Genomic DNA, 72,089 nt, shown 5'->3' with positions numbered 1-72,089 from the left:
GAACATGAAAACTTACGCTGCGTAGAATTTATTCCACAGCAATTCTTCACTCAGCCGCTGACATTAAGAGTAACCTCCATAACAGAAACAATGTGTGCAGTGAATGGGATATTTGTTACTAGGAACGCTGGAAAACCACCTGAAAAATGACTTCGTCAATTTTATCATGTTCCAGTTAGATAGACATACGTATTGTTTGGGAATGTGTGAGTATGTAATAGCGACAGACACATCAAAATATACATATATGTTCAATGAATGACTTACGGAAGTGGAAGTGAAGAAAATGAAATGTGATGAAAGGACACACTGACTTCAGATCAAGTAACAGAGAACACGAGCCGTTTGACACACAAGGTTCACAGTGCAAAATAAATCGGAAGTTCTCACAATCACGAAGACACGTATATGTAAGCACTGAATTAAGATGACTTAGAATGAACTAACTGAAATGGAGAGTGACGAAACTGAATACTTAATGCTTCTGACGGAATGACCAGAATACTCTCCTGTGACCAGCTTGAACATTACTGAATGCACGAAGGTTCATAGGCTCTGTAATACTACGCGTATGAATATCGGTTCTCACGCCGCACCGCATCTGCCCTCCGATCGCAGACAGCAAGCATCCTAGAACTTGTTTCAAATACGTCCGTGAACGTGCACTTTCAACCGCTAGGGTGATAATTCATGCATTCTCCGCAACATGTTAGAGACAAAGATCTCAGTCGTAAGAGTCGATGCTAGTTACAAGGCAAAGTATTTGTAAAACTTTGAACATAGCTGCTAAGGTTCAGTGACCGTGTCAGAATTAAACTGGAACAAATAAGCCCTCGGTCATAAATATTAAGTCAAAATTGACCTGTTTTCGACGCTCCTATGAGCGTCGTCTTCAGAATTAGACTAACTGTTCTAAAACATATTAGGTATATAGCACATTAATAAAATTAAAGTTTGTACCGACTAGAAAAGATGCAGTACTTACAAGTCACATACTAAAAAACATCTAAGCCGGAAAGGCGACGTCATGAACAGTTGTGAGATGGCGAGCCGCTAAGGGCTGCTCGTACTGCAAGGAGACTGAAGACGACGCTCATAGTAGCGTCGAAACTAGATAAATTTTGACTTAATATTTATGGCTGAGGGCTTATTTGTTCCAATACAAATTATCAGTAATACTATATCGGGAGTAACTGAAAACTAATTTCTAAAATACTGAAAATGCCGTTTAATACGCAACTTTCTAAATTAGCAGAAGAAATCACTCATGAATTCCTGAGTGCTACCAGAAACCTAGCTATCACAATGACTTCATAGTGAGGTAAAGGGAATGATTACAACGGAAAGAAGCTCCTCGTAAGCCAAATTTTTGTAGTCAGTGTTAAGTGACACTTGAGGCGATGTAAAGAGCGACGTCACTGGATACTGGACGAGTGGAAACGAGTGATTTGGAGTGAGAAATTAGGCTGTACGCTGTGTGCAAACTATCAGGAGGGCTTGGCTTTGGCCAGTGTTTGGGTAACCTTGCCTGCCGTCATGTTTCATACCAACAGCGAAGTGTACAGCATTGTGTACTGCATAAAGTAGGCCGGCCGAAGTGGCCGTGCGGTTAACGGCGCTGCAGTCTGGAACCGCAAGACCGCTACGGTCGCAGGTTCGAATCCTGCCTCGGGCATGGATGTTTGTGATGTCCTTAGGTTAGTTAGGTTTAACTAGTTCTAAGTTCTAGGGGACTAATGACCTCAGCAGTTGAGTCCCATAGTGCTCAGAGCCATTTGAACCATTTTGCATAAAGTAGAGGAGCAGTTGGGAGACAATGAGTGTATCACCATAAAAATGCACCCTTCCAGATAGCAGCAACTGTGTGGCAATGGCTTGTGGGCAATAAAGTTACTGAAATGGAGTGGTCTACCTATAGCCCGACATGAGCCCAATGGAACACCATTTGAATAAGTTACAGCGTCGACTTCACCCCGGAACCCAGCGTCCGATATCACTGTCTTCACCGGTTCAGCTCTTGAGGAAACCGCGCGAGATTAGCCGAGCGGTCTAAGGCGCTGCAGTCATGAACTGTGTGGCTGGTCCCGGCGGAAGATCCAGTCCTCCTTCAGGCATGGGTGTGTGTGTTTGTCCTCAGGATAATTTAGGTTAAGTAGTGTGTAAGCTTAGGGAGTGATGACCTTAGCAGTTAAGTCCCATGAGATTTCACACACATTTGAACATTTTTCTTGTTGAGGAATGAGCTATCATTCCTCCACGGACAAACACCTTCTCACAACCGTCCCTAGCAGATTTCAAGCCGTTAAAAGAGAGAAGGGTGACACATTAATAAGTGTCCGGATATTTCTGATGAGAAAGCGTATATCTGTTTTCTGCTTTTTAGCTGTATGAGAACCACAACAGTTCTCTGGCTCTGGAATGAAACTTTCAAGTTGCAACAGACTTTGCACTAAAGCAAATAATTGAGAAGGACCTAAGTATATCCTTTACATAGATTTCGACTTGTCATTTCGAGGCGACAACATTGCAAAAAGCTAAAAATCTTTGACTAGTAGACAGTAATTGCAGTGTAAACTATATGTTTTCACTTATCGTCGTTAATCTACAGTAATTAAATATGAATCCTAAATCACTGAGTATTAATGTACTCAAACCGGAAAGCTTTCATGAGACCAGCAATTTCCGTTTAAACAACTAGACTCTCTCCTGTGTTCATTAATAGTCAATGAGCAACCAGAAAATGCAGTCTGTTGACGAAATGTGTAAACTGTTTGACAGAGGTAACAACTTTGGGACGGATTAATTTACTCTAGGTAGGTATTACGTATTTATACAGTCACTAGGTGTTTTCAGTGCCGCCTGAGTTGTATAGCAAATGCTTAGTACGGTCAGCAAAGGAAACTAATTTTCCACTATGCTTGATACAGGCTTTGACACGAACTGCCATACACCATGTAACTTCACGTAACGCTTTACCTAGTCATTGCTGGGTGGAGGGTTTAATTAAATTTAGTGGCTGTAACGTTTGAACACCTAGCAGAGCTCCTGGCTGCCTTGCCTCCGATGAAATCGTTATTCATTGAAGCGCGCTCGCTGAAATGCCTTTGATGTGATGTGATGAATACTTCTGCACAAATTTCTATGCCGCATAATTAGATTCTGAGAAAATATGCAGTTTATTGATTCAGCCTCACAGAACAGAGAACTACGCTGTATTCCTATATTCGGCAACATCGTCACTTCGTATGTGACTAAATTATATGGTTTTCAACTTGATACGATGAACACATTACCTAAACCGCCCTTTCGTATTCGTGCTATGGCCGCGAAGTTGGGACAGAATGCAGCAAGAATGCCGGGTTTGTAAGTGGTTTTCACTTTCGTTCGGTAAATTTTATTGAGTTTACTCGAAGGTAGCGACAATGCCACTCGCTGACGAAATTTTCATGTCCCAGCTTCGTTAACAGCTATGAGGTTGTGTAGTGTTGAAAGCCAGTGGAAGAGGTAAATTACCATTAAATTTCAGTGTGCTGTTTGTTGACTGGTAATTTACTGTTCTGATGAGTGACAAGTTTACGACCGACAAATTTCTACTCGATACAACTTGAAAGAGATATGAATTCAGTTTTACAACGCTTATTTTGTAGTATTTAGAATGAAACCAAACCTTTATGCAACAGAAAATTCAAATACATTTTAGTGGTAGTTCAAGAGTCTGGAAGAAGACTGCAATTCAAATTATGCAGATAACGTGGAAAGGAAGAGAACATAATATCATTCAAGGTACTTTTGCGCGACTGAGAAATGAAATTAAATAATCTCACTGACGGAGATGATGCGGGGTTGAGGCACTGAAATCATGTTGGGGACTACCTTGGTTCACTTCCCCTACTGCCTGTCGAAATTTACGTTTTCCTGAATGTTTCTAAATAAATTTAGATAATCGCCGGAAAAGTATCTTACAAAGAGGAACTATGAGTCCCAATCTTGCTTCTTCCCCTTTCAAGCCAGTGATTCCCCGGTACCAAAATTACCTGCAATACGACCTTGGATTCTAATCTTCTTCTTTTATAATATTGTATCAGAGATAGGAATTCGTCAAAGAAAGTTTTCGCTAAGTAAGATCTAAAAAGAAATTGATTAGAGCTTATTACATCGATTAAGGTGTCATTGAACTAGTGGATAGAAGGAGGGAAAGTTGATGTATAAATGTCCTGTGAACTAGAAGGTCACTTTGATATGTAGTTCTGTCTCTTTGAAATAAAGATGTGAGAATGAAACTGTCGTATGTTTCTTAACAAGTACACCAGTACTGAGTGAAAAAAGAATAGATGCTTCTGAGCACTATGGGACTCAACAGCTGAGGTCATCAGTCCCCCAGAACTTAAAACTACTTAAACGTAACTAACCTAAGGATATCACACATCCATGCCCGAGGCAGGATTCGAACCTGCGACTGTAGCGATCGCGCGGTTCCAGACTGAAGCGCCTAGAACCGCTCGGCCACCCCAGTCGTCCAAAAAAGAAAGAATGAAACAAAATCTGAATGGCAGAGAAGGAGAAATGTAGATCAACAAGAGTAAAGAGAAACTGAGAAAAGGAATCCGTGAAAGGCCCTTTTACCGGATGGGCATTACTCGAGGCATTGAAGAATGAAAAGTTTTGAACTGGAAGAAGTAGCGAAGGGTAAAGGCTATAGGAGTGAGGAAATGGGAAAAATGGATTATCGACTAGGCCGGGCTACGATGTCTGCAAAAGTGAGAAGAAAGATTTCGAGGGCGGCATCAAACAAGAACACAGAATTAAGCCTTACATAAGAGACTGGTGACAGTGAAGTGGAGATTGGAATAGAATACTATAAGTTAGGGTATTTAGAGACTTAATATACAAACAATGTAGATGACACATAGTCTCTTCACCGTCTACAGTGACCTATTACTACAACTGCTGAGGGTACACTTATGCTGGAACTATGCTAAACGGCAAATGCGTCGATACTACTGATGTGATGAAAAGGGTAAACAGTTATTCACAGAAGTTTTTACACTGGATCGCCATGAGCCATGTTTATTAACCGACCAGCGATAAAGCGCTTAAAATTCTAGTTAGAATAACCTCGCAAGCACTGACTTCTGATGTCAAAACTTTGATAAATAAATTACTATTCACATCGGTATTGCGGGAACCAAAAAGCGAAAAACATCAAACTAGGCACACTTAATTCATATTTAGGAATGAACTGAGTATTAATCTGAAAAGAGTACTTAACTGAAAAAATACAGTTTATTTTCATTGTATGAATGAGATACCAATAAGACATGTTGACACATCCCCATTTTGAAAAATTATACACGACTGTCCTTAAACTGACACACAATATTTTTAGCGCAATCTGACTTTCAAAAATCCCTACAAAAGAATGGCCCTGACTAACATTAAACTATACCTTTCAGAAATCACTTACCTCACAAAAATCTTCATTACTCGAACTACTGCAATACAGCGAGCACCACTACTGTCAGCTAAATAGAAGATTCAAACTACGGAAGGCACTAACTACTGATAGGGATAGTTAGCAAATGAAAGATATTAATAGAGAACAAACAATGTATTTACCTTAATATCATCATATATCTAGCAGTTCATGACAAATTACAAAACTCCGCCATCTCTCTCCCCACATCCACCACTGCTGGTGGCTCACCTCCAACTGCGCAACGCTACGCGCTGTGCACAGCCAGCTGCCTAACAGTACAATGGCGAGTATTACAACAATGCAAAGCAGCCACAGACTGCACACAGCACAGCCAGTGATTTTCATACAGAGGTGGCGTTACCAATAAGAAAACCTAAACAGCCTACTTACAATGTAATAAATGTAGGAGTTTGGGAAGAAATCCCTAGAGTGGGTGGTCGAGCAAGACTGCTAGGAAGACTTTCTGCTTTCAAATCTCGGCGTGGTTGCAGCGCTGTGGTCAGTAGACACAGTGGATGTCCCATTTCCAATAATCTAAATAAGTATCTTACGTGTTAATTTATTCCACGTTAGAATACATCAGTCAAAGTGGTGCTAGGCAGCAGTAAGGGTCCCAGAGGCGAAGGTTGGTCTCGGTCACTGGAATAAGCTTAATTCAGCAAGTAACCTCAAGTCAATAACGTGCGGAGTTCCTTCCATCCATCAGAAGTTACATGTGGCGAGTCTGCGTGCTCTGCACTCCAACGGTCACGCTGGGTCATGCCTCGCTACATGGTAAAATACGAAGGTCGGTGAAGGCAGCCGCGCCGACTCATGCTGTTACATAGATTGTGGAGGGATGACATGCAGCGTGCAGAGCATACTGTGGATCACTGTGTGGCCAGCAGAGGCTTAGAGCCGTGAAGTGTATCTGCATAGGGTGGCATCGAGGAGCAGAGTTAGACAGTAGAGGCGATGGCGGCTGGTCTGCTGGGTGGCTAAATGGACCAGGCAAGGGCCGTAGATACCCACAATTAACGGCTAGAATTGAACGCAAGTTATCTAGCATATGTGCGCTAGCTGGAAGGCACCAAGTCGCAACATTCGGACTTAGGTGTGAATAGCAGACCGTCAGCAACTGAGGGAATTGTGTAGTGGTGGGAGCTTGATGACCGTTTCTTAACAGTTCCTTGCGTACTCTTCCCCTCGTTGCTGGCTCTTGGTTGTTACCGATTTTCCCAACGTAAAATAGGAAGTATATATGTCAACTTTGGTTACAACAGAACTGAGGTGCAACGCATGGTTGTTGAGCAAGCATGGATGTGGTAGTCAGGAGGGTATCAGTTCTCACCCTTGCTATGAGGTCACCTGCTAAGTTGGTCACAGGATTCTTCCCTTGCACCTCGTGGAGCTGTGGCGCAATACAGTAGTAATTGTGGTATAATTTCTATTAAATTACGTTCTGAGACGGTGGTGACTGTTTGGATGCTTCTAAGTAGGAATATCGGTAGCAGTTAGGTTGGGTTTAACCTGTATTTTTGAGTCATCAGTCTTTTGACTGGTTTGATGCAGCCTGACACGAATTTCTCTCCTGAGCCAACTTCTTCACCTCAGAGTATCACTTGCAACCTACATCCTCAATTGTTTGCTGGATACATTCCAATCTCTGTCTTCTTCCACAGTTTATGCCCTGTATATCTCTCTCTAGTACCATGGAAGTCATTCCCTGATCTCTCAACAGATGACCTATCATCCTGTCCCTTCTTATTGTCAGTGTTTTCCACATATTCCTTTCCTCTCGAGTTCAGCGCAGAATCTCCACATTCCTCATCAGTCCAGCTAATTTTCAACAATCGTCTGTGGCACCACACTTCAAATGTTTCGATTCTCTTCTGTTCAGGTGTTCCTATAGTCCATGTTCCGCTACTACACAGTGCTGTGCTCCAACGTACATTCTCAGAAATTCCTTCCTCAAATTGAGACCTATGTTTGAATGTTTGATACTAGTAGACTTCTCTTGGCCAGGGATGCCCTTTTTGCTGGTGCCAGTTTGCTTTTGATGTCCTCTTTGCTCCTTCCATCACTGGCTATTTTGCTGCCTTGGTAGCAGAATTCCTTTACTTCATCTACTTCGAGATCATCAACACAGACGTTAAGTGTCTCCCTGTTCTCTTTTCTGCTACTTATCATTACTTTCGTCATTAGATTTACTCTCAATGCATATTCTGCATTCATTAGAGTGTTCATTCCATGCTTCATATCATGTAATTCATCTTCACTTTCACTCTGAATACAATGTCGGCAGCGAATCCTATCACTGAAATACATTCACCTTGAATCTTAATTGCACTCTGGAACCTTTCTTTTATTTCCATCATTGCTTCTTCGATGTAGAGATTGAACAGCAGGGGCGAAAGAGTGCATCCATGTCTTATACTCATTTTAGTGCGAGCACTTCATTCTTGGTCGTTGCGCATTACACTTCTCTCTCTATAGCTTATCCTATTTTTACCATAATTTCTAACGTGTTACACAAATTTACACTATCGGCACTTTCTCCAGGTCGACAAATCCTATGAACGTATCTTGATTTTTTCTTGAGTCTTACTTCCATTATCAACCGCAACGTCTGAGTTGCCTCTCTTCTCCTTTACCTTTCCTAAGGCCAAACTGGTCTTCATCTAACACATTGACAATTTTCTTTTCCATTCTTCTGTACATTACTCTTGTCAGCAACTTGCATGTATGAGCTGTTCAGCTGATTGTGATATAATTCTCACACTTGTCAGCTCTTGCAGTCTTTGGAATTGTATGGATGATACCTTTCCGAAAGTCTGATGGTATATAGCCTGACTCATGCATTCTACACGCCTAGGTGAATAGTCGTTTTGTAGTCGCTTACCCCATAGTTTTTAGAAATTATTATCCAATGTTATCGATCCATTTTGCCTTATTTGATCTTAAGTCCTCCAAAGGCCTCTTAACTTCTGATTCGAATACTGGATCCTCTATGTCTCTATGTCTTCTAAATCAACTCCAGTTTTTTCTTCTCACACATCACACAAATCTTCCCTCTCATAGAGGCCTTTAGTGTACTCTTTCTACCTGTCCACCTTCTGCGTTGCATTTAACAGTGGGATTCCCATTGCACTCATAATGTTACCAACCTTGCATTCAATTTCACCTGAGATTGTTTTGACTTTCCTACAAGCTCAGTCAGTCCTTCCCACGATCGCTTCTTTTTCGATTTCTTCACATTTTTCAAGCAGTCATTTCGCCTTAGCTTCGCTGCACTTTCAACTTATTTTATTCCTCAGCGACGTGTATTTATATATTCCTGAATTTCCCTGACCTTTTTGTACTTCTTTATTTCATCGATCAACTAAAGTGTTTCTTCTGTTATCAATGTTTTCTTCGCAGTTACCTTTTTTTTTACCTATGTTTTTCTTTGCAACTTCCGTGATTGCCCTTTTCAGAGATGTCCATGCGTCTTCAACTATACTACCTTCAGAGCTATTCCTTACTGTAGTATCTATAGCCTTAGAGAACTTCAAGGGTATCTCATTATTCCGTAGTACACTCTTATCCCACTGGTGTCTTGATTGTTCCTCACTAGTCTCTTAAACATCAGCCTACTTTTCATCACTACTACATTGTGATCTGTATACATCTGCTCCGAGGTTCGCCTTACAATCAAGTACCCGATTTCGGAATCTCTGTCTGACCATGATGTAATCTAACTGAAATCTTCCTCCATCTGTCAGGTATTTTTCCAAGTATACCTCCTTTCCTATGATTACTGAACGGAGTGTTCGCTATTATTGGCTGACATTTATCACGAAACTCAGTTAACCTCTCTCCTCTCTCATTCCTTGTCCCAAGCCCATATCCTCCAGTAATTTTTGCCTCTACTCCTCCTACATCTGTGTTCCTGTCTCCCATGACTATTACATTTTCATCTCCCTTTACGTACTGAACCGTTTCAGTAGCCTCATATATTATCTCCATCTCTTCATCTTCAGCTTTGGACGTCGTCATGTATATCTGAGCTATCGTAGTCGGTGTTGGTTTCCTCTAGATTCAGAAAAGAACACCCCTGTCATTAACTGTTCACAGTAACACACTCTCTGCCATACCTTGCTATTAATAATGAATCCTACTTCCGTTACACCATTTTCTGCTGCTGTTGATATTACTCTATACTCATCTGATCAGACATCCTTGTCTATTTTCCATTTCGCATCACTGATCCCTACTATATCTAGACTGAGGCACTGCATTTCCCTGTTTAGATTTTATACCTTCCTTATCACCTTCAAGCTTCTGACATTCCACACCCCGACTCGTAGAACGTTGTCCAATAATTGGTTATTCAGTCTTCTTCTCATGGTAACCTCCCTCTAAGTTTTCCCCTCTCGGAGATACGAATGGGGGACTGTTCCGGAATATTTTGCCAATGGAGAGATCATCATGACGCTCTTTCAGTTAGGGGCCGCATGTCCTGTATATACACGTAATGTGTCTTTAGTACAGTGGTTTCCATTGCCTTTTGCATCCTCATGCTGTTGATCATTGTATATTCTTTCCTCTTTATGGTCAGTTTCCTACCCCAAGGACAAGAGAGTGCCATTAACCTCTGTCCGCTCCTCCGCCGTCTTTGACAAGGCCGTTGGCAGAAGGAGAGTGACTTCTTATGTCGGAAGTCTTCGGTCGCCAACGCTCATTATTAATCAAAATTTAAGCCGTGGCGGGTATCGAACCCGTGATCGATGACGTTTTGATTACTGCCCCCGCCTATTTTTATTGTTCGTTGCATTTGTTCGCGGCGGACGTCCCATGACACCCGTCCAAGTTCATGGGTGATCTGTACACTCAGTTGTTTCATTACAGACTCCTCGACCACGGGCGCTTCAAATATATTAAACCTTAAATTCGTTTCCTTGTTAGAGTGTGTTCCGTGGCACTTCGGTGTACTACAAAATGATGCAGTAATTATAAGCATTTAACATGTCATGGCCTATTCACACAGTATTTTATTTCTCTGGCTAATATTTCCGTTTACAATACATTTAGCAAAGCCACAGTCAGCAGCTCTTCTTAGCACTGAAAACTGCTCTGAAGTGTTATTTGTGAGTATGTAATTGATGTTACTCGTAAGATTTTACGAAACTGGTTACACTTGGAAGCACAAAAAGTGGAACTCATAACAGTTTGGTAAAGCTATTTCGATTTTCCTGGTTGAAAATTTGGCATGGCTAGGGAATATTTTAGTTGAATGTAAGAAAATAAGTGGAAAACGTAGGACGAAACATTAATTTGTGCTGCCAGGCAGCACGAGGATGAAGCAAACTACGTATTTGTAAACGATAACGCCTTCGGAAACAGCTGACTTCCAGTCATCACTTGCCTAGGCTATGGCACGTGGGTAACACTTGTCAAACTGCCAAATAAGTAGAGGGTCGAGTTCAAACTCGTGACATCAAAAAGCTTGCTTAGGATTTTGGCTACTATACGGCAAATAATATGCTCAAGTGTAGATAGAATGTTCCAGAAAATAATGAAGACAGCTGTGTGCAATAACATCCTAATGGAAACAATCAGTTAGATAGCGCATAAAGTATCAGCCATGGCCACTAGTGAAGAGTCAGAGAATTAGTAATGAGTCAGTAGTAATGCAGTAAGGAGAGTCAACGAAGGTACCGGTAGTATTTCGTCCACGAGAAGACAATAGTACTCCAGGAGACGCTACAACAGCTAATAGGTGAGAAGCTGTGTTACAAACGTCTTACATATGTTCAATGGTGTTGAACAGAGGCAGTCTGTCTTTGTCTCAACGAACAGTGGTAGCAGATTTCATTTAGTAGTGGGAACAAGTAGTGAGTAGTACATGTCTCCTGTGATTTAGGCCAATTGGCCACGGATATAACAATTAACCCAAGTGGCCATTGAGTTAGTATTTACGTCAAGTGGCCGTTGGCTCAGTACGCGACATAACATGTCGCAACAATTGCGCTTGTCTCTGAGATATGCACCCCAGGTAATGCATTTTATATCGATTAGAACTTGAAAGCCAGTGGTTTTTGACATGTAAACTTATTTAACAAGTGCACATCATCTTGCTACTTTGGCAGACAATCATCCCTGTCAAAAATCATTTTCTGTTCCCCAGTAACAACCACTGAGGTTCTATTCCCTCTCTACTCCTTTATCAAGATAATTAGGGAAAAACACAAATTACAATAACGTCGTGAACGTCCTAATTGAGGCAAGCAGGCCACATCTAATCTATTTTGATGGCTTATTCCTGTGTAGAAACGCCAAAAACTTCAGAAATTAATTTGCAGGTCTATACATTGAGCTATATCTATATCTTCTCGTTTATTGTTATTAGTATTTCGATTGGCTTGAGGTTGTCCCTCATCTTTTATTATTTTGAGTTGATTTCCCTTATCCACACGTACCTATGAAATCGAAAACCATCTATAATCTCCTTTGATTATTGTATTCTTAGTCTTTAGCCACTAATTTTCCCATTTACTGCTCCCACCATCTCTATGGTAACCATTCCTTGATATCGTAGTCTGGGTCTCAGAAAGCTTGCTCGTCTTTTACTAAGCATCTTCATTATTCATTTGTTGCCTATTCCTATTAGTTCTTCTATTGACTTCCATACTCAACGTAACTCCTGACTTCCCATTTCAACTTCTTCATAAACGTTGCAAATCAGAACCTTGTCTCAGTACAGTTGTTTCATTGGCGAAAATTCTCGTCATCAGATCTGGTCTGCTTCTCATAGCTTCCACGCTTCGGCTATCCTAGACAGAATAATTCTGTCACCTTTCCACTACAATCTCGTTCTCAGTCCTGATGTTTTGGAAATAACTAGGATCATAATGGGCCGTAAGAGCGTTACATGACTAACGTTAGTACTTACAGAGCATATAGCCAGATTGTGCAAGGCGAACAATTTTAATGTGAGATACTTTGTGTAAGCGGTGTTGAAATTCTTTCATAAACGTAAGGAAATGCTGTAAAAATCTGCTGATACTTTTATTTGGACTTTCGATTTCTGTCGCTATCTGACCAACCTCGAAGTATCTGTACCAAGGAAGTATTTATGTAACAGCGGCACATAATGTTTCATAAAACATTTCTCGTCGAGGAGACATCTATTATACACAGAGTATACAAAACATATCTTAGCAAGATAAGATTTAACTCTGTGTTACACCACTGCATTAACTTATCGTTTTGAAAATTTATATTGTGATATAACCAAGATGTACTTCAAAATGGCTCTGAGCACTATGGGACTTAACATCTATGGTCATCAGTCCCCTAGAACTTAGAACTACTTAAACCTAACTAACCTAAGGACAGCACACAACACCCAGCCATCACGAGGCAGAGAAAATCCCTGACCCCTCCGGGAACCGAACCCGGGAACCCGGGCGTGGGATGCGAGAACGCTACCGCACGACCACTAGATGCGGGCAAGATGTACTACTGTGTAGGAGTAGACAAGGTGCAAGGGTTTCATCAGGGCCCTTAGTGTATACATTGGATGATGGTACATGTTTGTGATATTACATGTTACAGTAAAGTGGAACATTTCAGGGATGACTTCCTTGGAAATGTGGAATGCAAAGTTAATAACGTCTGTTTTTGGTATATTCTTTGTTTACTTCTTGTATGATTCACGTATAATCGATGAAAAACATCCCGTGACGATCTATGTACAGTTGTTACATGCACCTTATACATACTTGTTCTACTTTCGTAGAGATGGCCCGAGACTAGTCAGAATGTAATCTAAATACACTGACAGCAAAAAAGACAGTAACAACAAAAAAATTTACGTAGAATATTGAAATTTCGGGAATACATTTGTGTAAGTAACGTATTTATGTGTCTAACTATGTAGGATAACAGGTTAATATAAGCACGAAATAAGCCAAGGAAAACGTGGAATGCACGTGCATTAATAACCGATGTAACTGCCAGAATGTTGACTGCAAGCAGTGTTATGTTGTATGGGTCCCGGATCTCAGTTTGTAGGATGGAGTTCCATGCCTATTGCAAATGGCTGGTCAAAACAGGAACTGTTATCGACGGTCGAATTGTGATCCAAAGATGTTCCACATGAGGTCAATTGGCGACAGTTCTGGTATCGAGCAGGCCGAGGAAATATGCCGAAACTCTGTAGTTGAGCTACAACAGCGGTATATGGGAGAGCGTTATCCTGTTGGAAGGCAACCCACGGTATGCTGTTCATGAACAGCGGCCACAACATGTCGAATCACAAGACTAACGTACAAATTTGCCGCCATGATAGTGCTCCTGCTTTCATACGAAATCGCAACCCAGACCATAAATTCAGATGTAGGTCCAGTGTGTCTAACACGCAGGCAGGCTGTTGCAGGCCCTCAGCTAACCAACACCCAGCCATCATTGGTACCGAGGCAGAACCAGCTGTCGTCAGAAAATACAACAGACTTCCATCCTGCCCTCCGATAAGCTCTCGACTGTTATCACAGAAGTCTTAAACTGCTGTTATTTGTGGTTAGTGGAATGCACGCTACAGGGCGTCTGGCTCTGAGCTGTCCTTGATCTATCCAGCTTGTAACAGTTCGTTGTGTCACTGTGGTGCGAACGGCTGCTGAAAGTACTGCTGTAGGTGCATCACGATTCGCCAGAACCGTACACCGAAAACTATGGTCTTAGCTTTCGGTAGTGCTAGCTGGTCGTCCGGAGACCTGTCGTCTTTCAACAGTACATTCTCGTGAGCACAGTTGTCAGCAAATATGTGTAGGGACTACATTTCTGCCAAGTCTTTCCGTGATATCGTAGAAGGAACGTGCACCTTCTCGTAGCCCTATTACACGACCTAGTTCAAAGTCAGTAAGGTGTTGATACCAGCCTCTTTGTCACCGTAAATGCATTCTTGACTGAAATCAACTCGCTACATCTAATCTCAAATATGACTAAGGTAACTAAGGCCTGTGATCGTTAGAGCGTGTACTCAAAGCAAACCTGATTTGCATCCTCTTAGTGACACATCTGGTGCCGCTGTTGTGCGACTGGCGCGAAATATGAATAGAATTCATCTTATGTTATAGAAACATACCTACCGACTTTCGTTTAAGTCGCACAACTCCTTCTTGGTGTTGCGATTATTTTTCTGTCAGCTTGCATGAAGAGAGTAACAAGAAGTAAGACAGTTTATTGCGTGATGTAAATCCGCACCAATCTGAATGTTGTTCTATTTCATACTGGATGCCGTTTTGAAGCCGCGAGCGGTAGCCGAGCGGTCTCGGGCGCCCTGCCATGGTCCACGCGGCTTCCCCCGTCGGAGGTTCGAGTCCTCCTTCGCGCGTGGGCGTGTGATTCGTCCTTAGCGTAAGTTAGTTTAAATTACATTAAGCAACGTGTAAGCTTAGGGACCGATGACCATTGCAGTTTGATCGCATAAGACCACAAATTTCCAATTTTTTGCCATTTTGAAAGCTTTAAGTAATGATAATAGACCGCTACTTTGTGAAATAAAAGGCATCCCTAATTTAGATGTGAAGTGAATAAAATTCCTTTGCTCATAACTTTTATTATACGTATTAAGAATTCTGAAACCGTTCGAAATTCAACGTTAAAACAAAACACTACGTATGTAACTGGCCCGCAAACATTTTTCTGAAAAGAAATTGCTATTTATTATACTGTACATAAGTTTTTCTTTATGTGCATTTACAACCGTATAGTGTGGTTTTGTAGGCTATAATCCTGTTACCAACCAGAAAATGTCCCTTAACAGTTGCTACAATTAGTACACGCTACAGACTGCTGCCGATAATCTGAGTCTCAAACTGATAAAAGCATTCCAGAACGATTATTTCACTCTGCAGCGGAGCGTGCACTGATATGAAACTTCCTGGTGTACTAGATCCGTGTGCCGGACCGGAACTCGGACCCGAGACCCTTGCCTTTTGTGGACAAGTGGCCTCTAGATTAGCGTTTCATTATTTGTTCGTTAATCTCTGGAGAATATCTACAGATCTTTTTTAATGTAAATGTAAGGTACTGAAGTCACATAAGATCTAGAGCACCAAAATCTAGCTAAATTACATGGAACATTTGAAGTAATGATCATCCTGAAGAGAATCTGTTAGAACTACTCCATGTCGTTGCCGTAAATCTGTAAGCGCTCGACAGCTTGCCATTGAACTCGTAGTAAGGTATACGCCGAAACTTTGCTGCTGTGGAATCGTAGACACGATAGAGCTTCGCCCTTTCGTATCACAATGGGAATATCGTTTCGGTTCGTATGAAGGAAACCGATAAAGATCCCATGAGCCAGAAGAGCTTAGGCAAAACGAATGCCTACCGTCAAAGGAGCGATTGAACCCTTCCTGTGGAAGCGGGTTGATCTTGTCACTGAAGCTCCGGCCTTCGAGTCTACATCAGCTGCTCCTGTCTTTACAAAGAAGCTCAGCTCAGCGCAAAAAGGATAGAAACTAAGCGGTAGGCATGAAAAGACGATCCTTAATGTTTCCATTTTTAGGACTCGCTGTTTCTGTTTGCATTTCGTACCAGAGTGTCGCATGTACGCACTAAAGCATAAAAGCATAAAAGCATAAAGCATAAAAGTACCTTCATTTTCAGTCCGTCGGAATTCCAGAACGTAATACGGATAGATACTTTATAACACATAAGTGAAAGGATTGTTGGTGGCTACAAATTATGGATAAGATTCAGAACGACAACATAGAATCTGCGTAGCATTCATATCGTCTTAGTAAGTACGTCTACAGTTATCCTAATGCGTCTGGTTCGTATTCTAAGTAAGTATGATTTTTGGAAGGTCATTGCTAAACAATAGTATGCCTGGTTTCTGTGTGAAAAGACGGTATTTATGTCTCAGCAGAATGTAAAAACTGAGTAGATCGAGAAATAGTTTCAGTCCATAATCCAGTACCTATTTACGTTGTTAGTTAGCTGTAGCCCGCTACACAAGACACGCTTTTCAGAATTTTCCCCCAGTTTTCATTTTGATTATCATTATTGACAGAATACCAAAGTTTTCAGGGGTGATACAAATTTTTGAAAAATGTCATATTGCCGCCTTGAGCTGCTGGTAAAAAATCTTATTCACCAAACATTTTCAGTCGTCTGACCATCGTTAAATTCGTAAAGAAGAATATATCTAAGATCATAATGATGAAACTGGGCGTATAAACAAGTATTATACTAGCAGTTCAAGGCGGTAATAGGCCATTATTCAAAGTGCTACGTCGCACCACATTCTGAAAATATATTGGTAAAAATATTCTTTCCGTTTTTGAAGAGATTTTCACCTTTAGTTTTCTTTCCATATTGTCAGTATAGTAATTTCACTAATTTGATTTTCTGTTGTAGTTGTAGTTAAGTTCACACTCCCAGTTTATGGGCGGGTAGTATCTAACACAAGGTTAATTTTCAGATCAGTAATTAGTCGATAAGTCCCCGACTAAGATCAACAAATCAAAAGCATAAAAAGACCTTTTAGTATTCTGTGACTACCAAGTTGCATTATTGTTATTATCGGGCAAAATTATGAGCGGACAATTAACCAAGTGTGGTCATGCGATTGATAAGGCACTTTCAACTTAACTGAGAACAGCAGTTTTACAGTTAATATCTAGTAATTGATGGCGAGCCGAATCAAAACATCCAGAAGATTGATGACCCGCCTCCCCCCCCCCCCCCCCCAAAAAAAAAATTAAATCCAGATTTTAGTACTCAGAACTTCTTTGAAGAGCTTTATGGTAAATGCTAGTGTAATTCGTTAGATGGAGGCTTCCACGTCTACTCCACAACTTAGCACCTTGTCACCGTTTCTAAAATAACCACTTTTTTCTCTCTCACACTTCGTTTCACGAGGGATCTCCTTTTACCTAAATTACGTTTAGCCATTATTGCAACTTTTATCTCCAATACAATCGTTGTTTGAACCACTCGATCGCCATAGGCCTTTAGTTCAGTGACTGTTGCTTGACAGTATGCTCATGAAAAAAGAGTACTGTCGCCTGTAAACTAATTGCTGTATCACTTGCAGAGGATGTACGAAACTGTGGAAATACCGTGAGAAAAGTGTGCTTCAACATAAATGCATGCGCTACCCAATCCTGCAGGTTGCGCTGTTGTATCTGACGACGAACTGCACCTGTGTAATGTCCTCATCACGTTGCAAGTGGCACTCGTCGTCAGAACAGTAACCCGTTAGTTGTGAGTGCTTTATGTCTGACTAAGTGAAATCCAACGTGGGCGAATTGTTGGTGCTCGTATGGTGGTAGCTGAAGTGTTTGGTGTTTCGGGAGACACTTCATCGATGATTTACTCCGCATGCAAGGAGAACAGAACAAAATCCCCTAAGTCACAACGCGGACGAAACAATGAAGAGTGAGCGTGTCGGACGGTCATTGAAGAGGAGTCTAAAGAAATCATGTCATTTCTGGAAACCCAGAATATACTCTGTAGGAATCAACATGGATTTCGGAAAAAAGCGATCGTGTGAGACCCAACTCGCTTTATTTGTTCTTGAGACCCGGAAAATATTAGATAAAGGCTCGCACGTAGATGCCATTTTTCTTGACTTCCGGAAGGCGTTCGATACAGTTCCGCACTGTCGCCTGATAAACAAAGTAAGAGCCTACGGAATATCAGACCAGCTGTGTGGCTGGATTGAAGAGTTTTTAGCAAACAGAACACAGCATTTTGTTCCCAATGGAGATACGTCTACAGACGTTAAAGTAACCTCTGGTGTGTCACAGAGGACTCTTATGGGACCATTACTTTTCACAATATAGATAAATGACCTAGTAGATAGTGTGGGAAGTTCCATGCGGATTTTCGCGGATGATACTGTAGTATACAGAGAAGTTGCAGCATTAGAAAATTGCAGTGAAATGCAGGAAGATCTGCAGCGGATAGGCACTTGGATCAGGGAGTGGCAACTGACTCTTAACATAGACAAATGTAATGTATTGCGAATACATATAAAGACGGATTCTTTATTGTATGATTATATGATAGTGGAACAAACACTGGTAGCAGTTACTTCTGTAAAATACCTGGGAGTATGCGTGCGGAACGGTTTGAAGTGGAATGATCATATAAAATTAATTGTTGGTAAGTGGGGTGCCAGGTTGAGATTCATTGGGAGAGTCCTTAGAAAAATGTAGTCCATCAACAAAGGAGGTGGCTTTCAAAACACTCCTTTGGCCTATACTTGGTTAATGCTCATCAGTGTGGGATCCGTGCCAGGTCGGGTTGACAGACGAGATAGAGAAGGTTCAAAGAAGAGCGGCGCGTTTCGTCACAGGGTTATTTGGTAAGCGTGATAGCGTTACGGAGATGTTTAGCAAACTGAAGTGGCAGACTCTGCAAAAGAGGCGCTCTGCATCGCGGTGTAGCTTGCTGTCCAGGTTTCGAGAGGGTGTGTTTCTGGATGAGGTATCGAATATATTGCTTCCCCCTACTTGTACCTCCCGAGGAGATCACGAACGTAAAATCAGAGAGATTCAAGCGCGCACGGAGGCTTTCCGGCAGTCGGTCTTTCCGCGAACCATACGCGACTGGAACAGGAAAGGGAGGAAATGACAGTGGCACCTAAAGTGCCCTCCGCCACACACCGTTGGGTGGCTTGAGGAGTATAAATGTAGATGTAGAATATAACTAAAGAACCAAATGTCGCACCAATGAACTCTGACACTACGAAAGCAACACGAAGGGAGCTCCATAAACGTGGAGTTGCTGGGCGAAATGGAATTCCAAAACCTCAAAAAAGTGATGCAGATGCCCGTTAATATGAAAACGTGATGCCGAAGCAACAAAACTTGGTCTGTGAAGCAATGGAAGAGTCATTTGGTCGAATGAGTCTTGAGGTATACTGTTTCCAACTTTGGTCTACTTTGGAGGGAGGGCTGTTTGATCACTTTCCACCTCCACCAACGTTACTTCAACTTGCCCCAATTTTGCAGGAGGAATTGTATAACATTTCCTTAATAATCGATTCCGAGGTGACTGGGAGCTGTTTTGTATGCCGACGGTTTTCGTACAGGGTGTTGTCTGTCTGGTGTTTCCATACTTTTGTGCTCGCCGTTACAACTGTACATAATCTGCAGTTGGACTCTTTACTTGCATTTGACGGGTATGTCCTTGATGTAGGCCTTAGATTACCGTGGAATCTAAGATCCACTAGAGTGATGACTTAGTTCACTACTGTCCCGTGACTTCCATTCTACATTAATATTTTTGAAGTTCATATGAAAACCTATAATTGGGTGAAATCTCTTTACTGAATGCCGAAATTTAGAGTGGCAAACAATCACATAAGGAACTTCCTCGCAGATTAAAACTGTGTGCCGGACCGAGACTCGAACTCTCGGCTCGCAGGAGAACTTCTGTAAAGTTTGGAAGGTAGGAGGCGAGGTACTGGCGGAAGTAAAGCTGTGAGGACGGGGCGTGAGTCTAGCTTGAGTAGCTCAGTTGGTAGAGCACTTGCCCGCGAAAGGCAAAGGTCCCGAGTTCGAGTCTCGCTCCGGCACACAGTTTTAATCTGTCAGGAAGTTTCATATCAGCGCACATTCCGCTGCAGAGAGAAAATCTCATTCTGTAATCACATAAGGAGACTGTTGTTATCCCAAGACTTGTTATGAATACATAACGTTTGACTAGGCATACTTCTATGTGAGATGGTATGTCCTTGAGTTTCTTTCTACAATGAGTTTAGTAAGCCAGCCAGTGATAGCAGTACCTACAGTTTAACCTGAGCTTAGAATCAAGGAAGAAGTTGGCATCTTTTACATTAAACCGATCATTTTCAGAGTAAGAGGAAAACAGGTATATGCATTGGAAAACATATGCCAGATTTAAGGTGAAATCCTGCAACTTTTCAATTTGTTCTTGGTTCATATTGGCTTCTGCCTACATCTTCTAATGCAGTTTATCCAAATTTATCTTCGTTGTTATCTCATGGCTAAAGATCTCAAGAACTTTCTAGAAATTTTTTTTTATTCTTCGGATATTTCGGAAGAAAATGAGAAAAGGCGTATGATCGGAGCATCAAATTGTGTTTGCTCAGGTCACTACGGAAAAAGTAGCTGCAACAAGATCTGTTCTCGTTTACACATTGAGAAGTACGTTAGCTGTGGTTTCGAAAATTCATCAATAATCTACAGCACCGTGACATCGGACGCACGAGAGTATTCACAGATCTTGTACATTTGATTTGGGATCTACTTTACCAGGGCGCGCTAGCATTTATAAATTTGAATTATGCTTAAGATTATGTTCTTCATCGGTATTCTGCTGATTATATACGATATTTCGGCGATCCATCTAGTCGCCATCTTAAGATGCGGTTTTTGAGACACAATCACGCCGTAACTGAACGAACATCAGAAACGGCGGCTCCTTTATACCCCGGGTACAGGCCACTGCGCCTGTGCGAGAAGCGGAAGAGCTGCCCCTTGCGAAGCGAAAAATTGGAGCGCCGGCGGTGGTAGAAACTGGCGAAAGTGATGAATCGGAAATGTGGCGGTTCGAAAACCAGACCGTTGTTGTTTTGTATCAGATAAAATAGGGTTCCATGTCTTGCTTAAAGGGAAGCATCTATCTCTGTCAACGACATCGGATAATCGTATTTCGATGGATAACTTGAGTACACAATCCCAGTAACGAGAAGTTGGAGCAACAATTTGCGTTTCTTTAAACGACGTGTTATGCCCTTCGTTGAGACAATGTTCGGCGACGCCAGATTTTTCAGCCTGGAGCAAACGTACGTGACTCACATTAGTTATGAACGATGTGAATAGTCTGTCCAACATAGGCCTTTCCACAATGACAGGGTATTTTATAAACTCCAGGCCTTCTCAATCCCAAATCATCTTTTACAGATCCAAACAGGGCTCTAGTCTTGGCCAAAGGGAAAAAAACTCTTTTAATATCGTATTTCCAATTAATTCTAGAAATTTTTGGAGAAATACTTCCACAAAGATTAGGAAAGCAACTCAGTTACTAGTGTCCGGCCCTGATTCACGTTATGGTCCAAAATCAAAAGCACGATTAATGTGATGATCGGTATATCCGCTGAGCTTGAAGACGACCTTACGATGGTCTAGTTCCTGTGTCAAATTTTCTGAATCAGAAATGGCATAATCTCTCTTGACCAATGTACGTAGAACTCCCATGCACTGATGTGGTGGATGACAGCTCGTAGAATGAAGATTGCCGTCCGCATGTATGGGTTTATAATATGCGACATGTCCCAAGGTACCATTTTCTTTTTTGTGTACTAAAACATCCAAAAAAGGTAAACTGCCATCTTTTTCAATTTCCATCGAAAATTTGATGCGGAATGAAAACCGATTAAGAGCTTCCATTCCATGTGGGCAAACAATGAAAATGTCATCCACGTATCTCCAAAAACATGTAGGTTGAAGAGAAGTAGTCCAGAGTGCGATATCTTCAAAATCTTGTGACAATGGGGAGAAGAGGACTCCCCTTAGCCACACCGTCAGTTTGTTCAAAGAACACGTCATTAAATAAAACAATGACGATGTCAGCACATGGCGACACAACTCAGTAGTTTTATAATCCACAAGTTGACCAATTAACAACAGACTCTTCCAAAGGTACCTGGGTGGAAAGAGAAACCACATCAAAACTAACTAAAAGGTAAGAGGTTCCAATGCGTAAAGACTTCAACCGTTGAATAAAATCAGTCGAGTTGGATAAAAGACGTTCACATTTCCCCTACGTAATGGCTGAGGACGGAAGCGAGATATTTAGCTATATCATAAGTGGGAGCACCCAAATCACTAACGATAGGCTGGTTCAAATGGCTCTGAGCATTATGGGACTTAACAATTGAGGCCATCAGTCCCATAGAACTTAGAACTACTTAAACCTAACCAACCTAAGGACATCACACACATTCATGCCCGAGGCAGGATTCGAACCTGCGACCGTAGCGGTCGCGCGGTTCCAGAGTGAAGCGCCTAGGACCGCTCGGCCACATCGGCCGGCACTAACGATCGGACGAAGAGGAATTACGCACCTACGGTAAACCACACAGCCTAGGTGGTACTACCGCCCCAGAATGAAGTTTTTTTGATGGTGCATTTTGGCAGGGTGCAGTTCTTAAAAAGTGAAACGGTCTTCCGCTTTATCCGGTCCTTCGGATCGCGTCAAAATTTACTGCAAGCAGAGTCATCCAATAAACAAGACATTTTAGCCAAATAAACTTCACGAGACAAAAGAAAAGTGGCACTACCTTTATCAGCAGGAAGAATTAACAGACCGTTATCTACCCTCAATGTACGAATGGTCTTCCTTTCACTGGAAGAATTGCTACTCTGCGGTGGTCGTGCATGACGAAGATAAGAAACTTCCTGTCTAATTTCCTCTGCCACATCTTCAGGAACGTGAGCAGCGGCCATCTCAAAGCGTTAATAATGTCAATCGTAGGCAGGTTCCATGGTGTAGGAACAAAGTTGATACATTTCTCCAAAACCGACAAACTAGCATCATCCTATTCCTTGTCGGTTAAATTAATAACAGTCCGACGACGAGTAATGTCATCGGACGTGGATGTTTGTTGGCGAAGTCGAAGAAATTTTGAAGATTGTCTCTTAATAGTGCTCTTCTGCGTAGAATACGAATAGACCCACGAAGCTACATCAACACACTTCCTGGATGCGGAAGACAGACGAAAAGAAAGTTGTAAACGCAAGAAATACAATTCTTTGGATATCAGATCCAACTGTTGACGTGTGAAAAGAATTCTCTCCCGTACTAACACAAAACTAGCACGTTTCTTGACCCTTTCCGCCATTCTAGTGTCAATAAAATGAGAAAATGTAGCAATTTTTAGAACAATACCTTCATCACGGCATCTCATGCGACTAGAGATCTTATGCCAGACGGCAGTGGTGGCCGAGCGGTTCTAGGCGCTTCAGTCTAATGCCGCACGACCGCTACGGTTGCAGGTTCGAATCCTGCCTCGGGCATGGATGTGTGTGATGTCCTTAGGTTAAGTTAGGTTTAAGTAGTTCCAAGTTCTAGGGGACTGATGACCTCAGAAGTTAAGTCCCATAGTGCTCAGAGCCATTTTAGTCATTTTTTGAGCTTATGCTAATTCTGATTCGGAAAATTTGACACAGGAACTGGATCATCATAAGGCCGTCTTCAAGCTCAACGGATGTACCGATCATCAAATTAATCGTGCTTTTGATTTTGGACCATCACAGTCAGTTCCTTTTCTACCCTTTGTGAAAGTATTTTTTCGAAAATTTCTAGAATTATCAGGAAATATGATATTAAGTGTTTTTTAGTTTTTGCCTTTGGCCAAAACTAGAGCCCTGTTTGCATCTGTTAAACATGATTTGGGATTGAGAAAGCCCGGAGTTCATAAAATTCCCTGTCATTGTGGAAAGGCCTATGTTGGGTAAACTATTCGCACTGTTCATGACCGATGTGTGGAACGTCAACGTCACATACGTTTGCTCCAGCCTGAAAAATCTGCCGTCGCTGGACATTGTTTCAACGAAGCGCATAACATGTCGTTTTAAGAGACGCAAATTGTTGCTCCGGGCTGTCGTTAATGGGACTGTGTACTCAAGTTATCCACTGAAATACGATTATCCGATGACATTATTAACAGAGATAGAGGTTTTCCTTTAAGCAAAACATGGAACCCTATTTCACGTGATATAAGACAACAACGGTCTGGTTTTCGAACGGCCACATTTGCGATTCATCACTTTCGCCAGTTTCTACCGCCGGCGGCGCTGCAATATTTCGCTTCGCAGGGAACAGCCCTTCCGCTTCTCGCGCTGGCGCAGTGGCCTGTATCCCGGGTATAGAGCAGCCGCCGTTTCTCGTGCCCATGCAGTTCCAGCGTGATTGTGTATCAGCGACCGTACGTGAAGATAGCTGAAATGTATTGAAGACTATCCGGCAGCATACCCGTGAAGAACATAATCATTGAAGAACATAATCGATAAAACGCCGGTAAAATCTCCTGGATAACATGCTTCCGGTAACATTGCCCACATCCTTGCCGCCGTGGCAACACCGATTCCCGTGAGATCACCGAAGTTAAGCGCCATCGAGCTTGACCAGCGCCTGGGTGACTATCCGGGTCTTCGGAGCGCTGTTGGCAAGCTTGGTGCACTGGCTAATTGCAGAGCTACTTAATAAGTAGTAGTACAGGCTCCGGTCAAGAAAGCTGACAATGGACAGGTGAGCGGTGTGCAGACTACACGCCCCTCTATAGCAGAATCCAGTAAATTCTAACGGCTGAGAATGGCGCAGCGGTCGCTCGGCACCGCTGGATCTTACCATATTGCTTGCTTTTCAGCCTCATCGAAAAGATGCGGGTTCTTCAGCGTTGTAGTGCCCAATATCTGAAACTGTTCCAGAAAATAATCATGAAAACTAAAATTAATTTGCATCACAAGCACAATTCATTCACAGAAGAGTACTGAGAGAAGGGTTTCCTTGTCTGCCACGTTATGTACTCAGTATCCGGTATTCACGCGCAGAGGTGAAAGTCCAGCAGATGGCATAATCATCGTCATTAAGACCCCAAAATAAATGGCGTTAATCACTATGTGCTGAAATTTATTAGACAAAGGCCAAGAAGGAAGGATGAATGCTTATTAGAGTTTAAGGTCCACTCGACGCTGATGTCTTTCGAGACGGATCACATGCTTTGAGAGGAGAACTTAATTGAGAGAGATCTTTCAAAGGAATCATCTCGGTATTCGACTTCAGCGATGTAAGAAAACCACTGGAAACATAGATCGGAAAGGCCATGCGGTGATTTGATCTTTCGCGCTTCCGAATGCGACTATAGGGTCTAACCAGTGCGCAGTGAGGCAGGGCTATATCTACTAGTCGTTATTATGGAAAGTGAATGAAAGAACGTAGCCAGTAATAATGACTGTGCCATAATGACTAACGATAAAAGCAAGGCAGAATAATTCTTAGGGCAGCAGCAAGTGCGGCTAGTGGACTAGCTCCAAGCTGCAATTTAGAACAACTTGTGCGTATGACCAGCGTACTAGTCTGTCAGTTATATCAATAGAACAGAAAGGTGTGAAGCAGAATGTTAAACGACCCGTCTATAACGAGAACATTTCAGACGAGACACAAGTTCGAATTAAGGATGGATTCAGACACAATCAGGCCGTGTCCTTGTAACAGAACCATCTCAGCATTTGTCTTGAGTGATTTAGGGAAGCAACGGAGCGCTAACCACTCAGCTGCTTCGTCCAGTGTACGGCAATAGATAAATGTAATAGCAAAAGTACGTGACGTTTCTGCAATCCTTCCTCCACAGTAGTGTATCATGAAGAGTATTATCCCATACGTGGCTTCTCGTATCAAGAACCTGTTGTCAACGTTGGCACCGAACGACTTTCTCAAACCCTAACGAGTTTTGAGCCGGGCGTATATATCTGATGAAGCTCAAGTGTGATAAGTGAAGCTGGCCAAATAAAAATGCTTGACTTGTGGCTGTTTAACTGAAAATTAATCACAACAGTCGCTGCATTACCGAAAGGCGATGCCAACGATTGCTGAGCTTGAGTACCACTTACTTATATCATTTTAAAAGCATTTTAATTCTGTTTTCCTCATTTTCAATTGCTTCCGTTTATCATTTACTTCACTTCAATACCTTTTTACTGTCAGCGCCGGCACACATCCCTTTCATTAAGTTTCCTTCTTACGTCGGTTTTCTGTGTAGCCCACTCGCTCCAGCATACACGCTGCCGAGGTCAGCAATTGTTCACCACTGCGATACACTATGTGATCAAAAGTATCCGGACGCCACCATAAACATACGTTTTTCATATTAGGAGCAGTGCGCTGCTAACTAATGCCAGTTACTCTATATCAGCAATCTCAGTAGTCAAGACATCGTGAGAGAGCAGAATGGGGCGCTCCGCGGAACTCACGGACTTCAATCGTGGTCAGGTGATTGCGTGTCACTTTTGTCGTATGTCTGTACGCGAGGCTTCCACACTCATGAACATCCCAACGTCCACTGTTTCCAATGTGATAGTGAAGTGGAAACTTGAAGGGGCGTATAGCACAGAAGTGTACAGGCCGACCTCGTCTGTTGACTGACAGAGACCGGCGACAGTTGAAGACGGTCGTAATGTGTAACAGGCAGACATATATCCACATCATCACACAGGAATTCCAAACTGCATCAGGATCCACAGCAAGTACTATGATAGTTAGGTGGGAGGTGAGAAACCTTGTATTTCATGGTCGAGCGGCTGCTCATAAGCCACACATCACTCCGGTAAATGCGAAACGACTCCTTACTTGGTGTAAGGGGAGTAAACATTGGACGATTTACTGTGGAAAATTGTTGTATGGAGTGACGAATAGCGGTGCTCAGTGCGGTGATCCGATGACAGGGTGTGGGTAAGGCGAATGTCCGGTGAACGCCATCTTCCAGCGTGTGTAGTGCCACCAGCAAAATTCGGAGGCGGTGGTGTTACGGTTTTTCATTGAGGGTGATTGCACACCTTGATGTTTTGCGTGGCATTGTCACAGCACAGGCCCACACTGATACTTTAAGCACCTTCTTGCACTATTGAAGAGCAGATCGGGGATGGCGATTGCATCATTCAACACGATCGAGCATCTGTTCATAGTTCACGGCCTGTGGCGGAGTGGTTACACGACAATAACATCTCTGTAGTGAACTGGCCTGCACTAAGTCCTCACCTGAATCATATAGAACACCTTTGGGATGTTTTGGAACGCCGACATAGAGCCAGGTCTCATCGACCGACATCTATACCTCTCCTCAGTGCAACACTCCGTGAAGAATTTGCTGCCATTACCCAAAAAACCTTCAGCACCTTATGCTTGCGAGAGTGGAAGCTGTCATCAAGGCTAAGGGTCGGCCAACACCATATTGAATTTCAGCATTACCGATGGAGGACGCCACGAAGTTGTAAGTCATTTTCAGCCAGGTGTCCGGGTGCATTTGATCACATAGTGTACATGTCTGGACTCACTAATCTGTCTTCGCACCGCATATTCCTACGGTTTGGTACGTTTCTTTATTCATGCCTAACTGCACGGTTACTCGCATTTAATTTCTTATTGAAATTGTAAGTTTACGCCTTTTTACTTACATATTTTTTTCACTGGCCATTTCAGGCTTTCCTAGTCCATGTTTGACGACTTCGATTTTGGTTTTAACGCCATCATAGCAATGGATGTAAATATTACCAATGACGTCTCCGCTGTTAAAGAAAGTGAATAACTTTACTTCTCAATTTTAGTTTAACTACCCTATTGTGCTAGATAGGCTAGCAAATGAATTATTACGTAGCAATATTTTCGTTACTAATTGCATATATCCTGAAGATACTCTATTCACGTGATCTAAGTCAATAAAAATGAAAGTGATCATTTGTTAAAAATGTGTGTTTCCAAAAATTCTCGACCGATTCCTTTGATTGAAAATATATGTATATAAAAATATACACGTATTCGAATGCAAAGTTGAGTAAAAATTTCGAAGTATGCGCTCGAAACTTTCAGAGGTTTACGGTTACGAACATTTACAGTGTCTCTATAAGTACAAACGTAAATCTTCGGCTCTACAAAATGTTAAGTTTCCGAAAGTTCTTCACGAGTTCTTTCAAGTTTTTCAGCCACAATATATCAGAATACTTTTGTCCATTTATACACCTACTGGAACGAAATCTGGTATATAACTAAAATATATGTAACATGTAATACATGTTTAATAAAAATGATAACGTTATAAAAATTAAATGTTTGTTTATTCAGAATTGTTCTTGACCGACTGCTTTGATATTTTGGCACTAGGTTGAATTCTAGTAGGGGCATGATTTTGGGTACTTGCTTCCATAATATAAAGAGAAAATACTGCTACCAAAAATCTCAAAATTCACCTTTCCGATATACTTCAAATTTTCATGTGCTACCATAACAAATGTTCAGACACATGTAGACTATATATTTTTAGTATATAAATGTATGTAGACAAAAAAACACAATAATGAAACGTTGTTAGCAAACGAGAAAGTTGTATTTATGGCTTATGGCTTTCTGCTTAGAATACTATTACAGAATCCAAAATTGCAATAACAATAAACCAAACTTAAGGTAATAGAGGGGGGGGGGAGGAGATGGACAGAGGCATGAAGAAAATGAGAGGGAGGAGTTGGACAGGGGGTAGGGGTTATAGGAGATGGAGAGAGAAGAGGGGAGGAGAAGTTGGACAGAGAAAGGGGGACGAGGTGATGGTCTGAGAGGGAGGGAGAGAGAGTGGAGTGGGAGAATATCGACAGAGAGAGGGGCAGGAGGTGATCGGTAGGGAGAGGGGGAAGGAGGAGGAGATGGACTTGGGTAGGGCAGGGTGAAATGGGCGGAGAAAGGGAAGAGAAGGAGACTGTGACATGTATACAGCTCCAATACATATTAGAATTATGTACTTCCTCTTTTATTTCTTTTCCATTTAGGCAGACTGGGCCACAGCAAAGAGCAGCCGTGTACAACTAGTTATTACTGAAATGCTTGCAACAGAGATCGTTTTAGGAACGTTGAACAAATGTTGTTGCATGAGGCTAAAATGGAGTGCAGTCATGTGTACTAGGTTCAAGGTCGTCATGTTCATGGGTCTAAGAAGCTCTCCAACCTGTATTTCAGCAACAGAGGACTTAACACATTGCTAATGAGGTCCAATGAAGTCCCTTTATAAGCAGAACCATGACACTGTTCCCTCAAACTTATAATTTTATCGGTACCAGCAGGAGGGAGGAAACAGTGCCCTTACAGAAGTAACCTGGAAATAAAATCTGTGCAGTAGTATCAACCAAACGAGTCAAGAAAGGGAGATGCCTCTCACGTTCGTTCAGTTTCAGCTCTCGACGACAGCAGGTGTGGAAATCACTGCTGCTGATGACACCCTCCCACTTGCCCGTTCCGCACCCTTCCTGGCACTAACCTGGGCAAACGCCGCTGGTAATCTGGACCGAGCAGTTGTAAAAGCGCGAAGTAGACGTGCGTGATACGGGGGCCGATATCGAAGCGCAGAGAAAGGGCGGAGCGATGCCATCTCCACCCGCTGTTCCTCTCCGTAGTGGCTGACACGTGTCAGTCTGAGAGCGCACGTGTGCTCGCTGAGAACGAACAGCGCTATCTGTGAGCACGTACTACTGAGGCGTGAGCTCTTTTCAGGGTGTCACGGAGCTACCTGCCAGTGGCTTTCACTTCCAGATGAGTACCGTCATTTAATGTTTTTCTGCATGGTATACAATTAAAACTCGGGTGGTATGCGTTGGGCACATTTACATCCGCTGCTGTAATAAATTACAACTTTGCCACTTCTGTAAATGGATCTATCCTTATCGAAATGATCTGATCATCCTACATGTGGTGATCATTCACGGGAACACATCGTAATGCAAATACACTCCTGGAAATTGAAATAAGAACACCGTGAATTCATTGTCCCAGGAAGGGGAAACTTTATTGCCACATTCCTGGGGTCAGATACATCACATGATCACACTGACAGAACCACAGGCACATAGACACAGACAACAGAGCATGCACAATGTCGGCACTAGTACAGTGTATATCCACCTTTCGCAGCAATGCAGGCTGCTATTCTCCCATGGAGACGATCGTAGAGATGCTGGATGTAGTCCTGTGGAACGGCTTGCCATGCCATTTCCACCTGGTGCCTCAGTTGGACCAGCGTTCGTGCTGGACGTGCAGACCGCGTGAGACGACGCTTCATCCAGTCCCAAACATGCTCAATGGGGGACAGATCCGGAGATCTTGCTGGCCAGGGTAGTTGACTTACACCTTCTAGAGCACGTTGGGTGGCACGGGATACATGCGAACGTGCATTGTCCTGTTGGAACAGCAAGTTCCCTTGCCGGTCTAGGAATGGTAGAACGATGGGTTCGATGACGGTTTGGATGTACCGTGCACTATTCAGTGTCCCCTCGACGATCACCAGTGGTGTACGGCCAGTGTAGGAGATCGCTCCCCACACCATGATGCCGGGTGTTAGCCCTGTGTGCCTCGGTCGTATGCAGTCCTGATTGTGGCGCTCACCTGCACGGCGCCAAACACGCATACGACCATCATTGGCACCAAGGCAGAAGCGACTCTCATCGCTGAAGACGACACGTCTCCATTCGTCCCTCCATTCACGCCAGTCGCGACACCACTGGAGGCGGGCTGCACGATGTTGGGGCGTGAGCGGAAGACGGCCTAACGGTGTGTGGGACCGTAGCCCAGCTTCATGGAGACGGTTGCGAATGGTCCTCGCCGATACCCCAGGAGCAACAGTGTCCCTAATTTGCTGGGAAGTGGTGGTGCGGTCCCCTACGGCACTGCGTAGGATCCTGCGGTCTTGGCGTGCATCCGTGCGTCACTGCGGTCCGGTCCCAGGTCGATGGGCACGTGCACCTTCCGCCGACCACTGGCGACAACATCGATGTACTGTGGAGACCTCACGCCCCACGTGTTGAGCAATTCGGCGGTACGTCCACCCGGCCTCCCACATGCCCACTATACGCCCTCGCTCAAAGTCCGTCAACTGCACATACGGTTCACGTCCACGCTGTCGCGGCATGCTACCAGTGTTAAAGACTGCGATGGAGCTCCGTATGCCACGGCAAACTGGCTGACACTGACGGCGGCGGTGCACAAATGCTGCGCAGCTAGCGCCATTCGACGGCCAACACCGCGGTTCCTGGTGTGTCCGCTGTGCCGTGCGTGTGATCATTGCTTGTACAGCCCTCTCGCAGTGTCCGGAGCAAGTATGGTGGGTCTGACACACCGGTGTCAATGTGTTCTTTTTTCCATTTCCAGGAGTGTATTATGATACCTTCATCTCCTGTGATATACACATCATACAGTTGCCATCAAAAATTGCATATCAATTAGTCATGATGAAAATATACATTTACATCAACAAATGGTTTGCATGTCATTAACTACAACTGAAGTGAGCTTGATGAGAATGAAACGGTAAATATGAGGAATTATTGGTAGATAAGCAACACAAAAGAGGATTAGGGAATAGAGTTATGTGGAAAGGTGACTCGGTTCAGCTTCCCGTCGCAAATGAGATGCAGGAGGATGGGAGACATAAGCACGCGTATTAATCTTCGAGAGACCAACGAACGCTTAGGGACTTCAAGGAAAAAGAACAGATGACATCACGTTGGAAAATGGAGAATAATTAAAAAAGCATTTATCACCTATATGATTAGCTTAGCTGGCGCGGTAATGGACTGAAAAGCATGGAGAAGTATTTTATGCGACAATAGATATCATGTGCCCAGTGATGAATCGAAGTTAAAACATAAGAGGTTTCCATCCAGTTTACGCCGGAAATTTTAAATGTTCCGATAAAAGATGTCGACTGAGACCAATGTTTCGACGTATAGCTTAGTAAAAAAAAATTAATTCGATAGCAGTATACATTTCCATTGGCTACTAAACGGTTACACAGGTATTTACTCGAACCATGAATTACGTCAGACTTGGGAAATACAAAATTACAAACAAGATATCATTATTTACGTACTTCTATTCTATAACGTCAGGTGGTGTCTTTCAGCGTACCCACTGAATTCAAGCTGAAGTTTCCCAGTCTAGCTACATGTAATATGAATCACTGTGTGGATTCAAGAAAGTAAATGCTCAGAACAACCCGAAATATTGCGCTGGTTTGAAAGTCCACTCACTATATTTACCGTTGCATCAAACTCGTTGTAAATATATTATACTTTGCGCCAACTAACGAAGTTCACAAAACGGTTACTAGGTGTAACAACAATTAACACGACGGATTAAGGTCACTTACTAGTCTAGCCTACATATTTAAAAAATCTTCATATACTGCGTTTATTTCCCGTGTACAGTCTGACTTTGTCTTTATTTTGATAACGCTTGACGACGCTACAATTTTCCTGCCCGTGGCTTATCTTCCATGTCTCTTCCACATTTCGATAGATGATAGAAGCATCTTGAAACTGAAGCTCATATGTTCGTGGTTGTTTACAGATAGATTCATTTCTGGATGGGGTCCACCTTGATGAAAGCACATTTTTATCATTTCCTCTATTTTACATACATGTTTCGCTGAAGCCTCACCATCATCAGTGAGCTATTATTTTCTTTCTTATTACCACCTGATGTGATTTTTTGTGTTTTTTAGTATTTTAATGCACTTCTCTTCTTTCGTGGCTTGGCATTTTTTCAGGTTTCTCCACATTCATAAGTAATTAGTAACAAAGTGTTTGAAGTCACGCTGGTACGTTCTGTTGCTGTGTTTTTCCATTCCATGATTAATGTGATTTGAAGAGAAGTAATAAAATGAGCTCTAACATGGAAAGTAAGCGTTTCCGGACAGATGTCCACATAACATATTTTCTTTCTTTGTGTGTGATGAATGTTTCCTGAAAGTTTGGCCGTACCTTTCTGTTCACTCTGTATATTGTGAAAAGCAATGGTCCCGTAACACTCCCCTGTGGCACTCCAGAGGTTACTTTAACGTCTGTAGACGTCTCTCCATTGAGAACAACATGCTGGGTTCTGTTTGCTAAAAGCTCTTCAATCCAGCCACACAGCTGGTCTGATATTCCGTAGGCTCTTACTTTGTTTATCAGGCGACAGTGCGGAACCGTGTTAAATGAGTAGGTCACCACAGTGAAGGTAATGGGGAAACCTGAAAAATGACAAACTCTGATAGAAAAAAGGTGCAAAGAAAACGTAAAAATCCTGGAAAACCACAGTATGTGCTAACAAGTAAGAATTCATCCACTGATGAAGCTGAAACATCAGCGAAACATGTCTGGAAAGTAGTGCAAAACATAAATTTGTGTTTCACTCAAGGCAGACCCTTCGAACAACAAATCTATGAAAATTTAAGCGTTTATTTTGCTTATTTTGTAAGCTGTATGTAAAATTACTGTTTCTCCAATGTTTTTTGATGATTGTCAAAATTTTACCGAGCTAATCAAGTCGGAGCTTCCATTCATTAACTCGAATAGGAATTTGGTCTTAGCCTTCTGCGGCCGAGCAGTGTGTCAGCAGTGCGCAAGTAGCAGCAAGTGGCTTATTTAGCGTTCATATAAGTTTAGTGGAAATGGAAATGAAGTCCCATGCTTCTTTACAGAGCGTAGGGGAACGATGCGGGAGACCCGCACCGCTGTACTAGGCATGGTCCTAGTGGAGGTGGTTTGTCATTGCCTTCCTCCGACCGTAATGGGGATGAATGATGATGATGAAGACGACACAACAACACCCAGTCATCTCGAGGCAGGAAAAATCCCTGACCCCGCCGGGAATCGAACCCGGGACCCCGTGCTCAGGAAGCGAGAACGCTACCGCGAGACCACGAGGGGCGGACATAAGTTTAGTAATCAAGTTGAAAATTTGTTTCAGTGTTCTAGCGCACTTGTTTAGTTAAACCCGTCAAATCATTCTGTAGTTTCGTAATTAGCAGGGGCAGATATTCATTTTAATTGACGTGTAAAGTCGCGTAGTCGTCTGTCTGTTTTTATTTCTTTCAAATACTCTTAGTACGTTACTGACAGTACAGTTATCCTACTGCCGCCGAGCAGTGTGTTAGCAGTGCGCAAGTAGCATCATTACTGCTTTTAATAGACATTTCGGTATTTTAAAAACCGTTTAAATTTTGTGTCGAATTGTTTGTGGTCTCTGTAGGTTAGTTCAGACGTTCTTTGCTCATCAGTATTTAACATGAATAGAGACTGCGACTGCTGTGTTCGGATGCGGGCTGAGTTGGCATCCCTTCCCTCACAATTTCAGGCAGTATTGGCTTTGGTCACACAGCTTGAGGCTGTTGCCAATGGGCTTCACTGTGAGGGTCCGGACTGGGGTTTATCGGGGTCGGCCAGCTCGTCCCTCGCATCCCCTGATCGGAATACAGTTGTGGCTGCCCGGGATACTGCCCACATTGAGGCTGACCCCTCACCCGTGGTGCCGTGGGAGGTCGTCTCGAGGTGTGGCAGCGAGCGAAAGACATTCCAGAGGGCTGAACGGGGGGCCTCTCCAGTTTGTCTGACGAAACAGTTTCTGGCTCTGTCTCCGGCTGATACTGATCTTCGGCTGTACATAGCTCCTTGTCCTGTTCCAGAAGTTGCCCCTCAGTCTGAAAGATCCGGACGGTCGCAGAGGGTGGGCTTACTGGTTGTTGGGAGCTCCAACGTTAGGCGCGTAATGGAGCCCCTTAGGGATATGGCAGCAAGAGAGGGGAAGAAAACCCATGTGCACTCCGTGTGCATATTGGGGGGAGTCATTCCGGATATGGAAAGAGTCTTTCCGGATGACATGAAGGGTACAGGGTGCACCTACCTGCAGGTAGGCTATCTGATTTGGTGAAGACTGCCAGTCTCGCTTGTGGGATGAAATCAGAGCTCACCATCTGCAACATCGTCGACAAAACTGACTGCTGACCTTTGGTACAGAGCCAAGTGGAGGTGCTGAATCAGAGGCTGAGACGGGTCTGCGACCGTGTGGGCTGCAGATTCCTCGAATTGCGCCATAGGGTGGTGGGGTTTCGGGTTCCGCTGGATAAGTCAGGAGTCCACTACACACATCAGGTGGCTACACGGGTAGCAGGGGTTGTGTGGCGTGGACTGGGCGGTTTTTTGGTTACATGGTCTCTGGCAAGTGCAGAAAGGGCAACAGCCTCAAAGGGCGCAGGGCGAAGTCAGGACATGCAGGGAACAAGCAGCAATCGGCATTGTAATTATGAACTGTCGAAGATGCGTTGGTAAAGTACCGAAACTTCAAGCGCTGATAGAAAGCACTAAAGGTGAAATCGTTATAGGTACGAAAAGCTGGCTGAACCCAGATAAATTCTGCCGAAATTTTTACAAAGGCACAGACGGTGTTTAGAAAGGATAGACTGCATGCAAACGGTGGTAGCGTGTTTGTCACTGTTAGTAGTAGTTTATCCTGTAGTGAAATAGAAGTGGCTGGTTCCTGTGAATTATTATGGGTGGAGGCTATACTCAACAACCGAGCTAGGTTAATAATTGGCTCCTTTTTCCGACCTCCCAACTCAGCAGCATTAGTGGCAGAACAACTGAGCATGTTATAGTCTTAGGAGGAGATTTCAATTTACCAGATATAGACTGGGACACTCAGATGTTTAGGACGGGTGGTAGGGACAGAGCATCGAGTGACATTGTACTGAGTGCACTATTCGAAAATTTCCACGAGCAATTCAACAGAGAACCGACTCGCGGAGATAACGTCTTGGACCTACTGATAACAAACAGACCCGAACTATTCGATTCTGTAAGCGCAGAACGGGGAATCAGTGATCATAAGGCCGTTGCAGCATCCCTGAATACGGAAGTAGATAGGAATGTTAAAAAAAGGGAGGAAGGTTTATCTGTTTAGCAAGAGTAATACGAGGCAGATTTCAGACTACCAAACAGATCATAACGAAAATTTCTGTTCCGACACTGACAATGTTGAGTGTTTATGGAAAAAGTTCAAGGCAATCGCAGAATGCGTTTTAGACAGGTACGTGCCGAGTAAAACTGTGAGGGACGGGAAAAACCCGCCGTGGTTCAACAACAAAGTTAGGAAACTACTGCGAAAGCAAGGAGACCTTCACTGAAAATTTAAACGCAGCCAAAACCACTCAGAGAAACAGAAGCTACACGATGTCATAGTTAGCGTAAGGAGGGTTATGTGTGAAGCGTTCAGTGAATTAGAAAGTAAAATTCTATTTACCGACTTGATGAGAAATCCTAGGAAGTTCTGGTCCTACTTTAAATCAGTAAGAGGATCGAAACAGCATATCCATACACTCTGGGATGATAATGACATTGAAACAGAGGATGACACGCGTAAAGCTGAAATACAAAACACCTTTTTCCAAAGCAGTTTCACAGAGAGAGACCGCACTGCAGTTCTTCTCTAAATCCTTTCACGAACGAAAAAATGGCTAATATCGAAATAAGTGTCCAAGGAATAGAAAAGCAACTGAAATCACTCGGCAGAGGAAAGTCCACTGGCCCTGACGGGATACCAAATGGTTCAAATGGCTCTGAACACTATGGGACTTAACAGCTGTGGTCATCAGTCCCCTAGAACTTAGAACTACTTAAACCTAAGTAACCTAAGGACAACACACACATCCATGCCCGAGGCAGGATTCGAACCTGCGACCGTAGCAGTCGCGCGGTTCCGGACTGCGCGCCTAGAACCGCGAGACCATCGCGGCCGGCACGGGATACCAATTCGATTCTACACAGAGTACCCGAAAGAACTTGCCCCCCCCCCCTTTCTAACAGCCGTGTACCGCAAGTCTTCAGAGGAACGGAAAGTTCCAAATGATTGGAAAAGAGCACAGGTAGTTCCAGTTTTCAAGAAGGGTCGTCGAGCAGATGCGCAAAACTATTGGCCTATATCTCTGAATTCGATCTGTTGTAGAATTTTAGAACAGGTTTTTTGGTCGCGTATCATGTCATTTCTGGAAACCCAGAATCTATTCCGTAGGAATCAATAAGGATTCCGGAAACAGCGATCGTGTGAGACCCAACACGCTTTGTATGTTCATGAGAGCCAGAAAATATTAGATACAGACTCCCAGGTAGATGCCATTTTCCATGACTTCCGGAAGGCGTTCGACACGGTTCCGCACTGTCGCCTGATAAACAAAGTAAGAGCCTACGGAATATCAGACCAGCTGTGTGGCTGGATTGAAGAGCTTTTAGCAAACAGAACCCAGTATGTTGTTCTCAATGGAGAGACGTCTACAGACGTTAAAGTAACCTCTGGAGTGCCACAGGGGAGTGTTATGGGACCATTGCTTTTCACAATATACAGAGTGAACAGAAAGGTACGGCCAAACTTTCAGGAAACATTCATCACACACAAAGAAAGAAAATATGTTATGTGGACATCTGTCCGGAAACGCTTACTTTCCATGTTAGAGCTCATTTTATTACTTCTCTTCAAATCACATTAATCATGGAATGGAAAAACACAGCAACAGAACGTACCAGCGTGACTTCAAACACTTTGTTACAGGAATTGTTCAACATGTCCTCCGTTAGCGAGGTTACATGCATCCACTCTCCGTCGCGTAGAATCCCTGATGCGGTGATGCAGCCCTGGAGAATGGGGTATTGTATTACAGCAGTTCACAATAAGAGCACCAAGAGTCTCTACATTTGGTACCGAGGTTGCGTAGACAAGAGCTTTCAAATGCCCCTCATAAATGAAAATCAAGAGGTTTGAGGTCGGGAGAGCGTGGAGGCCAAGGAATTGGTCCCCTCTGCCAATCCATCGGTCACCGAATCTGTTGTTGAGAAGCGTACGAACACTTCGACTGAAATGTGCAGGAGCTCCATCGTGCATGAACCACATGTTGTCTCGTACTTGTAAAGGCACATGTTCTAGTAGCACAGGTAGAGTATCCCGTATGAAATCATGATAACGTGCCCCATTGAGCGTAGGTGGACGAAACTAAAATGAGCTCTAACATGGAAATTAAGCGTTTCCGGACACATGTCCACGTAACGTCTTTTCTTTATTTGCGTGTGAGGAATGTTTCCTGAAAGTTTGGCAGTACCTTTTTGTAACACCCTGTATATAAATGACCCTGTAGATGATGTCGGAAGTTCCATGCGGTTTTTCGCGGATGATGCTGTAGTATACAGAGAAGTTGCAGCATTAGAAAATCGCAGAGACATGTAGGAAGATCTGCAGCGGATAGGCACTTGGCTCAGGGTCCGCAGCTCGTGGTCGTGCGGTAGCGTTCTCGCTTCCCGCGCCCGGGTTCCCGGGTTCGATTCCCGGCGGGGTCAGAGATCTTCTCTGCCTCGTGATGACTGGGTGATGTGTTATGTCCTTAGGTTAGTTAGGTTTAAGTAGTTCTATGGTCTAGGGGACTGATGACCATAGCTGTTAAGTCCCATAGTACTCAGAGCCATTTGAACCATTTGAACTTGACTCAGGGAGTGGCAACTGACCCTTAACATAGACAAATGTATTACGAATACATATAAAGAAGGATCCTTTATTGTATGATTATATGATAGCGGAACGAACACTCGTAGCAGATACTTCTGTAAGATATCTGGGAGTTTCCGTACGGAACGATTTGAAGTGAAATTGTCATGTAAAATTAATTGTTGGTATGGCGGGTGCCAGGTTGAGATTCATTGGGAGAATACTTAGAAATTATAGTCCATCAACAGAGGAGGTGGTTTACAGAACACTTGTTCGACCTATACATGAGTATTGCTCATCATTGTGGGATCCGTACCAGGTCGGGTTGACAGAGGAGATGGAGAAGATCCAAAGAAGAGCGGCGCGTTTCCTCATAGAGTTATTTGGTAAGAGTGAAGCGTTACGGAGGAGTTTAGCAAACTTAAGTGGCAGACTCTGCAAGAGAGGCGCTCAGCATTGCTGTGTAGCTTGCTGTCCAGGTTTCGAGTAGGTGTCTTTCTGGATGAGGTATCGAATATATTACTACTCCTTACTTACACCTCCCGAGGAGATCACGAATGGAAAATTAGAGAGATTCGAGCGCGCACGGTGGCTTTCCGGCAATAGGTCTTCCCGCGAACCATACGCGACTGGAAGAGGAAAGGGACGAAATGACAGTGGCACGGACAGTGCCTTCCTCCACACACCGTTGGGTGGCTTGCGGAGTATAAATGTAGATGTAGATTTGTGGAAACGCAATACCTTACCACGTTAAATGTGGTCTAGGAAAACCGTCATTACTCATAACAGCTTCCAGTTGTCATGTAATGGTGAAACGGAGTTCTGCATAGTTTTTAAGTGAATCGTATACCATTCTTTCTGCAAAGTAGTGTCACGTTGAGATAACGATTATGGAGGTGTATCCCTATGACGGTCCCTTCTCTCCAAAGTAGACAACAAAGGCAAATAACATGAAAATAAGACCGGCCGTTCTGATCGAGCGGTTCTAGGCACTTCAGTCCGGAAACACGCGGCTGCTACGGTCGCAGGTTCGAATCCTGCCTCAGGCATGGATGTGTTTGATGTCCTTAGGTTAGTTAGGCTTAAGTAGTTATAAGTTTTAGGGGACTGATGACCTCAGCACTAAAATCCCATAGTGCTCAGAGCCATTTGAACCATTTTTATGGAAATCTGGTGACTATACGGTGGCTAGGACAGACGCGACAACTCATCCTTGTACTCAAAATGACCAGTTCCGGATGATTCTAACACTGAGAACATAGCTTTTTTCGTCTTGGAGCACGGCACCAACATTGGGGAGCTAACATTCTATAATATGTATCTTATCAGATAAAATCGTCACATAATACCTGACAGTAATGCGACCATGAGGCCCTTGGAATATCGCTCTGTGGCTGCCCAAATCATCGCCGAATCACGACCATGCTTTACTCATGGGACATATAATCGGTCAGAAGTTGTTGAAAGTGTAAAACGAGACTCATCAGTGAAAATGGTTTTCTTCCATAGCTTCATAGTCGGTTTTATGGTTTCGGCACCACGCTTTCCTGTTCAGAGCATCAGTGTCAACTGATATTCCATTTCACACGGAAATTCCCAGCATACCAGCTCCATTAGTTTGTTTTTCCTACTGACAGGATTTGCCAAGTGCGACGTTTAGTTCTGCAGTGGCCCTTGCAGTTGTAGTTCTCTTGTTTTTCGTCACAATCGTCTTCAATGACCGTCTGTCATGTTCAGGCAGCACACACTTTCATGCACTTTGCGATGTAATTGACGATGGATTTCCGCTTTCCCTGTAGGTGGTATAAATGTAAAATATGGTGTCTCTTCCAATACCAAATACTTCGGCTAACTTGGCTACGTAAGCACGATCACACGAGCACCAAAAATTTACCACGTTCGAAGTCACTTAGCTCCGACATATCCGACTCATGACTACACAGAACACTGTTCCGTCGACGACTGACACTCGTAATATATTAAAGAATTTACAGAGATGCCGTTCGGAGTCAAAGACATCAGTGCAATCTGTAGGCTTGGTTAGCATCTGTTTTTATGTTCTAGCATGCATTTCTCGCTGTGTTTCCACGTTTTTGTCCAACACCTGTACCATCGTTTGGCGGCTGCAAAAACTGCCGTGTTGAAGATATAGAAGTAGGTGCCTCTGGCGCTGATAAGCAGCTGAATGAAATGGAGGAAAAATTAAGCCGGTAGGTCCTGATGGATGCATAATTCGGTTTTACAGACAGTACTCTACAGTAACAGCTTTTTATTAACTTGTACTTAAAGCGAATCTCCGTGCTAACGCAAAGAGCCAAGACTCTGGGGAAAAGCACCAATGACTGCGGTGTGTAAGAAGGGTAAAAACGCGGAATCCCAAAATTACAGAGCAATATCTTTCACATCGGTTAGTTGAAGAATTTGTGTGCATATTCTGAGACAGAATATAGTAAATTTCCTTGAGAGAGAAAAGAATTAACGCGGATTTAGGAAACGTCGCTCTTGCACGACTCAGCCGCTCTAATCTCACAAGATATGGAACAACAGATGAAAGGCAACAAGCAGATTCTATATTCTTAGATTCCCGGAGAGCGTTTGGCTTTGTGATCCACGGCAGATTGTTTACGAAGGACCGAGCATAGAGATTAGGTTGCCAGATATGTAAGGGGCCACACTAATTTTTACGAAGTAATATCAAGTACGCGGTCCTGGACAGCACGTGTTCATCAGAGACAAAGCTATCGTCAGCAGCGCCCCACGGAAGTGCGTTAGGACCAATCTTGTTCTCTGTATGCATAAACGATCTGACTGAAATGGTGACCAGGGGTCTGGGACTGTAGTGTAGACAAAATTGTCATCAGTGGGTGACTCCAGGGGGATACATGTTGAGTTGACTTGAACGTAATTTCATTCTGCTTAATGACATTGTGTAAAGATGTAAATTAACGCAGATGATTAGAAAAACATAACCAAGCATTAGATGAATACGAAATTAGTGGTGAGCTGTTTGACCCAGCCTACTTGTACCGTCGTGGGCGCCATGAAATGGATCTAGCCCGTAAGGTCGTTTGTAAGGAAGTCGAACGGTCGTTATTTATTGTGAGAAATCTAGTAGATTGTAGCCATTCATGAAGGACACTGCAACGATAAACATGTGCGGCTCATTTTTGTGTACTGTTAGAGTGTAAGACATCGAAGCAATTTAGAGGCCAGTAGCCCACAAGGTTTGATCAACACGCGATTATAACGGAAATGTATCGTTAAGTCAAATCGGACTCCCTTAAACGAAGGAAGTGTTGTTTTCGTGACGCACTGTTGACAAGGTTTAGAGAACCGACATTTTCGTCTGACTGTGGAACACTCCTGCTGCCACCAACAAACATCACGAGTAACGTCTGTGAAGTAAATTGAAGAGAAATTAGGGATCGTGCAAAAGCATGCAACCAGCCGTTTTTCCATTGATTCATTTATGAGTGTAAGGAATGGAAAACAACATTTAATAGAATAAGGTACCCTACGCTGTGCACCATAGTAGATATTGACTTATAAGCTAAATTCCATCACTTCGACAGTTCTGTGTTTGACACAATAGCTCGTCTTTTACCATTACGGTTATTTCATTGGTGTATTATAGTTTTCCACGCGTCTACTTACTGTAATTGACAAATGAGATGCCATATCTATTAATTTGATGATTCCGTTGTCCAGAGAACTATCATTTTAATACGCCATAGTTGTAAATCTCCTGATACAAATTATTAACAGGTGAATGGAAGATCTGTTTGAGTTCTGGAAAAATCTAGAAACACATGAGGCAATACTAATCCTGTGACTTCTCTCAAGCTAAGTAAAGGCGAACCTAAGTTTATAACATTTGTAGACTTCGAGACGGTTTCTGAATTTCTGATAACAACAGGCGTAAAATCGGGGAGCAAACGTTTATATACGCAACTTGTATGGAAATCAACGTCGCTTATATGAGTCGAATGATATGAAAGGGAATCAGTAGCTGAGACGTGAATGATTATGTGACGTGATGTTATTCAGACTGTACTCTGAACCTCTCATTGACTCGGTCAATGTAAATAATGAACTAGCCATCTAGAAACAAATCATGGTCGCTTACTTGTATCACATAACTAGTTAATACAGAAATGCAATTGAAGAAAAGACAATGACAGGTATGACACTATCCAAACATAAAACAAAAATACTGCTGAAATGAAATACGACAATATGAGATACAGAGGGATCATTTCTAAGAAATCTGAGTATGGGTTTCGAAAGCCTAATGTGACATTAGCTTTTAGTGCATCTAATACTTTGGAATTAAAATTGCGCCATCACATAGAAGAAGAGGGGTGTTTGTACTGGTTTGGTTATATACAAATTGGAATATGGTGACGGTCACGAATTTTACATACGACTGATTGGAAGACCTTTTTCCTATTAGATACCGAGAGCACACTAATACACAAAATAAAACTGTGTTATGAATATATATATAAATAGTAAGCATAAGCTGATAGACATTAGACAAAACATGAAAATACTACATAAAGCACCCAAAGGAAGGAAACTGGACCTCTTGCAATATTTACAGATATACACTCGGAATGCAAGGCCACCTCACAAAATATTAAATGACTAACCAAAAATTCATCAAAACCATTTATCTAATATTTTAGAAGAAATTTTGTAATTTACTTTCACTACTCCTGTTATCGCTCTTCATACGATAATTCTTTGCTATTATTTCTTTACAACATCTGTGACACCTACTTGCAGGAGCTATAATATGTCTTGGCTTACCAGCACTCTAACTTATCTAGACTACGAGCACAAAGTGGTGTCATTTTGATGTGTACAATTTGAATTCGGTCTGATGATAGTTGTTAAACGTAAATGAATCTTGTTACTTACTTTGTCGTCCTTGGGTTTCCTACCTGCTCATTTAACCTGTGCTCCTGTGTACATGAAATTTTATGTAGAGTACAGATTAAATAAGCATCAGTCACCCATGTCTGAACTGATCTAGACTTCCAGCACCAAATTCTTGTACGTGTTTGCAATTAATAATCCGAATTCATTCTCACTTTCTTGTTAATCTGAAGCTCTGTAGCTCTTTGTAAAACTATGTGAGTATCCATACGGTCATATATTGTTATCAAGGATAGTTTCAACATAGTTCTACACCAGAACTGACCCAGATTTTGAGCACCAAACAGTCAGTTTAACTTAATAATCAGAGTTCTATCTTACCTCAATGTCTAATGTAGCCATAAACTTAATTATATCTCGAGCACTAATCTTTCGGCATGTTCAACTAATTATCAGAATCATGTCTGATCTTAGTTGTAAACTGTAAGCAATATTTCTCTCTAAGCTTTCTCCACTTGGTCCGCTACCAACTTAATTCAGTTGTGGAGTGTGTCATCCAATACATTTACACTAACGTTCAAGCTCAAATTAGCAGACTGACATAGCCCAGTTACGACTTTCATGAGATATATCACGCTTTACCACAACTAATGTTATAATTATGTTAACAGCTTTAGCGAATTTGTTAAGAATCTTTCCACATTTTATAACGTTGGTTTGTTGTTGCTATTATTATCTTGCTCATCTGGTATAAAATTTTGATCACTGATAATCATAGCTCTGGCCTCTGTGCATACTGTCAATATTATAATAAACACGGCCACACGCCTCATACTCTTCTGCTAACATCTCGAAGATTTTGTACTTGTAATACTTCTTGAATTTTAACATGCTTTATTTTATTTTTGTATCACACACACACACACACACACACACACACACACACACATATATATATATATATATATATATATATATATATATATATATATATATTTGTGTGTATGTGTGTGTGTGTGTGTGTGTGTTTGTGTATAGCTGAAAGTTATTCCAACATTGTACATTAAAATGTTTGAGACTACATTCAACTGGCGGTCCTCTGTAGTATTAAGTAGTTCATTTGACAACATTCCAGCGGTAGGGAGCGGTTTATCATCATACACACACCTGGCAGCAGTCTGTGTGCCCTATCTGTTGTTTTCGATAAGTCTGTGCGTTGCTTACACAGTTATCGTTTTCATTTTAGTGTATTTATTCTTGTAAGGGAGTGTCTGTTCCATGAGGTAAATATTATTTTTAATCTATGACTGTGGAGTCACTATAAGTTTTTGTAGGGATTTATTTTACACAATATTTTTAATTTTACAATTTACTCCCATGTTTTCAGTTGCCAGATAGCAATGTGCTACACGCAGAGACTTTGAAATGTACTTATCCGATGTTATGTAAAACGGAGTCAATGTTTTTCGAATATGCGTATGATAATAATAAACCTTTGTAACATATTTGTAACATTAGCATATCTCATGATGGCAATGTAGCTCTGCTGGAACTACTGAGCAGGATATGTATCAGCTGCAGTCTGGGAAATGAAACCTCTATTTTGGAAGTATTCTCAGACTGATATAGAGATGGCTCTCCTTCTCACCATGTCAGGAAATTACAATTAACTTAATTTTTAGAAAGTCTTTACTGCAAATATTCGTCCTGACGTAGTCTTGTATGGGTGTGAATGTCAACGATTAGCGGGTCGGACAAGAAGAGAACAGGAAACTTTGAAACGTGGTACTAGATAAGAAAGCTGAAGATATGATGGGTAGACCACACATTAAATGAGTTGTTACTGAACAGAATTGGGGAGAAAAGAAATTTATGGGGCAACTGGACTTAAAAAAGCAATCGGTCGTTAGCAAACATACCGAGACATCAAGAAATCAACGGATTAGTATTGGAGAGACATGTAGGGGGAAATCTGTAGAAGAAGACCAAGAAGCGAATACCGTAAGCAGATTCAAATGGACGAAGTTTGCAGTAATTATTAGGAGATGAAGAGGCTTGCATAGGACAGAGCAGTCCTCGGACTGAGCACCACAACTACAACAGCAAAATCTTCAAATCTCTACTTTTTTTCTATCCACTTTGCCAGGTCCGCTTGAGTTGCATTTGTTTATTTTATGATCCCTTCTTCTCTGCTCTTGAATATCAATAGTCTGATCGATAAAAAGCTTTCATTTCCAGAGACATGGCTGTCAACCGTAAGTCTATAGCATTCATTAGTAACTGCAGCCTTTTCCTCTCTTAACACTTTCTCTACGCTCTGCTCTGTCCATTTCGATCAAGCTCCCATGAAAATCCGTCCAGTAGTTCCTACTTTCTAGTACTAGAGTGATTCAGAAGTTGTTTTCCCCTTTACGCCCTTGTTGTTTATGTTAATATATGTTAGATTGCCATTTATGACAGCTGATTGGGTCTACGGTATTTATACTAGCATACCATTTCTCTTTTCCCTACTATTCGTATAGAGTAACCAATAAAACTGTCAATACATGGTGGCGAGCCAAAGGCTGATTAAATTGGTGTTTGATTAATGCCTTTTGTTGAGCTCTATCGACCAAGAAAAGTATGATTTTGGACACTATATCACAGTAGTTTAGGTTAATAACGAGTTTGTTCGCCGTTTATGTGGCATGGAGAATATACGAGAAAGTATCACACGATACCACACAATTTTTAGACGATTACCATGTACTAGGTGAGTGTTTTGAAATTCGAAGCTTGGGGATACAAAAGAAAGAGAAAAATATTTTTCTCGCAAACTCCTCTGGTAACAACATACATTTAAAAATAGTTGTAAAAGTGCTGGGAACGGCAGGGGTTACTTTGTAATCCACCGTGAAATGATGATTCAGCTTTGAATGACAGATATATGCAAAATGTTTTACTCTCAATATTTCAATACTTGAGGGAGCAAATTGAAATCAGTAGGCACAAGAGCCAAGGTGTCACGTGAGAGTTAAACGTGCATAACCACGGTCGGAATAGGCTCCTTTATGTAGCCCATTAACTGTAATACATTAGCCCAGATATTTTAAACTATTACAATGTTCCGTATCTGACGATCAACTCAATCGCTTTGTAGCTCATATTTTCCATTACTACTGCTTTTAAGAAGATAGATAACGTAAGCGTACCTTGTCATAAGATGGCCGCCGAACGAAACAAATAAAATAAATAAGTTACATAAACTATCCAATTTTAAGTTTAAAGAATATTGAATTTTTTGCTTCAGTAACTTATCACTGTTGTCCAAGAAGTTACTGCAAGTAGCTGATGATTGATCACAACTAGTAAATGAAGCAACATAAGTTTATTCCACTACGAAGCTGCGAAAGCGTAAGGCTGAATTTTAATGCACGAGCCAAGTTCGTGACTCCTTGTTAGAGCCGGACTGTAAACAGCGTGGACCTGGAAACGACACGAACGCCCACCATTTATGCAGAACTTCAACATCCAAGCCGTCGGCTTGCGTGCATAGCTAAAAAGGTCCCGCCGGGCCTAACGAGAAAGTTGTGCTGCCTTATTCATGCATGCATTACGCACAGGTGGGGCGTTTGAAGTTCTGTGCAAGTGTCAAACACAGAGCGCCGGTCGGGCCTCCTTTCTGCAGTCACGTCGCACCGTGTTGGTTTTTCAGGGAGATAAATTTCGGTTTTTCTTAATACTTCGCCGCTTTCGATCTGAGGGATGTCATCTTTTCTTTGTCGTCTGTCATGGCGTACCGGTAACATCGATAACCTAAATGGACTCATATGTGAATGAGCTGACATGAAGACTGTCAAGTGAAAGACAGTCACTCGCACGTGGAGAGATGAATCAAACATCGCTTGACTGAATATAACACACGAAACTGTAGTAGGTTAGTCTAATGATGCCTGTGGAAGAAATGTACTTGAACACTCATATGAAAATGCGATGGTTCAAAGCAGAAACAATAGGTTTTGATATAAATTTAGATAAAATTGCAACAAAGATAATACTTATTATTGGTACATCTGTACACAACGTAAAGTATTGTGAGAAATTTGTGTTAAAGAACTATTTTTATTCTGCTGCAGAACAGAAAAATATCTCTTGATTATGTGGTAGATTCGAGGCGAGCATCTTCACGCTAACGGAAATATCGAACATGAGCGACGGATACGAATAAAAATGTTGGTGCCTATACCAGATGTTGGCATCCTATAAATTAGGGATTAACAGCATCAGTAATACCATCATACTTCAAATTCATTTAAGTAAGGATCAAATCTGTGCATAACGACATGTACATTTGAAATTCACTTACGTACAAAGCGCAGTATGGATGGAAAATACTGCAGGCGTCATTATTGCCTGTGAACGATCATCGCAATGGATTGCATGCATAACTCAGTGTACAGTAGATTAGAAACACCGATCTGGTACATAGATGTGTCTTTAACTCTCATGTGTCATCAAAATTTTTATTATTTTCTGATGAACTTCGTCTGACATATTGCAGCAACTTTTCTGAAGTTCTCAATCACGAATAATCATCCAAGCACATTCCTAAAGCGAAGGCCGTTTACATCAAATGCTGGGAAATACAACTACAGCCAGGCTCAAATTTCAAAATTTCGAGCTTCTTTCTATAGTTGGTTCAAAGATCGTCACTTACATTCTTTTACCTGCAGCTAAGATCTGTATACAGCAGGAATTAGAAATTCTTCAGCGAAGTTTCTGATATTGTTCACGGATGTTTTCTGACGATTTTGTTACAAGGAACTCGAAGTCCCTTGTGCTGAATTACTGAATAATAATGTATTTACGATTTACTCGGTTTTCTATCCAAGCTACTGCGGTGACCCTCATACCGTCTGGGGGCTAAAATGTGGTGAATGGAAGATTTTGGGGGGATATACGGAAAAATTAATTGATTGTTTGTCTAGTGGGGGCCAAGCTTGATTGTCATCAATCAGACCAAAATTCTTCTCTTCATTGGGTGTGTGCGAATCAGGGCGTAACGACATACTTAATGAGGCTTCAATTGGAAGATTTCAGTAACCTGAATACCAATTACCCCATTGTTGAACAGGGGAAGTGGCAACTCTGCTGCCTTGGTCGCAAAGAGAATATCTCGTCGTGTAACGATCTCTGGCTAATGCGTGGGACCTGTGTGTATTGTGCACCGTAACTAGAAGCAGGACGTATATATATATATATATATATATATATATATATATATATATATATATATATATATATCAGATTAGAACCGACGTCATAGGGAAACCCAGTAGAATGCTTTTTCAGCCAGAGATACGTAGCAATGTTAAATGTGGTGGACCAAAGATTGGCCATTAAGGGAAACATTTATGGAAACTATTTAATTCTGTAGTAATGCAGGGAATCAAGTCACAGTAATTTTAATCTGTCACCTCCCATAAAATTTCATGGTGATTCCGATAAAACTGGAATTTTGATCTATAATAGTTTAGGATTTACTGTTAAAGTGAAATTAACAAGTTTTTTTAGCAATGACCTAGATTCTAAAATCTGAACACTTTGGTCGATCTTAAAGATCGACATCTCATATAGAAGCGCATCCGCATCCTTAAAATGACGAAAGTTGTAAATATCAATTCTGTAACTTTATTTGTTTGAAAGATATAGTAAATACAAATTATCAGTACTTTCAGTTAAGCATCAGGTCATCATTTCCTCCACACAAAACACATTGAACGATGACAGCATGGCACCTTATTGAAGCGTTAGGTAATAGAATATTTGTTGTAAAGTTTAGTGCATAATATTTACTTTTGTCTTTTATTTATTTACCAGAAAGCACATTGGTGCAAGGCTACTGGCCATGGTATTCAAAGCTAAGAAAGAAATTGTGTTATAGTTTATTATGTAATGGATACTATTTTTAATTTATTTAGAACGTGAAAGTGGTCAAGCTTTGATTATTTAAATATGTTTAACTGTAAAGTAATGTAGAATAATCTGTAGCCAATCAGATGGGCGGCTACGCTAGTCAGTTGAGCGAAGATGTTTGGCGCGCGGCAAATGCGGTCGGAGACGGGTAGAGGGCAGTATTGCTCGGCTGGAGACACCAATGGGACATTTAGGATGGAGACGCGAAAACGGACAGTGCTGGTTTAGACACCACAGGGGGCAGTGCTCGCGGAGACGCGAAAGCGGATGGTCGATGTTTAGGTAGCTAGGAGGGGAAGAAACTTAGAAAATTTCCCGTTGTGGTATCGCGGGACTTTGTCTCTGAGCGGTGAACAGCCGCGCGCCTGGTGTGAACTCAAACTTTTAGCATAGTTAACGACGTGGAGTATCGAACTTGTATTTCGCGATGAGATTGTGCCTGATCGAAATGTATCAAATGGATATGCGCTCGAGCGTAACAGTAACTGTAAATACGACCACTTTCTCTGTTAGTTTGCTTTCTGAATAAACTTTATTCTAGCAAACATCATTCAGGGGTCGTTAATTTAGTTACAGATATTGTTATGACTGTCATTATATGCTATATTGACTTTGTATTTCGCAAACTTGCCATCAGCCAGACAATTCATCCAAACGGTCACAGGTGTCTAATTTAGGACGTGTAATGCGACACATGCGGTTCAACCCCTAGACGAGTTCGAGCCAAGACATTTCGACGAAAAGGAACCGCATGTGAGCCCGAACATCTCTGGGGATGTTAGCTCGCAAAGTTCACCCCAATAGGTGGTTCTTGTTTCCAAAGTGTTCCTTTCCAAAGTATATCTTTCCATATCGTAACCAATACGTGTTCCAAATTTTGTTGATATTTTTCTAGAGGTTTGGGATGAGCTACCTACCGGTGCCTTAGCCCGCATACGGACATGTCAAATATATTACACTTATATTCAACATATTTCACACGTATTTGTACATACATTTCAACTTTAGAGAACTTCACCCTGCAGTTCCATTTGCATGCAGATTAATGTTTGTGAGGTCCTCTTTCCTGAATTGTTTGCTGTACAATGGTATGACTTTGCATATACATCCCGTGGTATGTGTAGCTACTGTAATAAAATTTGTTGTGAACAGAATTAGCAGTAAAGGAGTAATAAACTAAATCGGCATGCATGATGCAGCTGTTTCTCCCGCATGTCGGTTTTGATGACATACCTCCTGAGCTTTGCCTCATACAATGATATTTATTTCTAGGTGCATTCAGCGGCATATGTGGATATTGTCTTCGACATGCTTTGCGAATAGTTAGTAACAAAGAAGTAACAAAAGTAATCGTCTTGTATGATGCTGCAGTGTTTTATGATATAGTTTGGCTGATACATTCAGTGCTACATGTGAATAATATACGAAAAAGTTTCGCGAATACAATTTTTGGTAAGGAAGCAATAAATTAAAACGACATGCTTTACGAGGCGTTTTTACTGCATAAACAGCGAAAATGTAATAAGCGATAAACATTTTTCCTTTAATTATTTACTTTTGGAAGGTTCTGAAGGAAAAGTTTTCGTAGGGCTTTAAATTATATGTAATGTTTGTTACACCTCACTATATGCTCTCACTCTCGAACACTGGATGTCTAAACTATGGCCGTTCAAGGATCGTGCCCAACACTTCCTTACACCCCCTCCCACCTCTTTGGTCGATATGTGGTTTCTGTTCCCAAAGCGATGATTTCCAGACAGTAAGTGATATATACCACGTTTAGTTGAAATTGTTCCAGTGGTTTATGAGAAGATGTGGGATGTATACAGGGTGTTTGTTGAGGAAAGGTCGATATTTTAATCAGTGATAGCTTAAGTAAATTTGAACAAAAGCGTTGTATGAACATAGGTCTGCAATGCTTCGTTAGGTAGGTATGGGTATTGAAAGGAACTTTAATTCTGCAAAATTAATGCGCACAACGTGAACGTATACGCAACACAACTAGACCGTAACGTGATTTTCTTGCAAAGATGGCACGGGTACATGCCATGTTTACGCTATGCAACCTACCACATATTATGGTCATGTGACGTATGTAGTACAATCACCCGTTGTTTGCACAGTTGTGCCGTGTAAGCCGCATTGTATAGTGTATCGGCGACGGAATAGTTCGCTGTGTAGTTTATGGTGTTAAATGTGTTCGTATAAGCGCTGCTAACAATGCCACGCATCTACAGTAATGAGGTATACGCAGATATGGTGTATGTTTATGGTTTCTACGACGATAGTGCTACCGCTGCAAGAGAAGAATACCACAGGCGCTTTTCGACTCGACGATTACCTGATAGGAGGGTGTTTACCAAAGTGTTGATCACTTTGCGCGCGTCGGGCTCTCTTCCAAGTAGATATTTTTCGTCCGAGTGCGCATGTCAACAGACTTTGCAAGAACATGAAGAAATCATCGCCAAGTGTTGAGCGATGTCCCGGTAAGAGCATAGGAAGAATGTCCCTGCCTATGAATGTCCCACTGACACTTGTTGGGAAACATTACACGCGAAAAACCTGTACCCATTTCACATACAGCGTGTCCAAAATCTCCACATTGGCGACAATGCCCAACGACTTCAGTTCTGTCACTAGGTAATTGAGAACAGTCATTTTCTTCCATATCTGCTATTCACTGACGATGCCCAGTTTTCACGACATGGAATATACAACACACGCAATGATCATCGATGGTCACGGGAAAATACACACGTTTCAGTGGATTCCTATTTCCAAGTTCATTTGGCCATAAATGTTTGGTGCGGGATGATCGGTAACCTTTAAATAGGTCCATTTATTATCAATCAGCGATTGACGGGAGAGAGATACCTACATTTTTTCGAAAATTCGTTTGTGGCACTATTGGAAGACTTTCCTTTAGCCAAGCAAACTGGAATGCACTTTCAACATGACGGTGCCCCTTCCACATGTTACCTTACATGTGAGGGACCATCTCAACTGCATCTGCCCTAATCGCTGGATTGTCCACAGCGGTGCTATTAACTGTCCTCCAAGATCACCTGACCTTACACCTTTAGATTTCTTTTTATGGGGTTGGATGAAATCAGAGGTGCACAAAGTGAAGGTAAATACACGAGATGAACTGCTTCGTCGCATCATGGACGCTGCTGAATTGATTAGGAACCAACCACAGGCAACTGAAGAAGTAACACAACACGTTATCGGTAGAGCGCAAAAGTGCATTGACGTTCATGGTGGAATATTCTAACCTGTTCTGTGAACTGTAGTACATCTCTACGATAAGTGTTAAAGCCGTTTGTAAAAGACGTATAACGTCTTTATCAACTGAATACAAGTAGCACGCATGTTGTAATGCATTATGCACTAAATGCAAAGTGAATAAATGTTATGTTCGATTCCCAGCGGGTCAGGGATTTTCTCTGCCTCGTGATGACTGGGTGTTGTGTGATGTCCTTAGGTTAGTTAGGTTAAAGTAGTTCTAAGTTCTAGGGGACTGATGACCATAGATGTTAAGTCCTATAGTGCTCAGAGCCATTTGAACCAAGCCATTTCCTCCCCTAGCACCCTGTATACATGCACACATAAATACACACACCCATTTTTAAGATATGTATCGATTATGCTGACGAAAACTACAAATATACGAGAGACCAGATCATTCTCAATGCGTACATTCACACTTTGTGTAATTCCATGGCTGATGTATCACTTTTATGTTAGAGACTTTGGATGAAAAATGGATATGGTTTACTGAAGAGCAACGGTTTCAGGCAGCAGTGACCATCTTCATATCAGGAGCAAATCATGAGATTACGTCTTAGAACAATCAAGTATGTCATAACAAAAAATTATAACTTTCACGAATATGGAAACATCCCCTTAAAATGTGACTAGGCATACCAGTCTTCCAACCTGTCCTAAAATAACAAAGCAATAGTGGCGTCGTCATAAAATATATACAAAATCAGCGTAGCATTGTCGTACATGTTCATCATGGGGTGGAAATTAGGTGACAGTTTTAGCATTGTCGTACTGTCTGTAACGCTACTGATCATAACAATACTGCAACACACAAGCCACAACGTATGCTTGTGCCGTAAGATGTCGCTACTGTAAGTCTACACATACTCGTTATTTATAAAAACTGTACTGTATGCAAAAAAGTGACTAATACAATCGGTAAAATTTTATTTGTCTTGCCAAATATATGAGTTATTGCCGTGATGAAGGACAATAATTAAAAACACCAAAAGAGTTACCTTTAAAATTGTAAAAAGGAAATGGCTAAGTAATAATATATTATTTTGAGACGCTCTCGTGGTGATTTTAAATAAAAATAATAATAGATCCCAGAACAAGCTTATGTAGCTAATCAAATTACACCAAGTCGGTAGAATAAAAAAGGAAAGAAGCGAAAGTACGAATTCAAAGTACTAAAGTAAGTTATCAGCGATATCTGGTGGAATAGCTATCAGAATGCAGCACAGGCTCACTTTACTTATTGCATGCTGTACGACTTCTATAAATGACGACTACCTGTAGACTCACTGTAGCGACAACTAACGAGTTTACAGCACAGACGTATGCTGTGGCTCGTGTACTACAGTTTGTGATGACCAGTAGCGATAGAGACCGCATGACTCTGCCAGAAATGTCGTCTTGTTTACACCCTATTTGAAACAGGTGCGATGATGCTTGTTGATTTTGTATATATTTTGTGACGACGCCACTATGGCTCCAATATTTTAGGACAAGTGTTCAAACAGGTGTTCCTCTTCATATCTTGTGTGGATGTTTTTATATCCACGAAAGTAATAATTTTTCGTCCCCCCAATTCATCCTCTTTCTCTCCCACCCTTCTCGCCTCGTTTCCCTTCTCCCTCGTCCCTCACCCCTGGAAGATCCTCCCAGGTTTTTATTCATCATCAAGTTTGCTGCGTTAGTGTTGTGTCGAGTGTTGTTCTACAGTGTCATCAATGATGTGGCTTTAACTGTGTGCTCGACTTGTATACAAGTATAGTCCATGACTGTTCCGTGCTACACCGTCCGGCAAGTTGCTGTTTGGATCGTTCTGCGACTATTTATGCTCTGGCCGTTCTTTACGTGGTGCCTTTTAATCCTTAAAGTGTGTGTTTTTGTGAGTAAAATACTTTTTTAGATTTTTACCTCCGTTTTACAGTCGCCGCTTCTTGTACGCTTTCTTCTCTTATGTTCCGCCTTTTTTGTTTCTTTGTTCCGCCATGTTTGCTTCTTTATATTGTTTTAAATGTCTTCCTGTCTACTTGTAATGTCTTTCGTCTGAACAGCAGCATTTATGCTGCTGCCAGCCCGCCCCAGATAGGGAATTGGAAATACAATAAAGAAAAAATAATAATTTTTCGTCATGTTATATTTTATTTTTGGAGGTATGAATCAAATAACACCTTCAGTCACAACTTTTTCGTGTTTTATTAACTACACGATGCATTTCGGACCCTGTGGGTCCTTTCGTCAGGCGTAATTTGTCTTAGTACATGTTTTATTTCTTCTCCTGAATGGGGTGAAATGCGTATTCCTGTCACAAAAAGGTTTCATGTTAGGTTATGAATTTCGTAAGTCGAACGTGGAAAATGAACAGTGTTAACTTACCACATCATCCAAGGAAACCATTTTTAACATTTTAGTACCGGAAAACATTCTTTTTTCTGTCGTTACTTCATTAAAGATGTACAATGGCACGCACATGTTTATAAACAGTCTTGTGACTCGCTCTGAAGATGGCCGGACGATTCGCGGCCGAAATATCAGTAGAGGAAATTTTATTTGCGCGGCTGCATGCCTGAAATATAATGGATTATGTTTATAAGCACTTCACAGATGTTTTTGTACATGGTGTTGTCAAACATGAATTTATTCGAAGTGCTAAGGACGTAACTATTAAACTATTGACATCTGCAATAAATAACTTTAGAATAGGTTTTTGAAATTACCTAAAGAACTGTGGCTTGCGAAATCTGTTTGTTCATTTAACATAGGTTCTGGTTTTCTGATTTTGTGGAGGTATATTTTCAGTTGTTCTAACAGACTTAGGGTATTACCAGACATAACATACACAGACATAACACTGGGCAACTCATCATGCCATCCCATCACACAGAGACATGCTGCATTTAGGTCCATGCTACACAGAGTACACTTACGTGATTTAGAAGAAAACACTGTCAAGAATGAGATATATACAATAAAGAGTATTGCCATAAGCAATGTCTACACAGCCAAAACAATTGAAAATTCAAGCAGACAAACGCACAAAAGCAAGACAACGAATGGACACACGTGAAAGAAGAGGCAATATTCGCCAGTATCCCATACCTGGCCACCTTCGGCAAAGTCGCCAACCTTTTCAGAAAAACAATCGTGACAGTACATTCTCAACCAATAATAAGTTAGGAAACCTACTCTTCCGTAATGTAAAGTCAAATATACAAACATACAGTAACAGAGGAGTGTACAAAGTATCATGCTCCATTTGTCCTGCCTACTACGTAGGGAAAACAGGCAGAAACTTCGAGAACCGTTTTCAAGAACATGTAAATGCTTTCAGGCTGAAGAAATCGAAAAATGAGTCATTACACAACATATATTGGAAACGAAACATGCCATCAACAGCCTAGAAAACAATTTGTTAATATTACATAACGAAGCCAATGGTGATATCCTAAGTCTGTAAGAAGAACTGGAAATATACCACCACAAAATCCGTAAAACAGAATCTATGTTAAATGAACAGTCAGATTTCACAAGCCACACTTATTTCAGTATTATTAAAGACCTTTTCTCAAGTTATTTGTTCCAGATGTCAATTGTTTAATAGTTACATCTTTAGCACAACAAATAAATTCATCTTTGACACTACCATGTACAAAAACAGCTGTGAAGTGTTCATAAACATGTTCATGCAAATGTACATTTTGAATGAAGTGACATGTACTAAAACGACGGAGAAAAAATGTTTTCCGTTACTAAAACGTTAAAAATGCTTTCCTTGGATGATGAGGTAGGTTTACACTGTTCATTTTCCACTATTTTTCACATATTTTCCGCGTTCGACTTACGAAATTCATAACCTAACATTAAACCTGTTCCTGACAGGAATCTGCACATCTGCTCATTCAGGAGAAGAAGTAAAATATGTATTAAGACAAAATAATTACCACTGACTATGAACCACACGGTCCGAAATGCATCGTGTAGTTAATAAAACACTAAAAAGTTGTGACTGAAGGCGTAGTTTAGTTAGGTTAGGTTAGGTACCTCTAACGTTTTGAATACAGTCACGCTTTAAGCTGTAAAATATGGATAAAATGAAAATATCTTATTGTTCTGAAACGTAGTCAGTTCACTAGTTGTATTCCATTTCCTATGATCTGCTGCAGATCTGAAAACAGTCATTGCTGATTAATACTGGTAGTCTGAGGACCGAAAGTTTTGTGACCATTGGTGGAAATAAAAGAAATTCATTGTACACTTACTGGATCACTGTTACATCCGCGACCATGTTACAACTTCTGAGAAACTTTTCATACACAGTAGTTGCTGATATGCTACAGTCACTAATGTAAATTTATCCAGTTGCTAGTACCAAGAATGTTAATGCTACTCTTTCTTCAGGTTATGTAGGTCGTCAGTAATTCGTGTTCTGCTATTAAATTTCGCCCCACGGTTTTAATGAGAGACAAGCAAAAAGTGTCAACCTACACATGTTCAGTGCTGAGCTGGAACTGCAATCCATTGTTGCTGAGGCATGCGGATCGATGCGAATTTGTTTACTTCGTGATCGTAACTCGATCTCTAACCACTTTTGTATCCTATTTTTTAAATTTTATTTATTTAAGTCTTGACTGATCACCATTGCTACATTTTAACAATCTCGACCCAGTTGCGGCTTGAGAATTCGTCTTCTCGAGGAACAACACGTTAATATGCTTGATGAATGCGACAACGGAATAAAAATTTAAAAAAATTGGAAGTACTTGAAGAGGATATAAAATATAAATTACATTTATAGCTCTGTAATATTTTTCTTTATCACAGCCGCATACATCGAATGAAGCAGGTATGTCTCTTACATGACATAAAGAACAAACTAAATGTATCCTCTCATAATAATCTCTCCTAGGAAACAATGTTGCCTGAAACATAAAATGTTCTGTCTGCTTAAATTTCCAGAGACAATTGTAAGAGAGTATAACCTTCTTCTTCATCATGATGAAACTAAATTTTCCTTAACGCTGAACCTTGAAAATTACAATTCTTTCTTGAACGACAGGAACTGTTTCAAACTGAAGTATGTTCGGAAAAGGACTTTGGCCGACATCAGTGATCTCTTTCATAGGGCGTCAGTAGAATCGTTTGAAGGAATTTTTAAATTATTTTCTGTTACGGGCGGTCAAATCCGCCTTTAGTCCGCCAATGTTGAACGGAAAGATGCAGATGGAAATATGGGAGCACTGGCGGTGAGCGTGTAGTAGACCGAATAAAACGCCATCCTTCCATAGCCGCTGTGCATGGCTTCTGGCAAAAGTCGGAAATCTGGTCCTAGGGTTTCTGTGATCTGTAGGCTTTGGGGGCTGTCCTGTTGAGCGTGGTCAGTTTTTTGGGCGTCCATTTGCCGACACACTTGGTCTTTACATACAAATATGTGTAGAACAGTCGTGATACCGTGGCACACTTCAAAATGTGAACTCGGTGCAAAGTTGAGTCGGTACTGGTTTCCTTGTGTGGTGACAGTTTCAGTTACCACGTCACACTAGTTGGATAGGATATACTATGGTAGAATTTTGGTATGGATATCAGCCCACACCAGCGTCCAATCGCCAGCTGGGTGTTTTTTCTCGTGGAAACGATGATAATGCCCGTAACAAGTGGTGTCTTACCCTCGTCTTCAATGTAACTACTTTCTAAAAATAATAGAGGGTTACATGCTTAAGGTGTGCGTTGATGTTTGCATTATCTAATGGCGGAAACGTGTTGCGCGGACGTTATAGCTAATAGAGCATTTTTGTGGAGGTGTCGTCATTAGTGAGGCAAGGCGGCTTCTACCCCAAGTTACCGTTATCCAAGATGGCAGAAGGGCGGCGACACCCCAGAGGCTGCGTAAACCCAAGGGCGGTGTCACCTTAGAGTACCGATCGGTTTTCAAACTACGAATAGGATGAACTATGTCGCGCAAAAACATAAATCATGAAGCATATGAGTATATAATATGTTCTGTCCCACTGCTACCAGGCCATCTACTGCAGTGGTCTAATTGTGAGTGTATTCTCAATCTATGATTAAGCTACACTAAAAGATGAAAGTGCCGAGGGTATGAGAACTTACTTGCAGCACTCGACTGTTGATAAATTTTTCCTTCTAGACTCAGCGATAACTGCTACAATAGAAGAGACTGAATAGATGGCTCCCATACGTCCAAGCCATATACCGTGGTATCATTAACTGGATTCACACATGTAGCATTCACATAGAAGATATGGGTCATTGTTTTAGTACCTGTATAAGTGCAGTGACGAAATCTTTTGCTATTCGCAGAATAGATGTGGAAAATGTTAATCTCAAATTTACTAATGGAATGTCGGACTATTGCAATTCGCCGATGACATTGTGAGATATACATGCCCAATTTGAGGGGTATAAGAATCAGCTATTTTCCAAATACTGTATTCCTGCTGCAACGATTAAAAAGAGAAGTAAGTGATTTTTTTCAAGTCAATCGCACGTATAACTGTAGATAGTGAACAAATAAGTATAATTATAATCTCAAATTTGTCTTGTCTACCCAAAATGATCCTACATATAAACGTCATGCACTTAAAATTCACGTTTACACACGTTTACGCGCGCATTTTTCTACAAAATGACCCTACATAAGGGACTATTACGTAATGAATCACAAAGGGTCGACCTAATTACTCAATAATAAGCAAGCGCCTCACAAGGAGCGCAATATTCAGCTAAAACTGACAACTCGTGTTTTCCTGCTTGAAAAAAAAAAAAAAAAAAAAAAAGAAATACCAATGAAACCAATAAGAGAAACACTTAAACTCTACCCTACACCTACAAGCTAGCGGCAGAAACGATCAACTGACTAGATCCTGGTGTTTGGCAGAGATGATTTTAAAAGCTATTGTATTATTTGTAAGCATATAGCATCTATCCGTGTTTGATGTCAGAGTTCACTACATACATCTACTAAAAATCACCCTAACTAAAGCCAATACACGCTATCAAAGCTGATGGAAAAAAAAGCACCACAGTACTGGTGGAAATAGTCGTCCTAAAAGACTGCATTCTCATCCATATACAATCACAAACTACAGGCTGGAGCTACTGCGCCAACAGTCTCGTGGCCCGCGCGGCCCGTGCGGGCCGGTGCCCCAACCGGAAGCCCCACCGAAGTGACTCACGGCTGTGCAAGTGCCAGTGCCAAAGTCCCAGCCAGCCATCGCCTGCATCGATACGATCGCGCTTCGCCATTACAATAGAGGTTATAGATATAAAAGGACAGCTTTCCACCCAAATGCATTGTGTTCATTTAAATGTATAGTGAGGCAGCCGGCTCTAACGGCTGTGAGGCGCCGCTGTCACAGCCCTCAACGCCTCTCGTTCTGAGACTTTCTTTGACGTCATGTAGGACACACCAGCAGGGAGCAGCGCTCTCGTAGGAGCCTCGTCCGCTGTTCTGCGCTCAACTATTCATTTAACATCAACCTGACTCCTTCAATAAAGCAACTACTAAAAAAAATCGTTCCCAACCATAATAAATCTCCTACTTCCACAAAAGTAGACGAGGACCAGTTTCATTTAGTTTTATAAGCAGAATTTATGTAGTTCTTTACATTCGACTGACAAACTTGTCACATCTGAGAAGACAATTACATGGAAACTCGAAAAAGAAAACTGAGCAAACCGGTATTTCCACTTGCAAACGCAGATGTCAATGATGTTGCAGATTCCAAATCACCCCCTGTGATTTACAAAGTCAAATAAGGGCTTTCTCATATCTAGAGAACCAGCAAACGTGTCTTCCACCTGCTAGATACACACATCACAATCGATCTTCTCTTAGTCAGCCACTGTGGCCGAGCAGTTCTAGGCGCTTCATACCACAACCGTGCTGTGCTATGGTCGCAGGTTCGAATCCTGCCTCGGGGATGGATATGTGTAATGCTTTTAGGTTAGTTAGGTTTACGTAGTTTTTAGTCTAGGGTACTGATGACCTCAAGTGTTAAGTCCCATAGTGCTCAGAGCCCGTTGAACCAGTTTTGATCTTCTCTCAACTAAATAAAGAAGTCAAATGTGAAGGCCCAGTCAATGGAGCATTTTAGATGGTAGGGAATAATGGCCCAGTGCAAACACACGTCCATATTAAATCTTGTCAAATTTCCGCTTGATCGCGAAAGCTGTCCAACACATACTAAGTATTAGTTTGCTATTTGATCATCTAGTGGGCTACAAGGTTAAGTCAACTACATTCCCATATTGCAACAGCCCTGTCCATACGGACGGTCCCTGCTGTTAGTGGGAAACATGAGTCATCCCCGCCACAGGCCATGCATAGACAGAATCATCCTTCGAAATTTGCCACATATATATTTGATCACTATACTTACAATTATGTCTTACAATTGAGGTTTCAGTTGAATGACATCCGACAATGTGCGATGTATCGGAAATAAACTCTGCTGACGGCTGTGGCTCTGGAAATAGAGATATCTGTACCATTCTTACGACTTGACATATACCTGCCTTTGCCATCACAGTATTGCTCGTCAAATCCATACCTTCCTTATGACTGGACATAGTCATTTCTTTTGCACATGACTGAACACAAACACACACTCTATAAGCCTGATGTTCAAGGTGAACCTATCACACATCCCCTACTACTAAATATAATACATCATCAATAACTGAATGCCTGTGATACGAAATAATATTGACCGAAAATCAACCATAAGTGCACGTGTCTAATAGGTTTTCTTGTGAGTGCTACCACTGTGTCGTAGAAAAGAGGTGTAATTGTCTTACAGATAGCGATATGTTAAAAAACGCAACCATTACAAGTGGACTTGGTTCAACATTTGCATACAAGTATCCATGATAAAAGCTATACCCACTTTACAGATCAATGTATGGTATTACCTGTGAATGAAGCTGTTTTTTGTCCAGACAAATACTGTAACACTGAATATAGAGAGTGGTCGCTGGAGTATATAGTATCAGATCAGCAGTGCGGTTACACATCACCGACAGTGGAAGCTCATAATAAAGTTACGCAATTTAGAAAGTGATTCAGCTATGGAACGTGATGTTCCATAGCTAGGTCTGTGTCAGGTTCTCAACTGACATTAACACACTCTGATCCACGACGTCTCGCAGAAAACTAGACGTTTGACAGTGTAAATCATGTTGTTACTGCTGCTACTATAACACACCAAACACAATGGATGATTTTAAGTAAAAGTCGGTTACTACATGAGAAAAGTGGAACAGTTTTGCAGGGTTGTGAGGAATTTCTAATACACAGTCCCAAAATGATTCACAAGCTCTACGTTTAAACTCATCTGTCACAGTGAGGTAATAACTGATGGCTCTGTATTCTGTTTCGACTGATTGCTCTTATTGCGGTCATGTACGCGATCACTATTTCAATGCTGGCCATCCCCAGAAGGGGTCGCTCTTCCACAAATCTCTTTCTCCAACTCAAAAAAGGATTGTACGTTAATAATTATGCGGTAACCAACAGTGTGCCTGTGGAGAGATGGGAGGGAAAAGACACCACCGATGTACTGAAACAATAAGCATCACAGTTGATAGTGTAAACAATTTTAGCAGTTTTACAGTAATTTCAGCACCGACCATGATGTGACAGCATATTTCTCAATTTCAGTACCGTAGCTGAATCAGCCCTTATCCATTTTGCGAGTATTATTGCGAATGTGGATAGATGACTGTGCAGGATATCCATTTATTGTTCATTCTCGAACACATACTTCATCAAAGCATATCACACAATGCTCTACATATGTCTAACACCTCAAGAATAGTGCTTAATTTATGATCTATCTCTTTGCTGATGGGAGTCACAGAGCAGGAGTCACAGCCATAGGGTAAAATTAGAGACTGAAAGACCCACTCACACCGTCATTGACCAACGCGCCCTGCAGCACCATTACCGATTTAGTCTGCAACCGACGAGAAGTAGACTTCTACGTTTCGTGAATAAATGGAGCTTGCCAAGTCCTCACCCGTCCAAGTGCACAAGATTTCTCGAGATTCGCCCATGTAGAGGAGATTAGCACTCCTTATCGATGTATAGTAACACATCTGAATGTGTTGTGATGTAATAGGAGACAGTTAAGAAGAACAAGAAACAGACGATGATTATGTGCAATGGAGCTGCAGACAGATGCAGCTCGAAGCATTTTTGGTAATTCTACCAAGTTATATATTTCGAAGTATTATTCCATAGTCTAGGATCAGTAACTGGAAGGTATTGGTAAGAGAGAACATGAACACACGCACTCCTAAGGCTACAACATTCCGCACCTAAAATACGCTATACTGTTACATCGATTGAGTTTCAGACCTATCAGTCATATGGAATGTAGCGCTGTTAATACACCAATGTAACAAATATATTTCAAGCTCATGACATACATACTTCTTCGAGGTTTCTCTACGATAAACTATGCTATAGAACTGTAAATCGAAAAAAACTACTTCCTTAAAACATTGTCTCTGTGGGATACGAGTACAATACAGGCTACCAGAGATGTATGGCGACCATTGCTCACATACAATCATGGTTCAGAAATTATACTACACGTGCATCAACCCTATATATAAAATGACCGTCACTAACACGGAAAGCTTGTTACAAGGAAACACATAAACGCACAGCAGCAGCGTCCGACATGCGAAAATTGCAAGTCATACTGCCGCTAACTCTGTAAACAGAACATCTGTCAGGCTAAAGTGTACATGGGGGGTTTCAGTGCCTCACATGCACCTATCGATAACTTAGTTATTATGCTGAAGTCTCGATTTTACACCCAAGATGTGACGGGGGGATGGAGTACATCACATAAATCATAGTTCATTTAGAGGAATGTGTCACGTTTCACTCTTAAGAAGGAAGTCCTCTGATGACCGACAGGTTTACCATTAACGATCGCAAGTAGACACTGCTTTAAATCACATATACACTCCTGGAAATGGAAAAAAGAACACATTGACACCGGTGTGTCAGACCCACCATACTTGCTCCGGACACTGCGAGAGGGCTGTACAAGCAATGATCACACGCACGGCACAGCGGACACACCAGGAACCGCGGTGTTGGCCGTCGAATGGCGCTAGCTGCGCAGCATTTGTGCACCGCCGCCGTCAGTGTCAGCCAGTTTGCCGTGGCATACGGAGCTCCATCGCAGTCTTTAACACTGGTAGCATGCCGCGACAGCGTGGACGTGAACCGTATGTGCAGTTGACGGACTTTGAGCGAGGGCGTATAGTGGGCATGCGGGAGGCCGGGTGGACGTACCGCCGAATTGCTCAACACGTGGGGCGTGAGGTCTCCACAGTACATCGATATTGTCGCCAGTGGTCGGCGGAAGGTGCACGTGCCCGTCGACCTGGGACCAGACCGCAGCGACGCACGGATGCGCGCCAAGACCGTAGGATCCTACGCAGTGCCGTAGGGGACTGCACCGCCACTTCCCAGCAAATTAGGGACACTGTTGCTCCTGGGGTATCGTCGAGGACAATTCGCAACCGTCTCCATGAAGCTGGGCTACGGTCCCGCACACCGTTAGGCCGTCTTCCGCTCACGCCCCAACATCGTGCAGCCCGCCTCCAGTGGTGTCGCGACAGGCGTGAATGGAGGGACGAATGGAGACGTGTCGTCTTCAGCGATGAGAGTCGCATCTGCCTTGGTGCCAATGATGGTCGTATGCGTGTTTGGCGCCGTGCAGGTGAGCGCCACAATCAGGACTGCATACGACCGAGGCACACAGGGCCAACACCCGGTATCATGGTGTGGGGAGCGATCTCCTACACTGGCCGTACACCACTGGTGATCGTCGAGGGGACACTGAATAGTGCACGGTACATCCAAACCGTCATCGAACCCATCGTTCTACTATTCCTAGACCGGCAAGGGAACTTGCTGTTCCAACAGGACAATGCACGTCCGCATGTATCCCGTGCCACCCAACGTGCTCTAGAAGGTGTAAGTCAACTACCCTGGCCAGCAAGATCTCCGGATCTGTCCCCCATTGAGCATGTTTGGGACTGGATGAAGCGTCGTCTCACGCGGTCTGCACGTCCAGCACGAACGCTGGTCCAACTGAGGCGCCAGGTGGAAATGGCATGGCAAGCCGTTCCACAGGACTACATCCAGCATCTCTACGATCGTCTCCATGGGAGAATAGCAGCCTGCATTGCTGCGAAAGGTGGATATACACTGTACTAGTGCCGACATTGTGCATGCTCTGTTGCCAGTCTCTATGTGCCTGTGGTTCAGTCAGTGTGATCATGTGATGTATCTGACCCCAGGAATGTGTCAATAAAGTTTCCCCTTCCTGGGACAATGAATTCACGGTGTTCTTATTTCAATTTCCAGGAGTGTAGAACATGTGGCTGTATTCGACTCGAACTTAGGTTATGTCACGCGACTGATGAATCCTGATAGAACAGTGGAAAAATTGGCCTGCAGCAAATTTTTCCTCTCTAGAATGCATAATCAGTCTACCATTAAATCGTACCCCGTTACAGCTCCATCTCCAACGACACATGCATATATACAGACAAGAATCAATTGGGTGGAAAGCCGGAAAGCCACCCATTTATATCTATAATTGTTATTGTAATGGCGAAGCGCGATCACATCGATGCAGGCAGCAGCCGGCCGGGACTTTTGCCTTGGCACTAGCACTGCCGCGAGCCATTTCGGCGGGGATTTTGACTGGGGCGCCGGCCAGCACGGGGCCGCATGGGCTACGACACTGTCGGCATAGTAGCTCCATCCCATAGTTTGTAGTTGAATATGCATGAGAACGCAGTCTTTTAGGACTACTGTGCCCCCAGTACCATGATGCTTTTTTTCCATCAGCTGTGATAGCGTTTATTGGCTTCGGTTAGGGCAACTTTAGTAGGCGTGTGTAGTGAACTCTGACATCATACGCTTGCAGGTAATACAGGTTTTTTAAACTCATCTCTGTCCAACACCAGGATCTAGTCATTTGAAATTTTCTCCCCCTAGCTTGTAGGTGTAGGGTAGAGTTTGAGTGTTTCTGTTGCTAGTTTCGAGTGGTATAATTTGCTTCCCAGCGGGATAACACGAGTTGTGAGTTTCTGCGGAGTACTGCCGTCCTTGTGAAGTGCTACGCATGTAGTTGAGTAATTACGCCGGATCTTTGAGATAAATTACATAATTAGTATCGATACTTGCGTAAGTTTGGGGAGGCATTGCGAAATTATTTTTAAGCAGAACTTAAATCAGTATCGGAAGAACAGTCACCTAGAACAAAGTCCTTGTGACAAGGGTGTTTCACCCATCGTCATATTATACCTTCTGTGTTAGGTACTGACATGCAATAGGCCTTTATGTAGGACAATTTTGTCTCAAAATACAGCCGTAAACATTTGTAAACATGCATTTTATGTTCGTGATGTTTATATGTAGGATCATTTCGTCTATAGAAATCCGACAAATTTCAGATTATAATTATATTTATTTGTTCAAGATTTACAGTTATACATCCCATTATCATCAACTTGGAGAAAATCACTTGTTTCTTTTTTCTAATCGTTGCAACAGGAGTACAGTATTTGGAAAAGAGCTATTCTTATATCCCTTAAATTTTACATGTATATCTCACAATGTTATCGGCGCTCTGCAATAGTCCGACATTCCATCAGAAAATTTGAGTTCAACATTTTACGCACCTATTCGGCGAATAGCACAAGACTTCAACACTGCACTTATACAGGTGCTAAAAACAACGATCTATATCTTCTCTGTGAAAGCTACATGTGTGAAGCCAGTTAATGATATCACTATATACGGCATGGACGTATGGGAACCATCTATTTAGTCTCTTCAATTGTAGTAGTTATCGCTGAGTCTAGATTGAAATATTTGTCAACAGTCGAGGGCTGCATGTAAACCTCGGATTCTCTGCACTTTTAACTCTGAGAGTAGCATGATCATACATTGATAATATACTCACTGTTAGACTGATGCAGTAGATATCCTCTTAAAAGTGGGACAGAAAATATTCTCTAGTCATATGCTTCTTGATTTATGTTCATCCCATTCGTAGTCTGAAAACCGAAGTTTAATATTTTTCCGTACAATTTGGAACTCTAACACTGTTGACGAGCTACCGTTTTGTGAAAGTTCAGTTCCTACATGATATCGTTTTCAATTGCTAATCGTTAACATTTAGCATGGGGTGAATAGTAAAGGTGAAGGTGTATAGCAGGTTGCAGGTTGGCATCTTCTCATCCACGACATCCACAACCACGTGGTTATCCGTCTGTTCTTGCACTGATGCTGGAATGTCTCTTGTGCATTGCTTAATTGAAAGTGCGTATGAAAGGGGCCAGTATGATGCCGGACCCTCTAGCACAACTTCTCAGCATGATGGATCAGATGCATTTGTCTGTTGTGGGAGCTTATATTCAGGTTTTAGAAATGACAGACGGTTAAAGGAGAGAGATGTTTGCATGCATTATGTAATGAATCTTTAATGGAATGCATTTATTTGCAGGATCGTATTCTTCCTGGACGTATTTTCAAGCATTAATGCTCGCTTCCTTTCCTCAGCTGAATGAGTGCATGTAATGCATCTTTTAAAATCAACCCTGCCTGACACCAACATCCTGATAATTGAACACCGACAACTCAACAATCACTGATATCTCAGCCTCTTGTGCTGGTAACACCGAACTAAGCCTACACTGCAGTAGGTAGATAATAAATTTAAACATATTTACAGATATTTAAAAAAATTTAAGGAAATTAAAACAAATTATATTCGAATTGAATGACATCATGAGAAGCCTCTAGTAGGGGGAAACATGATACTAACTCACCTCAGCTGCAGGAGTAATCTTTTAGAGCAAAATTCGAAATTCCCGCCCATTTTCCGAAAGGATGACGCGCCAGGACACCATGGCGAACACACTTGATGATAGTACTGCCTCTAAGTCTTTAAATAAAGACTTACGTCCAGCACAGGCCGAGTCCTTTTCCCCCACTGCCTAGGAAGGCAGTCGGGTGACCTAGGTTAGTTGAGGTAGCCCAGGTGCCATTTCTTTCCCACCATTTTCTTAGGTTTGTAGAGGTAGCCCAATTGACCCATTTTCCCTACTAAATTCGAACTTCTCTCCCCGGAGGGGGGGGGGGGGGGGCACTTTCCCACCATCTTGAATGATGTCAATCGCGTCATCAGCTGACATCACCCCATGTAATGTACTTTCGTCGCGGCGGCCATCTTGGATAACGGTACTTGAGAGTGACACCACCCTTGGGGTGACGCCGCCCCTGGGGTGACGCCGCCCTTCCGCCATCTTAGATAATGATACTTGGGGGCAAAACCCCCTTGCCCCACTACTGTCGTCGTTGGCCGCGGGCATTATGTAAGTTCGTTTAGGTTGTATAGCCAAAGAACAGATTCTTGGGATTTTCAGGCCAAAGCCTCCCATGTCGCACAACTTCCAGACGCACCACACTGCCGCAGCAAAAAGTGATCGCGCCACGGTGGTCGGCATTGTCAAGACGCCGGCGACATGTTAAAGTTAGGATAGGGCATAAGAGTTGGCGAAAAGCACTCTCTGAAGACCATCTAGGTGTCACATATTCTGTTTGCGCAAGACTACATTTATTGCTTGAATTTTAGAGTCCCAATTTTTATGGTACACATCCTGAGGTCCCACCGTGTCATACATATCAAGTTGTGTTCTTCCCAATACTCTGGGCAATCAAGTGTCTCTTGTAATTTATTCATCTTGACCAGTTGTCAGGGTGGCAAATTTATTGGTTTTAAAAAGTACCTCATCGATAGTGGGTAACCTTGTTTTATTCCTCTTGTGATTGGCACATGTTCCGTAAGAGTTCCGTTTTTCACGAACGGTTTGCGCGTGCCCCGTACGTAGTTGTTAACCAGAGGCACTAAGTCGTAAGTGAAGACCGTCTTTTCCGTTATTTTGCTATGATAGGCGTAATAAGCTCTACTGTAATCTTTATCAGAGACGAGGAAAGCCATAGACCTGGGACTGTTTGTTGCCCAGGTGAGTGTGGCGAGATTCCTGTACAGCGCCAAAACATTTGACACTGGCCCCCCTGGGACCGCACTCATCTGATGTGGTTCTAAGATTTCGATTTACAGTGGCTGTAGTTGTGAGCTGACAGCGCGTGTCAGATGTTTAAAATCTGTATTAAGAAAAGTATGGGCCGGTAATCTTTTATATTTTTCAGCCTCGATGTTTTAGGTACACTCCTGGAAATTGAAATAAGAACACCGTGAATTCATTGTCCCAGGAAGGGGAAACTTTATTGACACATTCCTGGGGTCAGATACATCACATGATCACACTGACAGAACCACACGCACATAGACACAGGCAACAGAGCATGCACAATGTCGGCACTAGTACAGTGTATATCCACCTTTCGCAGCAATGCAGGCTGCTGTTCTCCCATGGAGACGATCGTAGAGATGCTGGATGTAGTCCTGTGGAACGGCTTGCCATGCCATTTCCACCTGGCGCCTCAGTTGGACCAGCGTTCGTGCTGGACGTGCAGACCGCGTGAGACGACGCTTCATCCAGTCCCAAACATGCTCAATGGGGGACAGATCCGGAGATCTTGCTGGCCAGGGTAGTTGACATACACCTTCTAGAGCACGTTGGGTGGCACGGGATACATGCGGACGTGCATTGTCCTGTTGGAACAGCACGTTCCCTTGCCGGTCTAGGAATGGTAGAACGATGGGTTCGATGACGGTTTGGATGTACCGTGCACTATTCAGTGTCCCCTCGACGATCACCAGTGGTGTACGGCCAGTGTAGGAGATCGCTCCCCACACCATGATGCCGGGTGTTGGCCCTGTGTGCCTCGGTCGTAAGCAGTCCTGATTGTGGCGCTTACCTGCACGGCGCCAAACACGCATACGACCATCATTGGCACCAAGGCAGAAGCGACTCTCATCGCTGAAGATGACACGTCTCCATTCGTCCCTCCATTCACGCCTGTCGCGACACCACTGGAGGCGGGCTGCACGATGTTGGGGCGTGAGCGGAAGACATCCTCAGATCATATGTTCACTGTGGCTTCGTAACTGGTTATGTCGGCTATTGGTGGTGGTACAGCTTCCTGCAAGAAGACAGTATCGATTTTAGTTGTCCTTAAATACCGTCTAAGGATATAGATTTTATCTTGGGAGACTATTAGGTTAACATTCAAAGTGGAAATCTTATAAAATTGCATCGAGTGAAAGGAATTGATTCGATCAGACATCTGCAGACCGAACCATTGTCAGTTCGAGTTACAGAGTTAGATTTTCGCTCCAGATGTTTGACATGTCGAAGCACGGTCTACCTCGGATGATGCAGCTTGTCGAGGTACCAGTGGCGTATCTCCTGTTGCCCTTGTTTCCTTCATCGTCTCGTGGTCGACAGTCGTATCTATCTGCAGTGTCGTCCACTCAACTGCCTGCTGACGCGGTGGCTTTCTCAAGTTCGTGTCGTTTCCCGTTTCTGTGTTTATCGGGTATGTGGTCCGTCGGTGTCTTGTCACAAATGTCTTGTTTTCCTGTCTCAGAGTCGGAGGCATTGTCCTCAGAGTGCAGAAGCTTGGTGATAGTTGGTACAGCTGACATTTGCCATATTTCTTCAGTGAGCTTGCGGTCAGTTTGTGCAGCCTATTAGCGCAAGATTTGCGCTGATTGTTCAGCATCAAGGCGAGCAATTCCACGTTCCACCTACTGGAGCTCCTTAATTCCCTGAAGGCAGAGTAACATCTATGTTACGGTGTTCCTTTCATGTTCTTTGACGGTCACTTCTTCTCTTACGACTGTGTTGCTCTCGTATTGGGTATAGTTGGTCACCTCTTTTGCCTGACCGTTGTCCAGTATAGCCTCCTCGGTCTGCTGGTCTCCACGGCTCCACGTCATCGTTGGTAACAGCGTTCAGTTGAATTCTACTGGCGAATTGGGCCTCGTGGCTATAATGGTGCGGAATGCTGTTACATATGTTGCAATTAACGTTGTCGTTTTCGGTGGTCTTTGTTGTTCAGTTGCTAGAAACTAGTTGAATCGTCTTTGAGTGCATTGGGCCCGAACATGTTCTGTGGAATACAACTTGAACATGTTCGAGTTTCCCCTCAGATATCAAACGTTGTAAGGTAGGATAGCATACATCTTTGCATCTTACTATGTCGAATACCATTCAAGACGTGGTACTTACGAAATGATGCCCACTTTTTGGCAATGATGCTGATAATCATTCAGTATAATTTATCAGTGTTGTTAAAGTGTTCGGCAGTTATTTCGAATGGCAATTAGTAAATTCTTACAGATGTAATATCAACGATAAGCAACTCATCCACATTACCGTCACTATGTCGATACCTGGGTGTTCCGCCACATTATCCTGTTACTTTGTCACATATTTCGATGTTCTCAACTTGTTATAAAGCGTATTACCGACGATCGACAACTGCGTAATTTGAACACTTCTTCTACAAAAAATAAAGTTTTTGTCGTGAGAAATTGACATCAGAGGTGAATTTCAGAGTATCTTACCTCTCAGGATGATCTATGTTAGTATCTAATCATTATTAACAGGTATAACGAGTTGCTATGTGCGCTGCGACAGCATTTGACTTACAACCGCCAGCCGCAGCTGTGCACATAAACAACGCTCCAGGCAAGTCGGACCGCCATGAAGGCCGTGTCTCGACTGTCCACTCTCCTGAAGGCTTTTTCAGTCTATGCATTAGTAATTGACGTTGAATTATAAGAATTTCTACCAACGGTGACGTGTTTGTGATTAATCTTCTATGCGTTGCTTTTAAACATCACACTACAAGTAGTAATACAATAAAGCAAAACTTGACAAAATATGGCGCATGTGGCCGACGTCACTTCCTGCAGAGGCTGCTAATAGGGGGAAGAGCCAAGGTAACTGGGTAAGGAGCCGCACACGTTTTAGCGTCTGCTGGTACAAGTACTGGGGGAATGCAGGACTCAGCAAACTGTCCATGGCAATGTTAGCAAATTGAGCTATGCGAGGATTTGCGAGGGTTGACTTCGGCGAGACAACGTTAAGAGAGTTGTGGATGTGTTGCACGAAGGAAGAAGGTTGTAGTTCCCTCTCGATTGCGGAGAGACCACTTGTGCGTAAACCAGGGTACACTGTTGAAGGGAATTGTTTGTAGTTACTTACAGGTCGAAGGAACAAACTCTATTCTATAAAGGACTGGACGATCCGACTACATCCAGGAGGACCTATGACTCACTAAGTGCTTTCCTGAGACTATACAAATTTTTGGCAGCCGCCAGAGTAATGGTACGAAGTCAGAAAATGCTGGGCATTAATCTTATGAACATAAATTTGGTAAAATAGCTTAAGTCTCATTTTAGACGGACGCGCCATTGTT

This window comes from Schistocerca serialis, chromosome 1 (assembly GCF_023864345.2).
Source record: "Schistocerca serialis cubense isolate TAMUIC-IGC-003099 chromosome 1, iqSchSeri2.2, whole genome shotgun sequence".
NCBI classification, from domain to species: domain Eukaryota; kingdom Metazoa; phylum Arthropoda; class Insecta; order Orthoptera; family Acrididae; genus Schistocerca; species Schistocerca serialis.
This window is presented reverse-complemented; position numbering follows the sequence as displayed.